The following is a 56,505-nucleotide window of genomic DNA, read 5'->3' as shown; positions in this document are numbered from 1 at the left end:
AAATAGACTACGGTGTTTCCATTGTCTGGTGAAATAAATAAAAAAAATATAGCGATGAAAAATAAATTCTAAATACTGAAATGTATTATTTTTCTCAATAACATTCGGCGAAATTCAATGCTTACCCTGCATATTAACACCCAGCCTCTGCTCACGAATGATTGGACAGCTGTCAGATCTTTCACTTTCCATTTTCATGCAAATATGGTGAACGGCCTCTGCTTGCTTATGATTGGACAGCCTGGCTTCGCGGGCACGACTTTGAGGACCACTGGCATACATGAAGGCATACTAAAACCATATTCACTCCAAGACATTCCTGCAGCCCCAGGTTGGGTGCCATGCAATTCCTCTAGCTATCTATTAAATCCCTAGGCCACACAATGCACCATAAGCCAATTATTTAACACATTTTGTTGCCATAATGCATTTCTAACTTACTGCTGATCAGCAACAGCACGACAGTGGTGTTAATGGGGTTAATCCCTGGATTGTGAAAAGCTGGAAACCTTCACATATCACAGCTATAGGTATTGCTGTACAATCTTGTCATTACAGTACAATAATGTTATAGCAGAGCTTCTATGTGTCATACTTCTGCTGTAAATGCCTATATGGCTCAATGAGTGATGTAGTGGTAAGCAGGGTTGGGAACACAGGGCTACACTGTAGCTTTAAGAATGGTTACTAAGGTATTCTTATTGACTGGCATATGACCCCAATAACTGTCAGGAGCTATTCTGTTTAATCACAATGCTGTTGTTTATCAATTTGAGCAGCGATATGCAGACTTATTGTTAAAGAATGCATTATAAAACAAGCCCTCGGTCCCAGTCAGCCAACTGATTACTTGTTACATCTGACACCAAGAGGTGGGTGATGTGCAGTGGCAGAGCAATACTGACTGTAGAGCCTGGATATTGTATTTGCCTGTTACAATGTTTTGCACAGAAACATAGAACTCTAGTTGCTAGGATATTCATTAACCTCGCTTATACCTATAAACCAATATGGAATTTAAACATGTGGACTTCCCTACAGCTATAGCGATGGAGCCCTGTCATTACATTTAAAAGCTGTCATTTAAGTAATGAGGATGTGTGGTACAAGGCCTGTTCTTGGCCAGAGCGCTTGACTGAATAGCAATTTGCAGAGTATTCATCCCTGTGAATTAAAATATGCTGACAAGAGGTTTAGCAGCACTGCGATCAAGAGTAAGCTGACAACAGATTCACTGCAATGCTGTAATAAAGCAGAGCACACTGACAGCACGTTAAACAGTGCGATGTTAAGAGAGCAGCAAGAAGCTGTGTTCACCATGCTGTCATTGAATGTTTAACCCTTTCAGTCAGCACAGGGTTTAGGGCCTGTTTTATAACAGTATCTATTCCGAAATATAGTACATTGGAAAACAATGACGTCCACCTACAGAAAAACTATTTGTAAATGTTTCATGTGACGTATTTCATTATTGTTGTGGTTTTATATAGGCCATATGGTAGGACATCCAGGATTTTTTTTTTATGGAACTGCTCTATTGTCATAAATGCAATGCTAGAGATAATAATAATATAAAAAAAGCATGGATGAACTCTTTAATGTTTTAAAAACAAACCAGGCTTATTTAATTAACCACCCAATGTCTTTCTCTACTGGCGCCAACACCATGCTTTTACCCTAAAGACACTGTATGCAAACTAAGAGCTTTCTTTAGAGACGACTGGAAGTACCTTCAAATGGTCTCCTTGCGATTTTATCATGTTCTCTATCACTCTGAGCAGCTGTTTGTCTGTTGCTCCAGGATTAAGTTTAATCAGTATTCTCTAAAAAGTGTTACTTGATTTTGTCTGGAGAATCCTAAGTCATCCTATATCATGTGACAGTGTGACCTCTGAACTCTGCCAGCACCACCTACTCTCTGTATAATGTTGGTGGTGCTGGTCACATTGTCACATGATTTTAATGGATTTTGCAGGCATGTTCAAGGTAACTTCAAAGACAGGTACTGGCAAATACCCCGTTTCCACTATCTGTGGCTCCCAGCTACTGCTGCCCACGGCAACAAAACTGGAGGTTTCCACGAACTTGCCCAAGCGTCTCAGGTTTTGTATCTCATACTCGGTGTAGCCAGGTGCCATGAAAATGATTCATTCAAATTGAATCATGCGTAGGTCCTTTTCAAGGGAATTTGAATTCTTTCATTTTTATTTGGATCTGTGGCTCCATAAATGTGCTGTTTAAAATAAATAAATAAAATAAAATAAAATAAAATAATATAAAAGGTTCTTTGCCAGTCACCCCACAGTCTCACTGGCTTCAAGATTGTACACACTGTTGTGAGCTCACAGGATATTTTGACATGCTCTCTTTAGGACACACTTAAGTTAAGCCCAGATAAAACAGGCCCCATGATGCTTTTCGCTACCCTCCCAAGGGGCTGCTGCTTGCTGCTTGTGGGATAATACCAGCCTGGATGGCATGTGCAAAGCAAATGATCAGGAGCGGAGAGGAATGCATTATATAAACGCAGCACTGAGATTTATATTGCAGCATCTCATGTGACCCCAGAAAAGCTTGCCCTTGATTCCACCATGTGGACTCATCTGGAATTACATTTGTGTTCATCTTCATAATGCTAGTACACACACCCAAGGACAGGAGGATGGATAGCTTGTGATCAGTTCAAATACCAGGCAGTTTATTAGGCACCAGTGTACTGGTAAACAGCATTACAAAATAACTAACTAAGCTACAATCACAACGTCATGCTTCAGAAGGGCAGGGGTAGCACAAAGGCAGTTACTAAAGCTACAGCATTTAGCAAAATAATTACAGTCAAACACGACATGTTTCCTCCTTGTTCTAATGGTTCTGCGGTACCTGGGTGCGGCCCCTTTAAGAGTGTTGATGTTTTTCAGCACGGCCTTACGGCGAGAATAATTTATTTCAGCCACAACTGGCGGGGTTCACTTTGAAATCCTGTAACTGAGGTTCAAGTGAAATGTCATTCATGGTAGTGCAAAATGGCTTGTGACGGCAATTGACTGAATTGCTTAATTTTGTAATGCTACCAGATATAAGCACACACGCAGAACACAGTAAAGAGGATGAAACGTTTGATAACTAGTGAGGACATGTAGAAAATAACTTGCACTGGTATGTAAACTAATTCAAAAAAGAAAATACAATACTTCTGTTTTTTTTTTTTTTTTTAATTACACACAGCATTACGAGGTAAATGTAAAATAAAATTGACTCAGAAAATACAAATAAACTTTTGTATGGGTTAGTTATATAAAACTCGTTTTTTTATTTAAAAAAAAAAAAAAGAAATATCAGAAATCGAAGTTACAAGACTGTTGCAGGTACTGTATCAGAATTATTTTTTATTTTTTTCTGATGCGATAGAATTAGGCTGGTATTAAATTAATACAATTGCCATTGGTTTGCAAAATGCCGGTTTTAATTGTGGGCTTGCCTATAATGTCGGGCAGGTGAAGCGAAACAGACAGGTTAAGCTTAATCGTACTGTTTATGTAGATGTAGTAATGAACAAATGGAAGCAGATACGTTTGGTTGAATCCTTTCAACAGAAAACCGTTCTTCTCATTATCCAGAATGTCAGATGGAAAAAAAAAAAAAAAATCAGTAAAACGACAAACCGTTAAACGCTGAAAACACGTTGGCGGCATTGAATGTCAGTTAATAGGCAGTTTCTATGCGTAGTGCGGCTGCTGTACACAGCAGATTAATTCTGCTTTGCCGTCGATTTCGTAAACGAAATGCACGATTCCGCACATCACTTAATTTCTACAATGTCAGTAAAAATTCAGAAGCCAACTGAAAATCTGGTGTTTTTTAGTCCTGTGTGAATAGTACTTTATAATGAATAATACATTCCCTAACACGCAATTGCCAAGTTGTGTTATTAATATTATTATTATTGATGTTTTTTACTGCCTGTTTTGACACAACGTGCAAATCATGATTCAGACGGGACTAAACCAGGTGTCCTCAGAGGAGCTGGTCAAAGCCGAGGACGTCTAGTAACCTCGCAGGCGTGGATTCGTTTTCATCAACGAAAGTCGGTAAATTAAAAATGTAATGCGACCTTACGGCCACAGAAGGCGCCTTTGTCCATGATTTGCAATCAATTCACCAGGTGTAAATATCTCATTTCGTTGTACCTTCTTTTCCAAAGGCTGGAATAACCATTTCGTCCCTTGAATGATGTACAGTATTTCCATATATTTCCAAATGTTAATCAAAGCATCAGTTTTTAAGTCGCTAATTATATTTAGTATTTTCACCCATCCCATATTTGGTTATGCACAGCCATAGTGTTCTGACTGAACTGGAGAATCTCAGGACCCATAATACCAATTGTAATGTTATATTGTGGTTTATTGTGAAGGTGTTGCTTTGAGGCGAACACCCCGGAAATGCTTTATCCATTCTAACATAACACTGACATGGTCTAGTCACATTGGACAAAAAACACCCAGGACGCCTGAGTTTAACATTTTACAGAAGGTTCCCATGTGCTCTAAAAAAATAAATAAATCAGAGAACCTCTCAGAAAATGATCTGGGAAAAAAAAAAATGGACAGTTTGCAGGGGACTAAAGTTCACAGATGTCGATAAAAATTCCCAGACCACCTGTTCATGTGGTGGTTTTTAGCCCTGTGCAAAAAATGATTATACGCCATGCTTAGGGGGTGAGTTGTGGGATGTCGGTGGGTTCACTTTTGCATACCATGTGAAACATTTCTGAGGGCGGTCCTAAATACCACTGTGAAGTACTACTGTATATAGAATGCCAAATATACCATCTGTACATAACAATTGTACGACACTATACTGCAGTACAGTTTTTTTCATACGGGATTACCCTTGAAATACCTTATTAATAATGTTAAAAACAGCATTGTGCTTCAAAGACAGCCACCTTTCACGTATGATCATGTACCTTTCTCATAGTGATATAGCTCAGTATGCGTGGACAAGGGTGCATGTTACTGACATACTTGCTGTATTTTACAGGAATACATTACAAGAGAATAAGATGGACACCCCCACACAGGGAGAGACACTTCCATCACTGCCAAACATGCCAAGAATGATGGAAACATGCCCTTGAAAGCTAGTCCAGACACTACAACCAAGCTCCCACAGTTAAACTCTGGAATGTGCAGAGATGACATGCCAGCCACACCAATGACTTCACCAAGCCAGTACAGTGTGCAATTCCACCAAACAGGCTGTGGAGGTAAAAGCAGCTTTGAGATCATTACTCGGAGGTTAAACCAGGTACAACTATATATATGTATGTGTATTTAATTGAAGGTATGTGATGCATACAGAGATGGCATGTCTCCATATTTAAGGATTTAAAGAGTTGGTTTGGACATGCTATTCTAGCATCTGCCACATGTGTTTCTAACCATCCAGTAGTACAGCACTGGTAATAAATCCAACAGAAAAAATAATTGGTATAAAAAAAACCTGCAAGAAAGTATTATTTTAGGCATGTGGAATCTAGGAAAGTCATTGGATGGTGTTGCTACTTTAACCCTTTCAGTTCTGACGGGAACTCAAGGTTCCACCTTATCTTAGCACTGCATGTTAACTTATGCCATCGGAAATCATGTTGGAACCTCATGGGACGACCTGACTTTTGTGTGTTTTTAGATATACGTTTTAGACGTAGATGATTTGATGGTACACAAGTACTAACATTCATTTTCAATAGTTATTTATTTTCACATGTATTTATATTTCATGTACATTAATTACTGATCTTACAAAAAAAACAAAATACTTGCTAAAGCCAGTGGCAATTGTCCTCCCCCTTTAATGAACACTAAAACTCACAAAAACTTACTAAAACTCACTAACTCCAACACTTGATGCAAGTCCTTTATCATTTTAATGGTTTACTGGTATTGCATTGTTATAGACAGCAGCCTCCACACCTGTGATTAATGGTATACTGGTATTGCATTGTTATATACAGCAGCCTTCACACCTGTGATTAATGTTATACAGCAGCCTCCACACCTGTGATTAATGTTATACTGCTATTGCATTGTTATATACAGCAGCCTCCACACCTGTGATTAATGTTATACTGCTATTGCACTGTTATATACAGCAGCCTCCACACCTGTGATTAATGTTATACTGGTATTGCATTGTTATATACAGCAACCTTCACACCTGTGATTAATGTTATACTGGTATTGCACTGTTATATACAGCAGCCTCCACACCTGTGATTAATGTTATACTGGTATTGCACTGTTATATACAGCAACCTTCACGCCTGTGATTAATGTTATACTGCTATTGCACTGTTATATACAGCAGCCTCCACACCTGTGATTAATGTTATACTGGTATTGCATTGTTATATACAGCAGCCTCCACACCTGTGATTAATGTTATACTGGTATTGCATTGTTATATACAGCAACCTTCACACCTGTGATTAATGTTATACTGGTATTGCACTGTTATATACAGCAGCCTCCACGCCTGTGATTAATGTTATACTGGTATTGCATTGTTATATACAGCAGCCTCCACGCCTGTGATTAATGTTATTAATCACAGGTGAGAGAATTGTGAGGGTCTGGAATCAACTCCCCAGTAATGTTGTTGAAGCTGACACCCTGGGATCCTTCAAGAAGCTGCTTGATGAGATTTTGGGATCAATAAGCTACTAACAACCAAACGAGCAAGATGGGCCGAATGGCCTCCTCTCGTTTGTAAACTTTCTTATGTTCTTATGTTCTTATACTGGTATTGCATTGTTATATACAGCAGCCTCCACACCTGTGATTAATGTTATACTGGTATTGCATTGTTATATACAGCAGCCTCCATGCCTGTGATTAATGTTATACTGGTATTGCATTGTTATATACAGCAACCTTCACACCTGTGATTAATGTTATACTGGTATTGCACTGTTATATACAGCAGCCTCCACACCTGTGATTAATGTTATACTGGTATTGCATTGTTATATACAGCAGCCTCCACGCCTGTGATTAATGTTATACTGGTATTGCATTGTTATATACAGCAACCTTCACACCTGTGATTAATGTTATACTGGTATTGCACTGTTATATACAGCAGCCGCCACACCTGTGATTAATGTTATACTGCTATTGCATTGTTATATACAGCAGCCGCCACACCTGTGATTAATGTTATACTGCTATTGCACTGTTATATACAGCAGCCTCCACACCTGTGATTAATGTTATACTGGTATTGCATTGTTATATACAGCAGCCTCCACACCTGTGATTAATGTTATACTGGTATTGCATTGTTATATACAGCAGCCTCCACACCTGTGATTAATGTTATACTGCTATTGCATTGTTATATACGTCTCTTCTAGGGGCCTGGTATGTGAAATGAGTTATATTGATCTTGCAGTTTCTATTGGACAACCCCTCTGACAAAATCACACCATCACAGTTCTACCACCTGATCTGTTAGGACTAGGCTAGGCAACCACTTCCTTCCAATTCCATTGGTGCAATCCAAGACTGGTTCATTCAATGACCTACACTTTTCATGTGCAGGTGTTAAGAAGTGATGAAGTTCCCCAAATGTCTTCTCTCCCCTTTTTCTGTTGCAGTGTACAACAAGAGCTGGCAGAAAGTAAAACTGTGAGTGTCTTGTCTTCATTGTTGTAGTGCAGGGGACACGGTCTGTTTCATTTGAAGGTACATAGGAAGAAAAAGAAAGACAGAGCTGTTTGTGTCCTGTCTTTAGAAATCCAGGATAGTGAAACAGAAGAAAGTCATTCTCGCTGAAAGGGAGGATACAATTAAAGAAGAGCTGAGAAGATGTAGTGCAGTGAAGACGCTTAGTGAGGTGTGACAGTTTATCAGATCAGCAGCATGGGTTGGGTTGATTGGGTTTATATAGGCACTGCTGTAAGAAACTTCACAGCTGCTGCCTCAAATAGAGTATTTATCTTTCAATATTAACTTGCCTCCACAGTGCCACCCAGTGGCCCAGTGGTGTAAACATAGTTACGAGCAATGGCTCCAAAAATATTCTTTCAATAAAAAGTAGTATTTGGGCACTAGGACAAATATTAATGAATACATATCTGTTGTTTCATGATTAGCACACCAATTAAACAGATATGGTTATTAACTAATATCAAGATCATGTTAAACTTTTAAACTGTTGGTATACAGTACTGTATATGGGACTACAGCAGTATAATTAAACCACTGATTGTGTGACCTGTGGTCCTCATAACACATGGGGTCCTGTGCTATCTCCTGGTAAACTGTAGACTGTCATGAATTTGAATGTTGATTGAAGAGTTTCTCTGTCCTTCTGTAATAGGACAAATAAAAACTGATTTTAACCTTCAACAATGTTGTTATTATAAATGCGCCCCTCCTCAGTATTTTTTACTGAGGACCACTAGATGTGTTAGACCCTAGATGAAAGTTTGTAATAGGACTATCTTTACATAGTAATAACAACCTATGATAACTGTCTGCAGTTCTTTTTCACAGCTGTGTGTTTTTGTTGTTTTTGGCATTTCTTAAAAGCTGCTGTAAGAATATTGGTGTCTTAATTAAAATGCAATCCTTCTGTTAGTTGTGGTATTAGTTTTCTAAGTTTCTGTTTACAACTGTGCCGTAGGTACAGGCTCAAACAAGTATCCTCGAAGCAGAGAAGCAGCAGGACCAAAAGGAGCTGAAAGCTGTTAAAATGGTAAGGAGCTAAACACTCAAATGCATTTCCTTGTTAAAAAGCAGGGCCAGTTTAAATATGACTGTCTTTGTTCTTTACGTCATGCCTTTAGGTGAATGGCAAGACATTCGTCTTTGAATGTTGATGGGTCTCATTACAGGGAAGCTTGCACATGCATTGAGGGTGAGACTAACAATCAGAATAGTCTCACTCTCTTACCTTTAGTCTGACATTGATTGTGCAAACCCCTTTTTGGAAATGAATGAGAAACACGTTTTAACCCATTAAGTGCCATTGTCCTCATGTGTAAAGTTTTGCAGCATTTTTAACTGGCAGCATCTACCTGGTATTTTAATGTTCTGTTTAGCTATATTGTTATGATAACTTACTCTAATTCTGTTAACAAATTACATAAACACAGCTTGTTTGCTGATTTTGGTACTTTGTGGATCAGTCTTTCATGGAGAACATACTGCCATCAATCATGCTAAGCTCAAACGTTTTAAAAATGTTTCATGGATTTAATGGAAACGGAAAACAAAACAACAACTGGATCCCTGAAGCCTTGCCGAGAGGATGTGACTAGTTTCCATATGATTAGTACAGTAATCCCTACGTCAACAATAGAACCAGCCATTGCTGTAATAATTAGAACAGCATCCGGTCCTGAAGGACACTCTGGTAACAGATTAATATGGCATTAGTGTTTGTTCATTGCATAAATATTTGTATTGCTTGTGAAAGAGGAGGGGAATAGTGTTTAAACTACAATTAGAAATGCTACAGTGAATGCTGCCTTGTGTTGAAGTAGGCTTGAGAGGGTTAGTTAAGGTGTCTGTTTTTCCTACTAAAGAACAAATATTGTATGACTTAACAAGGGTCCCAAAATCGAATTCCTGCAAAACTGTTTCTTTTTCCCTATAAGTGTTTACCACGGTGTGTTTGCAGTTTTACTTTGCTTTTCCCATGGTTATACTCTGTATTTATCACAGTTTACCCTGGTTTGCCATGTTTATGAATATGCTTTACCATGCCTCACTGTTCTTTACAATGCCTACCTATGCTTTACCATGCTTTCACTGTGCTTTATTACTCTTTGCTATGCTTTTACTATGGGACACTTATGATTTCACAGGACTGTAAATATATTTTGTTCATAGAGGACTACAGCCATGTCTGACTGCAAAGGTGTAACCCCTTGTGTTTAATAAAATTGCTTATGGTGCAGTTATCTAACACAGTTATCATTAAATTCTTCTGATTGTACAAACGTTTGTTATACGAATACCTGTCAGCATTGAGAAACATATTTACAACTTAACTTAATGTTCAGATTGTTTTATGTTGTATATTGTATTGATATAGTGGGGTCTATGTGCATGAACTAAACAGTATCAAATGTTAATTGCCCCACTTATTAACATTAGTGCTGGTGAAACGAGGTCCATGAACAGTGAGGGGTATACATTTTAGAGAAGTGCTACGAACATCTGGCCCTGTTAAGAGCAGATAGTATCTGGGATTCTTCTCTGGCTTTAGACAATTTGAAAGTTCATTCTGAAGCTTTCTGAAGATAATATCAGTTTCATGCCCAATTTAAATTCTAAGGTAAAGCTAACTTGGCTTATATCCTTTTACATTTTTAGATAACAGTATACAGCTCTAGCCAGAAATTTTACATCACCCCATAGAATTAACTAATTTTGCTTCATAAAGTCGAGTGAACCCTGCTGAATAATGTTACATTAACATATTAAATTACATATCGCTGTAGTTTTCTATATATTTAATGAAAAATTTGCATTTTAAAATCCAACATAAAATACTGTACTATTATGGCTTGTGGTAGACTTTTGCAATATCATTTTGTAGTTTCTTTGACATGATGTTAACTAAAAGATATGAAATTATGTTTATATCGTGTTTTTTTCCATCGTGTTCCATAGCTGTATGTAGTGGTAACTTCAGCTAGATCGAACCCAGACCTGATGAAAGGCACGGCTTGGGAATGAATCTGCTGCACCACCTTGTTGTCTTCATTATCAGTTTTCTGTGTTTTGTTGGCTCACTGATTTCTGAAATGTTCTTAGCAGCAGGTTGATTCAATCATATTGAAACCTTTGAAGAGCAAATCTCTTGTTTATAGGAACTTCCTGTTTCTGTAAGAACTGCGGAGGTCATCAGATTAGGATGCAACTCCCCTTGTGTTGTAGACAGAGGAACTAAGCCCCAATGCTATATAAAGTCACGTAAAGGGCAGCGCTTATTTTTAAATCAAGAATAGCCTAGATCAGTTTGTTTGATTGTCGAGTTGTTTGTGAAACTGAAGCGGCGTTGGAGACGGTTTGGAGTTGTTTTTTTAACAAACTTGAGTCAAAGCTTATGTAACTGGACACCTAGTTGTTATTTAACCAGTTTTTAGGGGCAGGCATTTTAAATATCAATGTAAAGAATGGAAGAAGTAGGCATTGTTTGGGTTCCCAGCTGCTTTTCTCACTGCATGAACATGGACTTGATCGCCTCTGTCGTGACCATCATATACAAAGTGGACCCAACACTCATCTCTGTCTTTCTCTTTGCACATGTGAGTGCTGTCGTCCTGGCCTGGCTGTGGCAGCTCCTTGGGGTCCTCCACCAGTGTGAGGTTGAAATACATACAGTCCCTGTCACACTCTTCATTGGTTTTACCCTTATTGAAGACCCTGCAGAGGACACACGCCCTACGCAGAACACACTGCAGTTAGCATATTGCCTGTGTGTTTTTAAGAATGGAAATACGATTTCTTGAGAGTCTGTGTTATATCTGATAGTATAGGCTGAATTGTTATGTGCAGTGCACAAGTTATTCACAATAGGCAAAGACAGACAACGTATTTTGAGTTAAGAACCAGGCCTTGGTTGGCCAAATAACGACTAAAAAAAAAAAGTTTCACCAACTTGTGCACAGTGCACACATCTGGGCAGGTTGGGCATATCTCGCAGGTTGCTCCTTGGAAGCTGCTGTTTGTGCAGGTACAACGGCTGCATTCGCAGCTTCCTTTTCTATTATAGATTTGTCCATTTGTTGCCATGCATGCCACAGTATCTAAAGGGCAGTCACAGGCACTGCCAGTGAATCCTGGGAAGCATTTACACACACCACACTCACAGATTCCGTTTCCTAGGAACCAAAGGACACATACTTATTTTACAAAGATTAAGCCTTAGGCTTCACGTTTTGGTAGGTTATTAAGACAATAGCTTCACAGTGGAATAGCGAGGGAGCCCCTACTGAATACAGGCTAATAGTCTTACATGTGTTCTCTAAATCCTACAAACAATTATCTAAACCCATATGAAAAACAGAAATTGCGGTATTGCTTTGTGCTTTGGAACACATTCACGGTATGTTTCTAACTAGGTATGCTTTGACTGTTCTTTGTAAAACATCAATTTAATTTCAAAAATACATTTGTTTTGGACAGTTTCCCTAAATGTTACTTCAGACACACATTTTGGTTTTAATGCCATACCTGCACACCGCAATCCCTTGTACTGGTCACATCTGAGGTTGTCGCATTCACAGTATTTTCCTGAACAGAAATGGGCTGGGTTCTTGTTCTTGTGGCAAATGCATTCCCCGCAGACACACTCCCCATTGTTACTGCAGATTTCAGAGCTGTTCCCTACCCTGCAGAAATCTACCATGTCTACTGGGTCTCCTTCATTAATGTCACATTCACACAGTCTACCGATATGACCTTTATTACACCTGAAAAAAAAAGAAAAAAACTGAAAATAAACTAAATATTAAAACTAACTAAAAGGCAGCTAAGCTAACTGCAGCACCACATCTACCTGCACGCTTCACATTCCAGTGCTCCACTGCCATTGGCACATTGTGGGCTGTCAGGGATTCTGTCCTTTTCACATTCACACTGACGGATTCATCTCAGGATAACCTCCACCTTCTCGATGAAAGCTTGAGGTTTGACTGTGATCTGGAATTCATCTGCATCTTTCAAACACTTCTGCAGTAACACTTATGTTGAATTTTACCTTTAAAAAAAAGCAAGAAGAAAAGGTGATATGACGATGTAAATTGTTTAGCAAATCCTCTTAAGGAATTGTAAGTGCTAGAAACCTCATCGTCAATGGAGATGTTAGAGCAGCTCTGCCCCTCCTCTCCAGAACGAAGGATGTTGTCCTTGCAGAACGTGGTATAATTGATCTTGAATCCCTCTGGTAGCTTGCTGTTTTCCATAATGATTTCTGATGATAGCGTCTGTAATAAAAAGCATTCGGTTATATTGGAACTGAAATGGCCTCGCTCTTCAACTATTTTAGCAGACACTGCTCTGCCAGCACAGAGATTTAAGGAGTTCTACGTTACTTACATTTCACAACTGAAGGAAATGTCATAACTAGCTATTACAATGTCATTTGAAGCTGGAGTTCAACTGAGCAGCCATATGTTGTTAGTTGAATGAACATTTGAAAGCACTCACATAGTAGGCGTCAGTGATTAACTGAAGCACATTATTGGAATTGTCGAAGAGAGTTCCAACAGCAGACTTCGGAATAAGGTGCTTTAAACCCTGTGAAGAAAGTAACCATGGCAGTAAGTGAAGGGTGTGTGCTGTTATTTTGACATGCACCTGTAGAGTTGGTGATATCTCACAATCCCAGCACATCCTGGAGTGAAGGTAAACTGATATTTTTAGAAACAAAAGGACAAGGTCCAGATTTTTGAAGGCGCTCTTCATTAAATTAACTTTGCTAGTTGTTTCTTGTTTGGTAAGATTCTAGATTTGTTTTACTTGGGAGCAATAAATAAATAAATACACAAAATAAACAAATTCACCCTGGTAAATATGGTCCTTGTTGTCTAATAGGATTAAAGACTTGATCACTCATATAACATTTTCAAAACGTATTATGACGTGCTATTTTACTAGACAACCTGAACTACTGGTGTACTTGTAGAAACACTGACATGGGAAGACTGAATGCCACTCTTTGACATGCAGCTGTAACATTTTACTAACATAGTGCTCAGAATAGATTATTTTTATTGTTACCTCATATAAATGCAGAACATCTGCAGTGACAGCAAATATGGTCTGAGTGTTGTTCTCATTTAGCGTTTGTGCAATATGAGCAATGGAAGTATAATCCTGTGTGGAAAAATACAACTTCAGGACGACAAAAGGAAGGACCACAAATACAGAAGAAACACAGCAAAATCCCATTCTGTGGAAGCCCAATCCTCCCACAATTCGGATTAGGCTCTTGTTGAAATAAGGAACAGAAAATCATAGACAAGGTTGGGCAGAAGGAGTCAATGGCCAGGTTTAGTACGTTGTGTTCACATTCTGCACAGGACTGGTATATCTTAGTTTGAAAAGCAGATACTCTGCACTGGAGAGACCAGGAAGAACATCTTTTTCTAAATCTGATCAGGTATATATCCCTGGATGTACAGCATCTTGCTATCAGAACTGTTGTTGAGCAGTCGTTAGTGTGCTATTCTGAAATCAGTTAGAAATAACCAATATAAAACATACGTAGTAATGACTCATGGTGTACATGCCATTTTCCAGATGGCACTTTCCATCATTTGGCAGAACTGTTCCACCCAGTTTCCCATCTCCAGCAAAGTGGAATCCCGCATCAGTGGAGAACACCAACAATCGGGTGACATTTCGCCAGCCAATATGCTCCTTGATGTAACAAACAAGAGTGCGATCTCAGCTGGTGCTTAATTCAAAACCCAAACCAAGCATAGCCCTTTATGATGTACGTGTTATACTGATAGCAGACGCCCTTATCCAGGGCGACTTACAATTGTTACAAAATATCACAGTACAAAGTATCACATTACAAAATATCACATTGTAAAATATCACATTACAGAATATCACATTGCAGATAAGAGTATTTATAAAGTACCATGCTATTGACAAGTCCCTAGGCTCATACTGCAAAATGACTCAACCAAATAATAATGTATCATGAAAAGGTGCAAAAAAAGTTTCTACCATAGCAAATGAAGTCAGATGAAACAATTGTACTCACTGTGCAGACTGCAGACTGCATGAGGGCATCAAGACCCCCCTCGGGAGGATCCAGGTTGGCTGAAATCTGCTGATTTCCTACGAGTTCATTAAACAAACTCCCATTCTTGGTGAGGCTAAGCACATTTTTAAAGCTGAAGGGGGTTGTGCAAGGGTGGTATCTGGGGCAGAGGTTCTTCAGCTTTTCTGGTACAGTATTTATATAAGGCAACACGGTTTTATCCACAAAAGAACCAAAGCCTGAGATATACAGAAACTTTGATTTCATTTTTCCCCCTCATAACATGCATATTACATGTCTTCTTTTTGGATGTTAGTGCTCCAGGAAGATGATGGATTGTCAGCACTGTAACTAAAGCTCTCTTTATTTATCTACAGACCACAGCTTGCACAAAAGAGGCGATGTGAGCTTCCCCAGCAGAAAGCATTAGGTCTCCCCTGGGAGGACTTAGCATGTAGCAATAGGTTCCTGGTGCCAATTGTGTTCAATTGTTTTTGTAGATTTGTGATTTGGAGTAGGACCCACTGAGACCAACAACTCATGTTACTTATGACCTAGCCTGCAGCCTCCTGAGGTAACAATCTAGCACATATATTATTCCACTACATGCATGTACACATGGTTATTTACCTATTCTAAAATCATCAGTGATGTTCTTCATTTCTCTCATTAGATCAGTTCCTAGCCTTTTTATATTCATCAAGTCATCTTCCATGGAGAAGGACAGGTCCATGAGATAGTAAAGATCAATGGGGTAGTCCTCCGCTCTTTTGAACTTCAATTCAAAGGTCTGGGGCTCACCTGAGAATGAATAGAGTTGATTTGTGCATTACACCTCCCACCATACCTTCCACCTCCCATATGAAAATGAACACTAGGACCAGGTTACATGATTACCACAGTGAGTTGCTGGACATTGGATGAGACCTGGTGGTTCCCAAGAGACAGTCTTATCACACATGTTCAAGTTCATCAGAACTCATCACCCTGTCTCCCTCACTGGGTTCAGCAGTGTCCACAACAGCAGAACGCATCGCACAACTCTGCCCACTACCGTCAGTCTTTCAATAGGCTGTTTGAAATGTACCTATCCGCAGGCTGAGGACCAGCTTCTGTGGCTGCAGCTGTGTTATTTCATCCAGCTTCTCCCTCTGTCCCTTACCATGGCTTGTGGTCTCATTATTGAGAAGCAGAACCTTACAGCCCCATGGGTTCTCAATCAGGTGTGCAGGGCAGCCTTTATCAATCAGAGTGGCTATTTCACCACAGCGGTCAGACACCACCTGTCCTTCTTGTAGGAAGTCCTTCATGGGAAGCAGGAAAGGCTAGATTTTAAAATATGGTAAACAGTTAACCACAGTAACCTTGTAAAAGAGAGTAGTATGTGGTTGGTTGCACTTGAATGGAGTAACAGCTGAATAAGTCATTTCTATTGATAAGATAACAAACTAATTGTTGTAACGAACGGTCTGAGCCTACTATAGTACAAATAGCAGCATAGAGGCATACACAGATAAGCCTCTAATACCTCCAGGATCATCGTGGACCATCGGTGTATCAGACTAAGGGCTCTCCAGGGGTTTAGGTAATCTGATCAATTGCCTATCTCTATTAATGCTAGTGGCACATATTGTATCTAAACAATAGCGTTCAATGTAGATGTAATGTGGGTATTTGGAACTAATAAATGGTAAACATTGTTAAAATTTGAAACCAGATGCAAAAAATGGAAATACTGCTTCTTTCTCTGAGAAGATGATTTTTGAAGAGAGATGAAAATACGAAATATGGAAATATCTGCAATACTGCTTTTAATTTTGGTTGTGATTTGTATGCCATTGAATGAACATATTTAATTACACATGCATGTTTGCACTTCGATAGACATTGAGGAAAATTGCACATAAAAGTCTTAAAAAATATGAGAAATACTATGAAAAAAAGCAAAGATTCATGACCATTTGTCCCATAGATTGTGCTGGATTTTTATAGCAATTCCATTAAATATCATCACACAAAAGGAAGCCATTTGAATTTATATCATAAACTGTAGCAAACCACCACAATTACATGGGAACTTTAGCACTGTACGAGTCCTGTACTGAAATGCAAACTGAGAGTATTAAACAGTATATCAAGGGTCAATTATTGTATTTTGTAAGCACACAAGTCCCCCAAGCTAAAATCTGTATATGTGTATCATTGTGTAATGCAAGCATCTATACAACATGTGAAACCAATAAACAAAAATGAATTCATTGCAATAATAATAAGAACAATAATAACACCATGTAACATTTTTTTTTTTTTTTGGTTCCTGGGTAGTAAGTGTTATTTCCTAATTGCTTATGCCTTAAAAGTATAGAAAATGGCTATTATTCCCCACAAACTTTTGTGACCAGACAGTGATATTTTGAAATTTACCTATTTTCCAGAACATTCCAGATAGATTCAGTGCTGAGTAAACTTGGAGTAACTTCTAGAACTTTCTAGAACGTTACAGTAATATAAATAGTAGTATAAATACAGGGGCCTTAAGCCCACCAGTTCAGTTTAGTTCCAGCTGCCTAAGTGGATACATATCTGCATTTTTCTGAGATGGCATCAAGAGGCTGCAATGGTGGCATTCCTGATGGGTCTCCAAGGCGGTTTTACCAAGTTTCCCTGCTATCTTTGCCTTTGGGACAGCAGGCACACCAAGGCGCACTACCACAGGCGGGACTGGCCACAGTAGACCGAGTTCTCTGTGGGGAGGAACAACGTCAAGTGGGAGCCACTGGTGGACCCCCGGAAGGTGCTGATGCCACCACTGCACATCAAATTGGGCCTTATGAAACAATTTGTCAGAGCTCTAGATAAGGAGTCGGCAGCCTTCAAGTACCTTCAAGACTTCTTCCCTAAGCTGTCTGAGGCAAAGGTCAAAGCCAGTGTCTTTGTTGGACCACAGATAAAGAAGATCCTGGAGTGCAATGAATTCCCCAAGAAGCTCACTAGTAAGGAGAAAGCGGCTTGGAACAGCTTTGTCGCAGTGGTTCGGGGCTTCCTGGGCAATCACAAGGCCGAAAACTATGTGGAGCTGGTTGAGACTCTGGTGAAGAACTACGGCACAATGGGCTGTAGGATGTCCCTCAAAGTCCATATCCTTGATACTTATCTTGATAAATTCAAGGAGAACATGGGAGCATACTCGGAGGATCAAGGCGAGCGCTTCCACCAGGATATACTGGACTTTGAACGCCGCTACCAAGGACAGTATAACGAGAACATGATGGGAGACTACATTTGGGGGCTGATTCGTGAAAGTGATTTATAGTATAATCGTAAATCCCGAAAAACTACTCACTTCTAAATCTTTTGTAGTCATTTTTGTATTACTTTAGTATAAATACATGTTAATTTGGATTCATATGTTGTTTTTCTGACTTTAGTGAACGAAAAGACTGTTTTCTCATTGGAAATAGGTAGATTTCAAAATATCACTGTCCTGGTCACAAAAGCAAGGTTTCTGGGGAATAATAGCCATTTTCTATACTTTTGAGGCATAAGCAATTAGGAAATAACACTTACTACCCAGGAACAAAAATTGTGTTACATAGTGTAGTATTAACAGTAACAACTACAACATCATACATAGTCCACTCTGCTTATAATTCAATTGCAATTTAAAGTTGCAGGCTTAAAAATGAGCGATAATTAACTTTTTTGTATTTTATAAGCATATAATTTAGACTGTGATCTGCACACGTATACAGTTTGTGTGTGCCTCTGTATGCTGTGCAGTTCATGCAGTACTCACCGTGTCTCTTGGTTTCTGCTCATTTACTTGGATTCTTGGTTCTTGATCACACACAGAGAAGGTACATCCAGCGCTGGGACTCCAGCAGGCGGTGGTTTCCTTTGCTCTGTTGCTGGAATTAACTGTTGACTGGTCTCATAGTGACAAAAAGAAACTGAAGAAACAGCAACTGCTGATGAAGCCCATAAATTCGGGACAGGAGTCTTATTAAATGTCTTTAAAGAAATGACTAGAAAACGGGAGGAGATTTAACAGTACCAATACCTCTCACTTAAAATGACAGTTCATTTAAAAAGATGTTTAGAAAGTGTACACAGCGAATGAGTAGGATATGAACCATAACTCCTCCCTGGCTATGCTGGATTGGGAGGGCCTTATCTATGTATGCATGTATGGAAGTATTCACTTCGTTCATTATTCTTTAATTACATTTTAACAAAATCAAAAACAGTTTGTGTGAACTCCATGGAGTTTGAGAACTTGCCCTGCCAAAACTTTGAAATATATATATATATATATATATATATATATATATATATATATATATATATATGTATATATATATATATATATATATATATATATATATATATATATATATATATATATATATATATATATATATTATATATACACATAAGAACATAAGAAAGTTTACAAACGAGGAGGAGGCCATTCGGCCCATCTTGCTCGTTTGGTTGTTAGTAGCTTATTGCTTATTTTCCAGCAGATTTGGACTGCCTTTCATTATACTGTAGTTTAAATCTAAAAAGCCACTGTCCTTGTTTCTTTTTTCATGCTGAAAAATTGAATTGACAAAAGTCCCAGACGTTACAGTCATAGAATGCAAGACAGGGTTAAGAGGTTTCTATTTTACAAATGCTCTTATTCTAATGTGGTTTTTTCTAGTTCTTTCTGACAATCTGGAGGTGATTCCAGTAACATGCCGTTAGTCTCCTGGTGTTCTGCTAAACAGATCAGAGCTGTCTGAAAAGAACATTTCAGATACGGTGTCATACGGTGGCCGTTAAGTGCAGAACACAAACACAAAAAGAAAAGCAGAAACACAAAAAAGAAAACACAACGACATTAACTAAGTTCAAACCGGAATGGGTAGGTACATAAGGGGTTCCACCTCACTGATTGGAGGAACAACCTGTCAATCATTGTGCCACCCAGGAATGGTGAGAAGTATTTATCCTGCTCCGATCGTCTTTAAACAGGCATCAATCGATTTCTCCTTGCCAGCTTAGAAACAAGAGCCATCTTCATAGCACTTAGTTTTTATTATTATTATTATTATTCATTAAAATGCAACCGAACCGCTGAACGCGTCAAATGGGGGTGTGATGGTCTCAAATCTTAAACGACTCGATTCATCCTTGTCCACAGTTAATGTTGTAGCGTCTTCTTTAACATTGCTGTGTTTTCTTAATGTTGCGTTTTGTTAATGCTCTTGTTTTCCTTAATGATATTGTGTTTTTCTTAATGTTGTGTTTTCATTTTTGTGTTTCTGCTTTTTTTTTGTGTTTGTGTTTTGCACTTCAGTGCCACCGTAGTGCACCGGACGACGAAGGAATAAAAAGGTTTGCGTCGTTTGCGTTGTGCAGTAGTTCATTTATTTTTCCACTCTGCACTTGTTTGTATGCATTGGCCCCTAAAAAAGGTGAATTTGGCGGTGACCCCTAAATTTTGCGATTTAGGTAGACCCCTATGCATAACTGGGCTACCTCACGCTCCCCAAGTAAACGCCTTAACCGCTGTGCAGAAGGTACCAACACAACTCGTTCATACATACATTAAATAAACCGTGTTATGTTATTTTTTACCTCTAATTCTTGATATCCAGTGCATATCTAGCACCATCTAGTGGACAGTTCTGTATTCCTTCTAATTTAGACACACTTTAAATCAAAATGTTCTTCTCAAAAACGGCCTGCCTCTTAAATTCGAGCATAGTGATGCATGTATTAAAATCGCCAACAAAAGACGCGACTGCCCGAGTACACAAACAGCAACCTAACTGACTGCCAAGAAAAGAGGAACAAAAACATTACTGCCCAATATCGAATCTTCCGTGACATACAGCAGCCATTTACAAAGAAGTGTCACCCGCGTTTACAATACCAGCGTCTCTTTATTAGGCTCTGTTCTAACAAACAGAATATGGTACTTGTTTCTAAAGGAATTCATGTGGTTTTGTGCATATTTTTTTTTTTCTGGTGGCAACAGTTGCATTTTTGCACACCCCATAGTGCTAAATTTGGAATACTGGCTAATGGTGCGCTGAAGCCAATAAGACTGGCGTTCCTGCATGTAATATTGCTGTTAAAAAGAGGGTAAGCTTTATACAGCATGCGTGTATGTATGGGGCAGTGTTGTGTGATGTGATTATGTCACCTGTAAGTGAGATGAGGAGGTTAAAAGCTCTATACCAATTCTACAGAGGCGCCTCTCTCTTTTTCATAGTGGCGAAGACACTCGCTGGTTTGCGCCCAACCCCCATCCTGTTACATATGTATTGTGGCATGCACACGGGAAGGCAGCAGCAGGGCTGGTAGGTGACGTAATCACATACAGACACATAAGCTCGATTATTTTTATATATATATATCGTGCACACAGAATACAACTGCAAATGTTTGTGCAAAATAGTACCCCAAAACCGTGCCCAGCCTCTGGGGGGGGGGGGGGGGGGGGGGGGGGGGGGGGAGTTAATGGATAATTAAGACAATGGCGACACCTGTTGAAATGAGAGAGGATACAATCCGAATTCCTGGCACCAGCACCTACAGTGATACAAACTTCTGCAAATATAAATGCTAATGATATTATCATTGTTAAAATAAAAAACAAACAAAAAAAATGTAGAAAAAATCTAAAATGTCGAACACATCTGGGGCCCCCTTTGCAATCAGTGCCAAGCAAGCAGCAATTAGTATGACAATTGCAATGCAGAGTACATGATTTCATAACATCACCTTTTATCTGGTGTAACTAGATGAATGAAGCATGAAAAATCTACACGTGTTTGTTCCAGTTTTCAGCGAGCACCAGATATATTAAAAAGTTTTGCATAATTGCACTGGAAGGAGTTAAAAAAGCCTGTCAGAACTATACTAAAAAAAGTGCATTATACATCTTAATAGAATGACAAGAGCAGTAGAAGATAGCCAAGGGTCTTGTCACCCAATGCTTGTAAAGGGTTTACCGGTACAATTCGCCGTTCCAGCACCTTTTTACTACTTTGCAAGGCCTTCTAGAAAATAGTAAAGTTCACGTGACAAAGATGGTTTTTGAAAGACTGCACAATCTTACACACTGCTGCCCTCTAGTGGATACTATATACAACAGTATTCTAGTCAATCACCCGGGTTCTGACACCCCCATTTTGAACTTTGCTGAAGTTGCTCTCAAGCTTTTTGGCAGAGCTACATTCTGATGAATGTAATACAGACAGACCTCAGTACCCAATATTGTTCAAGTGAATGTGATAAATAACATTCACATAGAATTTTGTGTTTTTTTTTATTTCTGGTTCATGCATAGTTCTCTTTTTTGGTGTGATGCATGCACTCTCAATACAGAAAACAAACTGGCCTGAGACCTAGTCTACTGAAACCAAGTTCCATGGAGGTTAGGCAAGACCACAAATGCATGCCTTGCACAAACAAATACAATGTATATCAATAAATGTATAAATCGCAATTTGAGCGATTCTGAATATTTTAATATTCCAGAATCTCTTATTCTCCAATATGGAACGTTAATACCAAGTTTCATGACCATTGGAAAAGCAGTGTGCAAGTGTGGCATGCAGATGAGCTACTATAGACAGACTCCCAACCCGAGTCAGTACTCGCTTCATTTAGCGTACGTTATTGAGAATATCAAAGTTCCATGACAACTGGGTAAGTGGTTCTCCAGATAAATGGAAGAATGCATGTGTGACACAGATGGGCAGATAAACGTACAGACAAACCCATACTGTATAGACCTACCCAGGATACTACAGTCTCAACAGGCTACGTGATGTGAATACTAGCTTTCATGACTACTGGCATGCCTAGCAGGGAATATTATGAGAGTGGCACTCTCAAAGTGCATCCGGTTTGGGGTCCAGGAATGGATACAGAATTGTGAATCAGAACACTCTTGATGTTCTCCATTATGAGCTGCTTTACTTGCCAGTACATTGCAGCTGGTGCTCTGTGTAACATTCTTAATGTAGAGGCTGCTTCGTCTACTTAGGAAGTCCAATGCATTTGATTTGTGTGGTAAATCACATCAGCTATAATAGATTAGTGGATAAACTATTGTAATAAACTAAGAAACCCAAAACAGGAATATTTAGTTTCAAAAAGAAAAAAGGAAGCATTTATGGTAATTTTTGGTACTTTAATAAATAATTTCAGAAACAGTATTGCAAAAGTGAACATAAATGCTAAAATAAAAAGGCACTTAACAAGGATATGACGTGTAGTACATGAGACAATTTTTTAAAACTATTCCAGAGGCCATTTTCTAATGCGGTTTCTTGTATGACATGCCAAAACAAAATAGTGTTGCTAATCCTTTTGTGTGGCTCATCAGTATGCAAGGATGCATTTTAACCTCTGCTTATATACATACAAATACAAGGAAAAAATGTGTATGGAGGATTTGTCTTAAAATAAATTGTTAATACAATAATAAAGATCATATGCAAGCTCAGACAACAACAAAATAGTTAAAATCCCACAAAATACAGTTATGGTACTTGAGAGCAAAAAAAAAAAAATCTAAGGCTTTTTGTAAATAATGCGATTTTGTTTTTGTTCTGTTTTTATTTGGGCATGGCTTAAAGAGTTGATCAGGGCTTGAATTTCAGGACCGCACCTTGAAGCTACTTGCATATAATTTAATTAGCTGGGGTTACACTGAACAAGCCTATCAGTAGCTACATTTACAAGCACATTTCATCTTCCTTTAGTACAATATCAGACTAACTTTTCACCTGCACATTATATCTTTCTTCTGTACATTTCCCACTCCTAAACCAGCAGTCCATTACACTACTTGCACATAACATTTCTAACGATAGAAAGCATCTTACAACAAAATACAACTATTCCAATATCCCTGGCAGCGATCTGTAAATTCAAGCCCTTGAAGGCACCATAACAATGGCTAAAAAAACAAAAACAAACAAAAAATAAAAACCCACAGACTATGCAACAGACCCATGTTTGTGGGTTGCTTGAAATGAAAGGCACAATCTGACCTTTGTGGACCTTTTAATAAATCAAAAAGATCTCCTGTGGCATCAACAATTTTAGAAAGAAAAAACAAAATTACACACTACATTTTCAAACTGCATAGGAAAAAAAAGGTTAAAAAAAAAAAAAAAAAAAAAAAAAACCCTGGAGTGGCCTATCAATGAAAACGTTACAAAAAAAACAAAAACTTAATTTAAACCCACTGCCGTGCCGCCCCCCCCCCCCCCCCAAAAAAAAAAACAAATTTTGCATACAGTGTTGTAATAAGAAAGTAACACACTTCTGATTATTTGCCCTCATACTTAGGATTGATCACAGTTGTCACTGCACTTTTGTAGATGGGATTTTCACCCTGAAAAACAAAAAGAGGATTTACAATTAGAATCCATTTCCTTTTATATCCACAATGCATTTCTAGAATACCGTTCAACACATCCCATTGCCCTTGCCTATCTTAATTCATAAAAAGATGAAGTGTTTCAGTGTTCTGGCGACACAGCCAATTGGCTCAGAGGGTGTTCTCCAATCCCGTGACCGAACCAGCTTTCCCTTACATCCAGGAACTCGAGAGCAGATACCAGCGAGCTACCGGCCTCTGGAAGACAAAGGCCAGCCCTGCAGGTGTCCACTTTTGAGCTCACGGAGTGTCTGGCCAGTAGGGTTTGCTGTAGTGACTTCCCCTCAGGATCTCCAGTGAAGACCGGTCACTCCACAGCCAGGACATGGATCTGCCTTGAAAGACACACTGCACACCACGCGGATGTGTGTTTACCAGATGAGCCACTCGGGGCCCCCCCCCCCAACAGCAATAAGCAAGGCCCATACCCTGTTTCTATTACTATGATATACATCTGGGATGTTTCCACAGTTAACGATTAGGCAATTTAGGGTGCTTGGAGTAATACAATTAATGCATTTGCTTAACAAGGTCCAGTTAATTTGTGCACCATGAGCTCATCATGCAGAACCTTCCTTTCCGAGTTCAAAGTACAAGCCTAGAAGAACTAATAAATGCTCCCATATGTTACACATCTCTGGTCAGTCAGTCTGAACAGTTTCCATATGCATTTATTTCAGCTGAAACTGGCCTTACAAACCAACCACTAAAAGCACACAGGCAAAAATGTGGTTCACTGCTGAACACCAAGGTCATGCTATCATTTACATTCCCAAAACACACACTGCAGCAATGTAACTTAGCATTAAGCCAATTAAAGCTCCACGTAGGTTGAGATTAAAAAAACTGTTTAGAAAAATCTAAATCAACATGCAAATTAAATGTTAAAACGGTTCAAGCATGCAGGACCATTTTCTTAGGGTTGTATTTTACATAAGTTAATATTCTGTATTGTTACAGTACATCTTTAAGAGTGCTGTGATAATAATGGTCATTTTCTGTGTTGCTACGCTATCATAATTGTTTGTGAACTTTGAACTTAAGATTGTATTAGGATGTGGCACGGGCGAGAACTGTGTGACATTCTACAATGTAAATGTAAGTTCAATAAAGAATTGCTTGAAGGCAACCAGAAAGGAAGGACTGGGACAGGTAAGTGGAACTGATGCCAAGGTGATGTGAAATTGCAAGAATATAAAATTAGAAAGCTACAAGACCATTTTTGGAAGGACGTCGACCCTACAGAGGAGGACACACAGCTGCAGCAGCCGCTCCACAGCTTAGCCCAAGATGTGATGAATTCACTTCTTTGGCTGCCTGGCAATACTGTCTGCAAGATAACTGTCTGCTCTGTGTTTTGCATTTTGTAACTTACATGAATAAAAAAAAAGTTGTTAAACTTGTTTGAGCCTCTATATCTGGATTCACTCTGGGTCAATTGCAACAAACAAAGCTGGGGATGATCTTGTGGTAAGTACGGAAGCCTAGTACTAATTACAACGAACTTAGCAAATGAAGATGATCCGCAGGTGTGTATTAAATTTGTTCCCAATTGTAACAAATCTGTACTAAAAGGACTTGTGCCCCTACAGGAGACTAAGTACCGTAACGCAGTCCAACAACCTCTTTAGACTAAGGTCTGTTCCATCATATTACTTGAGCAAGAATGAAGAAATGTCAAATGTAATCATTAGGTTTATGATTAAACAGTTTTATAACACACACACACACCACTTTGTAACAATGACCATGCTATATTAATTAATGTGGATGGATAGTGAAAATCATGTCTAAAATTAAAAAGTCTGAAATACATCATTTCAAAAAAAACATTCAGGTGTCTGCAACCCTGCACCTGGAGAGCCACAATCCTACATGTTCACTTACTGGCAGTTTTAAATAGGCAACAAGCAGAGATCTGGGAAGCAGCTGAACTCCTCCTAATTAAGCAACTGAATGATCCAATCAAAACAATGTTTTGTTTATACTTTGCAGTTTGTAATTAGTTATTAATTTGTTTGCACCTTTTCATGATTACACTCATTGTTTGAATGGAATAAAAAAAAAAAAAAATCAGCTAATACTGCATTTTACCTAGAAGCGTATTGCTGCCATGAGAAAAAAGCCTCCTTAATAAATGGCAGCATTTTTCTATTTTAGAGGTAAAAAAAAAATCTGGGTATGTGTGTCTCGTGGCAGCAATACACTTCCGTACGATCCAATCATTCCCAGATTTTTTATTTCCCATCCCCAATTCTGATTCAGGCAGTAATATCGGTGTTCCGTGCTAATGCCGTGATCGGAAAATCCCCAACGTCGTTCCTCATCTTTTTGTGTTACAATTGGGACTTACTTGTAATGCAGATAGTACTGTGCTAACCAGGGTAGAGTTTAGTATGCAGCGCTGTACTAACTGTGCAAGTTCGCTGCAACTGACCCTCTGTGTCAAACTTACAAGGTATTTTACGTATTATTCAGTTCTCATTTAAAGTGATCTGTTTAATGCACATTTTCCCTACAATGTTCCACCAATGAACCTCAGTAATGGCCAGTGCAACCACTTCTGCTTTTTAGTCCTCTCCCAAACAGATAATGGCAAGTGAGCATCGTTTTGATGTTAATGTACTGGAATCTTTTTTTTTTTTTTAAATTGGGACACTTGGTAGTTAAAAAAAACAAAAACAAAAAAAAAGCAAAGCAAAAACAGAACAAATTGAACAAAGAAAAAGATGTGCACGAAAAGACTGACGTGTAACACGTGTTAGCAAAAAAGGGTCAGATGAAGTCCATGCAGAAACAAAGCGTAAAGGAAAAAGAAATACAAACTGAGATTTAGACAGCAGCGGCTTTACGTCCATAGCTTGGATTCTTGAACTTATTAATAGGACTCTTGTAAATTGGATTCTCTTGCTGCAGTAGAAAATATGGTAGATGTATAAAAGAATACATGAATAAAGCAAGGTATGAAGCATTGATCGTTAGACAGGACATGAATGTTATAGTGAAAATTAAATTAAACCTTCAAGGAAAGGATAATAAAAAGTTCCAGATAAATCTTTGTATAGCTGAAGAGCTGTAGATGAAAGGCACACAGAGAGAGTTACAATACAGGAAACGTTGGGTTATCTTCATAACCATGGTTCCCTGAAATAGAAATGTAACCATTAACAAATGAGTGTTAACCTGTAAAGATCCAGGAACATGAATAGAATACCAAAGCTGCACATAAGCATCATTTCCCTTCAAACATGTTGCAGGTTAATGGTTAGCATGGCTTCGTCACGAGTGCTTACGTGTAGCTTTGGTATTATATTCAGATTCCTGGATCTTTACAGGAAAACACTCATTTGGTAATGGTTACATTTCATACTTGATAGGGAACCTATTCTCAGGCCTATACACAAACAATGAAGGCTATGAATCTTGAAGAACACGGTAGAACCCTGTTGCTCCAGTGACCTATCGGACAAGTTTTTCCAGTACAGGAAGCCAATCTCCATATTAAGTAATCAACTCATATTTTGTCAAAATAATTCCATTACAATAACATATATAATGACCCATTCAACTTTTAACAAGCAATGCTTTTGAAAATTCAAAACCAGCGTTGCTCACCGTGTCCCATTTAGCATTCATCTTTTCCTTTTCAAACTTAGCAAACTCCCTTCTGTCGTGGATGATCATGAGCAGCTTCCAGATGAGCAGGAGAGCGAGACCGATCAGCACGATGCCAGCGACCACACCTGCCACAATCGGGATAATGTCCGGTCCAGTAGGACACTCTGTTTACATGGGAGCAGGAAGGAAAAAAGAATGGCATTTAAAAAATGTGGGGAGGAATGGATCCATGGGTTTGATTCTATGAAAACGTAGAGCTTTTGGACGGTAACTTCTGGGCCTTTTGTGTACACATGCATTCTAGCTTAGGGTATTTTGTTTCACCACATTGAAGGATAGACTCCACTTAAACAGATGCATGCAAAAACAGATAAAATAATTCATTAAAGTTAGTTGGTTTACAGTAGTTTTAAATTGAAAGAAAAAGTTTGACTTAAAGATTGGTTCCATTCCTACAAGACTACAGAATTTGGGGTTTCAACTAAACCCCACTACAACGTGTTCTCAGCACTCACCTAGTACGTCAACAACATGCACATGGATGTCATTTTCTGTGTTGTTGACGCCGTAGGTGAAGTAAAACCAGCAGTCGCTCGCATCCCTCTCTTTACAGTGAGTCAGTGCTGTGGCCTGGCCCGGCTGGGGCAGCTTGTCCCGATCGTTCACCTTGGTGAGGTTGAAATACGAGCAGTCTGCCTCACAGGTGTCTTTCTTCTCTCCTGTATTAAAGGTTCTGCACTGTACACACTCCCTGCAGACGCAACGAAACACGTTTTACTAAGCTTGCAACAGTCTGTGATTATTCAGTGTTGAGGAGACAATAAAACACATTATTATTACACTATGTAACACAATTTTTGTTCCTGGGTAGTAAGTGTTATTTCCTAATTGCTTATGCCTCAAAAGTTAGAAAATGGCTATTATTCCCCACAAACTTTGCTTTTGTGACCAGGACAGTGATATTTCAGAATATCACTATTTCCAATGGGAAAACGGGCAAATGTGTGTCTTTTCGTTCACATAAAGTCAGAAAAAAACATATGAATCCAGATTAACATGTATTTATACTGAAGTAATACAAAGTGAGTAGTTTTTCGAGATTTACGATTATACTGTATTTACAGTATAATCGTAAATCTCAAAAAACTACTCACTTCTAAATATCTTTTGTAGTCATTTTTGTATTACTTTAGTATAAATACATGTTAATTTGGATTCATATGTTGTTTTTTTCTGACTATGTGAACGAAAAGACACACATTTGCCCGTTTTCCCATTGGAAATAGTGATATTTTGAAATATCACTGTCCTGGTCACAAAAGCAAAGTTTGTGGGGAATAATAGCCATTTTCTATGCTTTTGAGGCATAACCAATTAGGAAATAACACTTACTACCCAGGAACAAAAAATAAAAAAAAATTGTTACACAGTGTTATTATACTCCCCACCCCTCCCCAAATAGTAAAACTAATTTAGCTTCAAAAAATAATTCTTGGCTTTAGAGACAGGTAACAAATGAGTCCCCTTCTGATGTTTTGCATTTCAATGTATCTATATTGAAATGCATTGAAAGACTCACTTATGCTCGGCACACACTCCTGGGCACGTGGGGCATATCTCACAGGTTGGTCCCTGGAATTTTGGATCTGTGCATTTGCAGGTGCCGCATTCACAATTTCCTCTGCCGTTGCAGATCTGTCCATTCTTTGCTAAACATGTGGATGTGTTCAGCGAGCAGTCACAGGCACTGCCGGTATAGCTGGGGGAGCATTTGCATACCCTGCAGACACATTCGCCATTTCCTGCAAATCAGAGAACAAGTAGTTAAAAATCCCAAGACTCTCAAAGCAATTTGAAATTCTTCTTGTAAATGCACAAACGCGCTATACAATATAGCTAATGTTAACACTGGATCCATCTTCTTACCACCACAGATCATGTTGTTTGACCTGTCACAGTTGAAGTTGTCACACTCGCAGTATTTGCCGGAGTAGATTTCGCTGGGGTTATCCCTCTTTTTGCAAACACATTCTCCACAGATACAGTCTCCATTGGTACTGCAGATATCTGTGCCATTGTCCCGTCGACAGTTCGCATCCAGGTCATCACTGTTCACTTCTTCTGTGCTGCACTCGCAAAGCCTACCAATACGGCCTTCATTACACCTGAAAAACAATTTAATGCAAAAGAAATTCTGAGCGCACAGGAGACAGTATGTTTTGTCTAGGTGAGACATGCACATGTAACAATGCATACAGTAGAAAATGTAATTATGGGGAAGGGATAGTTTTCCTGTTAAAATGTTTCAATAAAGTAGTACTCAGCCCATCCGATATAATTTAGACTTGGAAATTCTTTAGAACCATCAACAAGGCTTTGCTTAGCAGCTGTGTTTAATTTGGAATGCAATTCTTTCTGGTTGTCTGGATAGAAGACAATTGCAAAGCAGTATGGAGTGCAATTGTGGGCTGGAACAAGGATTAAAAGACCAACTAAAATAGCCAAGCAACTGAAACGTTTATTGGCGTGGTTCACAATGTCCTGTATTCTTCTGAGTTTGCAAGTAAACAGCTACTCACCCAATAGACTGTGTATTTAAAGCAGGTCTGCGAAATATATTCCATAATACTACAGTTTAGGTAGTTTGGTTAAGAGAGGAGGGGGGTGCTCCTTTTAGTTGGTGGCGATTATAAAATGACACATTCAAAACAAAAATTGATGTGCATTGTCATTTTTTTGTTGTTTTTGTTTAGTAAATGCTGATCGGACGCTAAACTTTCTTTCCTTTTCTCCCTACCTGCAGGCACCACACTCAAATGTCCCGTTGCCATCGTTGCATTTTGGGCTGTTTGGAATTCCCTTGTCGTGGCACTCGCACTCGCAGACAAACTTAAGTTTGATTTCAACTTCTTCCGTGAAGCCCAGTGGTTTGATCTTGACTGTTTCTTCCTGGCCTTTCTTTGGACATTTGTGTGCAGTAATACTGATATTAAACATGACCTTTGAAAAACAGCAAGCAAAATAGATTGGAACAACAATCCCTACAGCCACAGTAAACTGTATGGCTGAAAGCAACATGTGCCAGTTATCGACAAAGTGCATAAAAAGCCCTTCATCCTATATATTCTAAATGTTCAACAGCTGCAGATATATTTTGCCAAAACCCGTCAGGAAGCCTCAGTTGCAACAGTTGAGGCCTTGCTTCACATAAACAGTGTCGAGCACGAAATCAAGTGCATGTGGGCCGGGCAGAAATATGATACTGCTACAAAGAAATTCAAACTGAAAACAGACAATGAACATTCATACAAGTATGAATTAGAGGGATCTGAAGGACCGCAATATAAACTAGCATGAATTCAATTTGTATGTTAAAGAAAAAAATAAAATAAAAAAAAAATTCTTCCTACTTCATCTCCAATGGAAATGTTGGAACATTTTCTTCCGTTTTCTCCAGTGTTGACGAGCCCATTCTTGCAATGTGAAACATAGTTAATAGTCACCCCCTCTGGAAGCTTGCTGTTCTCAAGGATTACTTCTGAAGACAGAGACTGCAAAACAAAGGGAAAAAAGTTACATAATGCATAAAATGCACTGTTCCTAAGAGAAAAAATTAAATATTACAAGAAAAACTGACAAAGATAAGAAAAGAATACAAAACAACCCACAAACACAGACAATGCTGGCTTCCTGTCTCACAGACTACACAAGTCTAACAATGTCTCTTGATTGCTTTGTGTATAAAACTGGATTTTAAAGGCTGGTTACCCATTAAGGCTTAGATCCATGCACAAGAGAGGCTGGCTCTGTACAAGATAAGATCAAGCAAGGCGAGGGAGTAATGTCTTCAACTCCACTCCTCACCATCAGAGTAATGAGAATTGTGACAACCATTCACTTACATTATAAGCATCGATAATCAGCTTGATTACATTGCTGGAGTTGGAAGAGAGAGTTCCTACAGCAGACTTCGGAATGAGATTCTTCAGTTCCTAGAAAAACAAGCCGTACATACAAACTTCATATCTGAAATACATCTCTCACATTCATTGACAGGCCTAGATCACACATCATTTACCAAAAACCAAGAATTTTTGGTCAAGACAACTTACATTTTTCACTGCTGAAGTGTCTACAATTACACCCTAAAAACACTGAAATACATTTCAAAAGAAACAAGGTCGCAAAAACAGCCCGAAACCATGCATTTAAGAGTGTAACAACTGTATGACCGAAATTAGAATCCACCAGAGTACATTCTTGTATTTAATTTTTTTGTTCAGTACATAAACAACCAGGGATGCTTCAGACAATCATGATTAGGGATGTGGTCACGGCACCCAGGAATTTTGACATTTGTTCGCACGCAGCATGTTCACTTGAATTGGTTTCAGTGCAAAGTTAACAGCGGTCAAACGTCAAAAGGCAAGCACTTACACAGAACTATAATGGCAAAATTAAGTTATAAGCAGCTAGCAGAGTAATATTCCAAACAATTTCATTCAAAGTGGAGGGAGCAGCTTTAAAAAGAGAAACAAACTTCAAAATAAACCAAAGCCTTTTGTGCAGAACATATAGCTCAGCATACACTCGGGGACGCTGAAACTTGGGGTGCAGCAGCACCCCCTGGCTTAGCATGGCTTCCATCATATACAGGGGTTACAGTATATGATGTTCAATGGCTTTCAGCACCCCCATTTGAAAAATTGTTCCAGTGCCACTGCATACACTTGACAATTGAAAACCTAAAGGGAGGCCGGTTTACAGTTCTGCAGAAGCATGAAACCCGATTTGCAGCTCTTGCAGTCATTCGAGGTGCTTAACCTGTCAAATGTAAATGCAGAACGATCCTTCTAATCTTTGAATGTACATCTTGCAATACCAAAACCGCAGCTGTTTAAATACATTAACAAAAAGGATATTGTACAGTTCTCCTTTATTCTTTACATCGGACAAGGTATACGTGTTAATAAATGGTAAGCATATTCCTGTTACGGTTGTTTAAAAAATTAGTTAAAAAATCTAATGTTTACTTTTGACTAAGCAGGTTACGAAAGCACATTAAATACATGTTAAATATATGATACTTTGCACAAATACTAAATTACAGTACATTACATAAATTTTTTTATATATATATATATATATATATATATATATATATATATATATATATATATATATATATATTTTTTTTTTTAAGTTAAATCTTCATAGCTGTGACCAGTCCCTGAAATTGTGTATTTTTAGCTGTGATGTTTTCTTTACTGTGACAATCACATCCCTAGGTCAGGACAGAAACATTTTAATTAAAAAGAGGATGCTGCAAATTATCAAAACCCAACAATTCTTCAGCACAGCCCATTTCCAAAGATTGTGAATGCAAATTCAGATTATTTACTGTAGCGGCTGCGCCCAAATGATCCTGTAATAGTCTTAGTTTTTTTTTTTTTTTTTCTTTTTTTTTTACAGCAAATACTCACAATGAGTCTGTGCACAATGTCAATTTACCTTGTAAACAGGCTGAAATTCTTCTGTCACAGCAAAGATGGTCTGGATGTTGTTGTCACTTAATTTCTGTACAAGGTGGGCAATAGAGGGATAGTCCTGGAGAACAGAGTCTAAAGTAAATTAACAGCATAACAGAAGAGTAATTTCCCCAAAAAATACTTGTTAAAAAGAAAAAAAAATATTCTGAAAGCTATTCATTCAATAACGTAAATTTGATTGATAATTCTTTTTTTTCTGGAAGGAACCATTTATACCTCCCCCACCCCCCTTCATTTTTTTTTTTTTTGTTGCACAAAGAGCTTTGAGAATGAAGCCCAAAGTCTGCTGTGTAACCCAAGGTAGTAAACACAATTTAAAAAGCCAAGTTTAATATACAGAAGGGAGAAAGAGCAATGGCAAAATGTAAGAAACCCTCAGTTCAGATTTGTACTGATTAAAAAATAAAACTTAAGACAGGTGCAGAAACCTTTGTCTATAAAAAACACAAAAAAGAAACCTTGTCAATTTTATTTTTTGTACTACTGAATGTCTTCTTATTGCTTACGTAGTAATGACTCATGGTGTACATGCCATTTTCCAGATGGCACTTTCCATCATTTGGCAGAACTATTCCACCCAGTTTCCCATCTCCAGCAAAGTGGAATCCCGCATCAGTGGAGAACACCAACAATCGGGTGACATTTCGCCAGCCAATATGCTCCTATAAAATAAAAATGCAAAAATTAGAGAATATCTCCAAATGCTTGTTCAGGCTGTTCCTGACTCTGCATGTTAACACAAATCACACAATGCTACGCGGAAACATTTCTTACCATGGTCAGCACCCTGAAATATACAGCTCTTACCTTTAAATTAAAGCCCCTGTAAAAGGAGACACATACGTGCATGTGTCACACTTCAGATTTCTCCACAGACCTGGAAAACTGCTTATCCAGTTGTCATGAAACATGGAATTGCCATTAAGCATAAGTTAGAGATTATCAGATGGGGCGGTGGTGTTTACTGACATACTTGTTTAACTGAAAATCTTTTACCTCTCCCAGTTCCCCCATAATCAGGCAGCACTGAAAGACATACTTACACCACAGACAGCAACCTGCATTATGGCATCAAAACCACCTTCAGGAGAATCCAAGTTTCCAGAAATCTGCTGCTGTCCTACAAGAGTATTGAACTGGTTTCCATTGTTGGTGAGCTTGAGGACATTTTTGTAGCTGAAGGGGCTGGTACAGTTTTGGTCACCAGTGCAAGGGTTCAGAAGCTTGGCTGGGGTGGTGCTGATGTAGGGCATCACAGTTTTCTCCACAAAGGAGCCGAAACCTAAAAGCAAGATAATACATTACTGACCTAAAATGAGCCAATGGTACAAGCTAAATAGCAGCGGTTCTGTTTTTTCAAAAACTAGTACCTCGTTTCCATGGACCGCCAACTCGAGAGCGCTTGAATTGGTCTGAATTCTCAGAACTCGAGCTGATGGTGCAAAAAGGAGGCGTTTCCATGCTTTTATGAGTTACCCAAGTTATCACACGAGTTGGGCAGGAAATACTTGCGAGTTAAAGGCCAAGACGTGCGTTCACTGCAGGTGGTATCAGAGTCAAATTGTCAATAATTGAAAATGATAAAATCAATCTGGATATTCTTTCACATTTGTTTCATGCTGTACATATTCCTCTGGCAGATTGGTATGCAGACCAGGAAAAGAAGTGCTGGACAAGGGAAATAGTGTTGACATGAGAATGGCAGTGATAAAGCCAATTTACTTAAACATTACAAGAACCGGACATTTCCATCAAAGGATTTAAATCTGGAATTGATCTGGTGAGATTAGAAACCCAGAAGCACTGTAAACTGCGCCTATTTCTGTAGTAGGGTTACTTTGTTAAGCACTTGGTGTTTTTTTTTATTTTTTTTACAAGGGTTTAATTATTAAGTAACAGCCAAAATTGTTTATGCAAGACTTGTTAGAAAGCCTAACAAAATGGTTGATTGTTATTGTCAATACGTTGTAGATATTAAAGACACCCACCGTGCAGGTACCGCAAAGTCCATAAACAAAACGTTAATAAAATTAGTTCAGAACGTATAAAACGGAGCTGATTTTACCAGTAATTGCTAGTCTAACTGATTAGACAGCCTTTTTTGTTCTCCAAGTTCCTGCAATGACACTGTAGATGCTAGTATAACGAGCAAAATAAATTGGACCTGATGCACCCGACAAGCACCGAATAAATGGACTGAAAAGGGTTGAAAGTATAAATGCAGAGCTGCATTGCATTCATCTTTGTGGCCGTGCTAAGAGAGAAATGGCAATTTAAAACCCGTCAAAATCCCAAGATAGCAAATCTGCCGAATTTAATACCAGACAAAATGTCCTGTTATATATGTTAGGTTTGATTTGTATGGGACATGCATATTCATTCAGTATGCCTGATCTTGATGAATTCTTACCAATTCTAAAATCAGAAGTAATGTCTTGCATTTCACGCATCAGATTAGTTCCGAGATTCTTCACATTTTCCAAATCATCCTTCATGGAGAATGAGAGATCCATAAGGTAATAGAGATCAATGGGGTAGTCTTCCGCTCTCTTGAATTTCAGTTCAAAGGTCTGGGGTTCACCTGTAAAAAAGAGAAAATGAACATTCTGGAGTTTAACACACCTCCTGTACCCCCCGCCCCCCCCTCCCCCTTTTACTTTTAAATAAGGTGTTGCTAACAGGATGGTAGTGGGGACAACCAAATATAGAATAGCCAGCAATACACTGTACAGACCTCCTAGACTGACAAGCAGCACTGACAGCTCTGCAAAAAAGCAAGGTATTGCAGAAACAATGCAACTACCCTACTAGGAGCTATGGTTGACAGGTCTGAAGAGCACCGATATGTTTGAAACTTTTAATGGCAATGTACGTATTTTGTGTCATTTACAGTTACCTGATCGCAGGGTTAATTCCATTTTCTGGGGCTGAATCTGCGTGATATCTTCTGGTTTCCGTTCATCTGTGCCATGATTGCGGTTTGTTACTGCCTTGTTCAGGACCACTTTTTTATCGCCTCTGGGGTTTTCAATCTCTTTACAACGTTTTTTGAGAGATTCAAGAACATCACACCTTGCAGAGGTCGGCTCCCCTTGTTTTAAAAAATCCTACAGGGTACAAAAACAGGCAATGAAAGATTATATAAGGAAACTTGGGAGTGGTTTGAATGTCTCCTTTTGTTCTCTTTCAGACTTTTTTTTTGCTGTGTTTAGCCAATTACATTAATTTAAAAAAAAAAAAAATCGAATTTAAGGGATCATATTTGTTTTTAAGTGCAATATTTTTTTTATAAGGAGGGAGATCATGTAATCGTTTTAGAAAAGGGGCAGAAATCCAATTTCCTTACCACAGAACATTTGCATTTACAACATCCGGTCTTGTTTTTAAAGCTGGTCGAGGAACAGGCAAAGACATATGATAGTATTGATAGTGCATTGGACTGGCCCACATCCCCAAAAACAAACAAATATCAGTTGAGAACTGCAAGAGATGCTGCCAACACAACTTCACCCACTGCTGCCATTTGAGGCAGGATGGATACCAATAAGAAAAAAAACCCTTATGACTGGTTTAATCAACCAAGTCAATTCAGATGCAACGTAACTTTTAAAAGGCACTTACTGGTTCAGTACACCATCCACAATTTGCACCAACTTGTATACACTCCCCACATGACTTTGCATTGGCTTTAATACAGTCATTTCCATCTGTAAAAACATCAATAGAATATCAAATAATTTGTACTTGAGCAAGTTTTGCATTAGGCATGCTACTAAAACTAGGTCCAATTATTGAACTAGAAAAAAAATTTCACAGCCATTGAGCAACACCAATTATCTGACTCTGACATCAACCTTGGTCGTCTAGAACTACACAGTTTAACAGAAGAAAAGCTATGGGTGGATCATTAAAAAAATAAATGTGATTATATATATATATATATATATATATATATATATATATATATATATATATATATATATGATATAGAGAAAGAGTTTAATGTTAAATTGTATAAAAGGTTTGCAATCTTTAGGCTGCTCACACTGAACAGCACCTTGCTGACAAGCAAAACAAAGAGCACAGTTGTATAGTCAATTCAAAGACAGACTGTACTGATTTACTGATCAATATGGACACTACTGACCACCTGTTAAGTCACTCCCAGATTTCATTGTAATATGTACACATTAAGTTTCTAGTACAGTAAGAGTTGGCATTATAAAACAGGTGACTATTCAAAGAGGCAGTGCAACATTTTAAGGTACCCTACAGTATTTGAAATAAACTTGCAATGCTTATGAATAAACACATACCTTATTTGATTAAAAAAAAAAAAAAAAAAAAAAAAAACAACACACCCCCCCCCCCCCCCCAAAAAAAAGGTAAAATAAATGAATTACCTTGTTGAGCATTACTGTAACACAGCAAACATCCCAGTAGCATGCATATAAAAAGGGATTTTAAATCCATCTGAAAATAAGAAAGAAAACAAATGAAAGTTAGAAGTAATAAACCTACTGTGCAGTGCCACCTAAATCAAGTCAGTCATGTTTAATACAAAACTGTACCAAAACAGATTTCACACTTGCACTGGAAGCATTCCAACAGAACCACAGTAGTTTGAGAACTCTCTCAAAGGGTTAAATTATTCCAAAATTAGCAGGGGTTCCATTTCAAGACGACTTACTCATTCCTCATGCGAGCACCGTGAAACTAAATCTAACACTGTCCCGATGGGAGTCGGAACACACGCAGCAACTACGGGGATGCATAATGTAGTAAAGTAGATCATTTGACAACTATTTTTTCTTACTGTGCAATTATATAAAAGTACATTAAACTTAATTTGGCATGTTAGAAAGCTCCAACTTCTCAGGAGAGTCACAAGGTGCTGAAGGGGTCTTTCTAGCAAAAGCGGACCACATTCTGGGGAGCTGTTTTCTTCATTTGTGGATGTACAGCATGTGATAGAGAAAAGAAAGTGTTCCAGTGTACAGTAGTTGCCAAGTGTATTTATGAGAGTTGTGTTACAGCACACAGGTCTGAAACTTGCAATAATGGCCATTTTGATTACCTCTGCTCTAATATTTCTCTGTGGGGTTTGACCTTTCCACAAGAAAAAAAATATTCTTTTAAACTTAGATGATCAAAGTATTGACAAAATTAGACAACAGAATGCAAAGTTGAACAGTTCATAAATATGACACTTAAATTTGCTCCAAGCAAGTGCAGCGCTTCCTTTTAGGTGCTGTGTGAACCCAGAAATCCCCAAGTCAGTAAAGCAACATTTAAGACATTTCTGACTTGAGTTCCTTACAGAAACGCTTGAAGTTTCCTGAATCCTTGTTTCAATACTTTTCCTGCAAAGGTGCGAGTCTCTCTCAGCATGGTATCCATCTTACTACAGCATCTTTGACTGTAACCCAATTCAAACTTGTATTTAAAAGTAGTGAAGTTTGAACATGTGCTACCATTGGCTGTACAACATCTATGAAAGAAAGACTGGAAACCGAACGAAAATATTTAATCCTGCACATCCTCAAATACAAAGTACAGTAATATAAGTGCGCTATATATGTGTTCTACTTAAAAACAAAAAAAGCAAAATGAGTAATGTTGAGGAAGTTACCTTGAACAAACTAGATAATGATTTATAGATGTTCATCAACATTGTACATGTTGGAACCAGACAGCAATGTGCAAAAGCGCAGTTATTAGAATAAAAAAATACAAATAATAATAAAAAAAGGCTAAAGTGTACTGCAACATACTGTAGCATCTTTAACTGCTATTACTGCAGTGCAAGATTATAGACTGAACAAAGACTATAACTGATTGAAATCACCTTTGTTACAGAGCAGTTACTTGTTAGAGGCTGGGGGGGGGGTACTGTATACGTAGGGCTTCTGAGTTTCAGTTTTAACCAATAAAACACCCGACAAAAAAAAAAAATAAAAATAAATAAATAATAATAATAATAATAATAATAATCATCTATTGGAGGATTGTAAACACGCTTGCGAGATTTAAAATTAGATAACAATTAGAAACTGAGCATTGTTCTTACTCGCAAGATTAAAACCTATATTACAGTTTGATAGGGAGTATTTATAAAAAAAAATTGTATTAAGTTCTGTGGGGTGCAAGGTCGGGTTGGAGAGGCTGGGCTCTGGGCCAGTTTGAACCGTCACTGGAGGTTTTCAGCCTGTTTCAACAAGTCTGGACCAAAACCTGCTTCACAGCAGAAAGTACAAAAGCCACAGAAGAATCAGCAGAGCTGAACCAAAGAACTGTTTATTTTCCACATCTAAGCAATAAAACAGCAACAGTAAACAGGAACCACTGTTGTCAATTCCTATTTTTCAATTCCAACTAACTTCCAATCCTTCAAAAGAACTGGAATTGGTATTTTAGAGACATAATTGTAGTGATTATTTCACTGCTTTCATTTCAAGCCGATTTCATTGATCAACACTACTACTTCAATGTAGGCTAGAGCTGTCAATTAAGCCTCAAAATAGCAATCGTTTAATTGGGCACAAAGTATAACCGTTCGAGTAAATGTCGATTGTACAATACATTTTCATCACATTCCTCTTCTCGTGACGTTATTATTTGAATATCATTGCAGTGAAGTAAAAGCTTGTGAACAACACCTGAATGCGATGTGTAATTACGCCTTGGTAGCGTCAGGAGAAAAATAAACAATATTCGCGACAAGCCTAAAGCAAGTTTAGCATACTACAGGAGTGTTACTAAAATATTTATTCCAAACCGATTACAGTACTTTGGAATGTAATCTATATAAACTAGACAAGAGTTTATGAAAACTGTTTTATTCATTGACAGCAACTCCATCTGCATGATGCATTGCATCTTGTTAATACTGTACCACCTAACCTTCACTAGCTGTAAAACACACAATGTGGAAGTCCCTGCCTAAAATAATAAATTGATTTATTTACCACACCATGCATACCCACTAGCTGATCCTTACTCCAAAACTGCATTTATCACTACTAAATATTCATTATATAACAGCTCATTTTGAAACTCCAAAGAAGCGCAAACAATATAGTTAGTTTTCTTCAATGTGCACAATTTACAGGCTGTTTACAAGAAATACAAGCCTGTTGTCCTCCTCTGGACACAAAGTGGCACACTTTTTTGTTTTGTTTATACAATCAAAACAGAGGGGCGTACTTACAAATCATTTCCAAAACTGATTCGCTGGTAGGATGGGACCAGCAAATCAGATGCCAGTTAACACAAGCAGGAGAAGAGCACGCCCACTGCTTGTCTGTGGCAGAAATACTGTCAATAGCAAGGGGTCGGTGCAGTTTTGTTGATATACTTAAATACAGTAATGTTACTAACTATGCCCGTTACAAAAATAATTATTAAATTTATTATCCAGTATTTATATCGATATGAGGAAAGGAATCGATCAAAAAAATCAATTTTCAATTTAACCGTAGCAGCACTAATGTAGGCGTTGTGTTGCCACTGAACAGCTCGTTTAAACAGTATACTGAAAATTGAAATTTTGATCACTGTGTTGGAATAGATTAAAAGGAAACTGGAAATTGATTTTAAAAAGCAATTGAGACTGAAACAGGAATTGACCCCAAGCCTGACAGGAACAGCTCTCCAAGCTGTTGGCAAGGTCTTTCCTTCACAAGAACAGTGCCAACACCAGCTACTTCACAGTTATCACCTGGAACAGGAGACACTTGCACATGTGTTTACAGTACAAGACACAGCTTCAAACAATGAATGATACAGCAAAAGTTTTGAATCACCCTATAGAATTAACTAATTTTACTTCATAGTCGAAGTGAATGACTTTACGTTAACATATTCATGAACACACGGCTTTGTGGTTTCATATACTTAATGTCAAACATATAGAAAAATGTGACAATTTGATCCAACATGAAACACTTATCTCAGCTTCTGGTAGGGATATTGCAAAAGTCTTTGAAGTTTTTTTGATTACTCATGACCAAGGTAATGTTGCATTTTACTTGCTGAAAATACATTAATTAAAATTAGAGAGCAAGTTACTCCCAGACCCAAATCCTTATCTGGAGCGCTGGTTTTATTATCATTAGTCTCAAATCCTAAAATTTTATGCAATGCAAAACTTTTGGCCCCAGTTGTAGATCAACAGATACAACATTTGGTTCAATCCCATCATTCACGGGAAAGCAGGTTTTTAGAAACATGCTTTGTTCAAGTTTAAAGGCAGTGTTTGGGAGTTGTAAAATGGTGGAAAGGTTAAATAGTGCATGGTGCCACTGAGATCTTACTGCATGTCATACAGAAATGCTTCTGTGTTGAACAGGCCAAGCTGCTGCTACACTATGAATGTGCAGATTATACAATTGGCTGGCTGGCATATTTCCTGCAATTATGGCAGGGAGAAAAATGGACCTGTAATACATGAGCAAGTACAGGAACATGTGTGAAAACAGGAGTAATGTTAAGAGCCCTGCTGTGAAACATTAAGCCTGTAAGGGAACTTCCATATCCCAATATGAATGGAACACAGATACAGTAGACTGCAGCTCACACAATATAGCAGGCATCTAATCTGCACAATCACATGTAGTCCTTGTTGCCAGGACAATTATCGATACTAAAGAACCACAAGTTACTTCAAAAGAGGAGTTACAGTAATGTTCAACAATGAATGTTCACACACATTACTGTACTTGAAATGTGAATTCCATGATTTACAAGCAAACAATACTACAGCACACTAGAAGATATCTGTGTGCGTGAAGCGTTATCCTGGGATCTTTAAAGCTAATCGTCAGTAAGATGCCCCTCCCCAATCTAGTAATTATTAATTTCCTTTTATTATAAAGCAGTCAATAGGGTTGGATTGTAAAATGTAGGCTACAGGTGAGGACAGGGTGGTTAGCAAGTAGACTCGTGTCTTCAGAGTTCAGCCAGCCAGCTTTTACAGCATTCATCAGTAAGTGAAAGGGAAGGATTAAAACATAACACCGCGCGAGGCGGGGAATACAGAGGAGAAGGTGTTAAAGTCTTAAGGTTTCATACGGCACTACAGTACATATTTCACAATAAATGAAGAACATGCTTGATAGTTTATTTACACCATCTAAAGCACACGTTCTCTTCAGGGTGTGACCTACTGTACATTTTTTCAGCTCCTATGTGGTACAGTTAAGCACCATGCCATGTAAAAGGGGAATACGGAGTGGGAGGTCAAAATGATGGCTTCAGTTCCAGTAGCTTGAGTTTTATTTAGTATGCATATTTAAGGCACACCAACAGTAGCACAGCAATTTATTTTTGTATTCATCTGGAAAAACATTGACTTATTTATTGTTAACAAATCATACAATGCTTGAATGAGAAATATATATATTTTTATAGTCACAACATAAATGAATAATGAAGTCTAAATAAAACTTAAGGTTTTATTTGAGTAAATGATTTGCCATGTAAAAAAGATTTCACAGTAAAGTACTGTAAAGCAAGTCCACTTTCAGGCTATTCCCATTTGCTTGGATCACATTTTCCTTTACATACTGCCCACCAGAGTGTGACTAATAATAAACAGACCTTCCTTAGACAGCCAAACTGCAAAATCACAACAGTGTTTATCAGTCAGAGTAAGGACACACACAGTAATGCATGGCTAAAAAGGTTCTGAACACCCAAACATTCCTCTGGGATGGAATCTTTAGGAAGATCTGGGCAAGCCCTGCCCTGCATTACAGACAGAAGAGCACAGTGGATCTGTTCCCATATATGGGGATTACTGGCTTCCTCTCAATAACTCACCCCTACCCCTTCTCTCCTGTCGATTACTCATTTCCGTTAACCGCTCATCAGCCAAAAAGTAGCCCCTACATCCTGAGGCCATTTAAGTGGGAGAGTGCATGCATCTTTACAACTGGAATATATTTAAATGGTGAAATGTATAACTGATGATTTTCCTGGTTTTGGATATTTCTTTCATGTTACAGTTTGTATAACTAAAGAAAACTACTGGTACTGAAACGCCACCTTTAAAAAACAACAGACCAGTATTAACCTGAAAATGACGAGTAAATGCTCCAGGAAAACACAAGCAATACCAGTAGAAGTGTTTGTAGAAGTAAAATCAACATTTAACTTTGTAGGTGCTTTGTGTCAGAGATCTGGTTGCTTACTGTATACACTACAGGCACATAACATAACTTATGCAGTAGAAAATTACTGAAAGGTTTTATGACAGACCTACACTTACTGTATATACAGTCAATCTCTCAAACTCAGTGTTCCAGGTTCCCACATAATGTACTGTACAAATTTACAGAGATGGCTTGTGGAATCAATAGAATGATAAACTACACTACCTTACATTAACAGGGTTAAAACGCACAATTGAAACAAGGTGTACTAGATTTATACCAGATCTTACATACACAAAGAGGACTGAATGTACCGTGGGACACTGGAGGACTAACGTAAAAGATAAAGCTGCAAAAATAACATAACCTTGCACTGCCCCCCCCCCCCCCGGGACTGCTAATGGAAAGCAGAAAATCACCCACATACCACTCTCTACTTTCTTCAATATGTTCCCAGTATAAAATGAATTGAAGTGAGCCAACAGCATAATGGTTCTTTAATAGAAGCATCAAGCAGCACTGTGAGGCGAGGGAAACAGGAGGAGAATATTAAATAGCCTCTCTAAACAAAGGACAATAAAAACACGCCCTCTGCTCTCTGTGCTGCTCTGTACTGTTATGAACATAAACCATATGCCTACTATATTAGGACATCTTGCAGCTCATTTCAATCTGCTACTGTGTGTTATCCATTAAGTGGAACAACCAGACATATAAATATTATCCAGTAGAGAAATAGGGTTGTATTTCATTCGATCGCAAAACAAATTACAACTACAGCAGACAGATGTAACCTTGCCTGTTTTATTCCAAAGATAGACGGAACCGTAGGTGTACTGTGCATTCAGGCTAAGGGAACGCACATAATTAAATGTGTACAGAACAGTATATATACACTGTGCATTCTCACACACACACACACACACACCTGTGGAAAAATTAGGACCACTGCAAAATTACACCGTGTAACAATTTTTTTTTTTTGTTCCTGGGTAGTAAGTGTTATTTCCTAATTGCTTATGCCTCAAAAGTATAGAAAATGGATATTATTCCCCACAAACTTTGCTTTTGTGACCAGGACAGTGATATTTCAAAATATCACTATTTCCAATGGGAAAATGGGCAATTGTGTGTCTTCGTTCACATAAAGTCAGAAAAAAACAACATATGAATCCAAATTAACATGTTTTTATACTAAAGTAATACAAAAATGACTACAAAAGATTTAGAAGCGTAGCTTAGAGATTTATACTGTATTTACAGTATAATCGTAAATCTCTGTGCATCTTCTTTCTATCTGCCAGCTGGTTGTCCCTTCCTCCCAGCAAGCTGGTCAGGAAGCTCATCTGAATCACACATGAAATGAAAGAAGAGACTGCTTATCTTGTGCAGCGTGTTACAGTACAGTCTACTTAAAAGCATGACGGAGACACGTTTTTTGGGAAAACTAAGGATTCAGCTAATCTGTAGTCATGGATTGTCACAGATTTCTGCTGGGTAGCATGATGTGCAAGGACTGTAGTTTGCTAAGGGTTGTCCGCGGGTGTATGCTTTAGAACCTGGACACAGCACAGTACATTACACCTCAGTTACAACTTCAAATGCTAAAAGATACCTAGCTGTACAGTAGGTCGCGAATTCAGCAAGAGCACCACTTTAAAGTTTTACAAAAGAAAAAGTGTGGCAACACCTTTTTATTTAAGTAAATGTTTTGTTCACAAAAATGAAACAGCCCCAGGGCCCTCATCTAAACAGAATGGTTTAGTTGATTTAAAAAAAAACAAAAAAACACCCAAAAGAAGATGTAAAGTGAATTTCATGGGGCAACCCAGAACTTTAATTGTGTAGTAACACCAAAAGATTTAGTACTCTTACCACTGCATGCAGACTCCAGTACAGCAGCTTCTACTGGCAGAGCTGGAATCTAACAAGTTCAGGCTATGTCGCATGCAGGCCTGTTGTCCAGGTCCTGTGAAGTGTTGAGGGCAGTCACACTGCCATACTTTAGCCAGGCCTTGACAAGGCAGAGTAATCCTTTCATCACCTGTGTCCACATTAATGATTAATCAGTCATCGCATTCACCAGCTGCCATGCGGCGAGCTGAGCTGTAATCACAGTACAAGGAGTCAGACGGCAAGAGCTCCATTAGAGAACGGTCAGACCAGCATGTCTAATATTGTCCTGTCTGATCCACCCGGACTAGCCTGTTTAAATGGCATCCACGCACTCACTAGTCTGTACCTTTAGATTTGTTTTATATTTATTTCTATATTGTTATAGTATAGCCATCTATCAAATATTTTGATGACAGTGTTGATAGCATGCAAAATATGCAGTTACAGTATTTAACTCTTCTACAGTAAAGTAATTGGTGGGTACAGCACAGTAGCCTGCTGTTTTGTCAGTTTCTATAGACAGCTAATGGGTCCAGCAAGTACTTTTACTAGCACCACATGTTTTAATTTTAGACCAAACCATAAACAAATGGGTAAATACAAAAATAAATGTTGGCACTAAGAGCAAGAATTTAAGTAAATAAAAAAAATTAACTAAAAATACTGTACAATAGCTGTGTTAAAACTGGATAACAAGACTCACTACCTGCATGAAATCCATGTAGCCCACAAATTACCTACGCTGTTACTGCTAGCCTGGGCTTTTCACACCTCTCCAATATTATCAATGGGGCCACGTACTATACAGCAACAAACACCCTGTTACTAAATATACATCTTCCTACGATATCTTCCAGGAGAGAGGCAGGGAGCCAACCCCAGGAAACATATTGCAGGCTATCTTGGCTGCCAGTCTCACCTGAAGGCCAAAAGCACTGTTTGCTCTCTGTTCCAGATGGGCCTGCACTACAAAACTTTTCTGGTTAACAGTGAAGATACTACAGTCAGATCTTGTTGGAATGTTTCTGTTAGAAGACATGTGGTATTTTACAAACAGTTTAAAATTATGGGTGAACTACCCACCGTAAGATGTATGATAACAAATAGAGGTCTGCTCAGGCCTAAATTTAAAACCCGATCTGAACCCGACCAAACAAATCCAATCCCGAGACCATTGAAATATTTGCATACCAGACCCAACCATCTCCACAAACATAACTCCAAACACATGCTTTTGAAACCAAGTACCTTCCATGTAGTCTATTCCCAATTTGCAGTTAAAACGTACATAAAGAAAAAAAATCTCTCAAATCACATCATTTACTTCCTTTCCTAATAATCCAACACTGCATTATTCAAATTACGACAATAACAGGCTTCTTCAAAAGTTTGTTACCATAAATAGCCACACATTAAGATGCTCTTCCAAATTCACACACTCATTTTGGTCATGCCTACATTATTTCTAACCACAAAATGAATGTTGTAAATGGCCTCTCAACAGTAAACAACAGTTATCAGAAATCTTGTCTAGTCTTTACTATTCAATTGCTGCTGGAATACTACAACATAGATTTCCTGGATATGAGTGTCCAGACACCTCCAATACTGTATATCTATGTCAGTACAGGGACACAGTTCGGTATGTATCCTTGCAAGAATAGAAAAGACACATAGAAAACACACTTCCCCCTTAACATGAACTCCTTTAAAACCCAAAACATCTACCATATTTAGTGTTAAGACAAGGCTATGTGTGGCACTGCACCACTGCAATTAGGCAAGCAAGTTTCCATGTTACTGAACTTTAGCATAATACTGAATCGCTGATCAACACCAGATCAGCTGCAATGTCAGATATTTTACTTGCAGAACTTTTTCCATGCATCCCTTTCAACAATCAGTTTCTTTTTTGGTCTTTGGCCACATACCAAGGCTGTCTATATACAGCATACCAAATATCAAGTGTAGTAAATGTCAAAATTAACTGATGCGATAAGCTGGTCAAACACAGGCTGCGCTATCCATGTCATCAAACTGGTTTAGTGTACACCACTAATGGGAGCACAATAAAGCCGTGAGCAGCTGAAACACACACTGAAAACTGACTCTAACCCACTGTGGGCAACAAGGTCTGCCTCAACCAACAAATTAACAGGTACTATATCCCCATAATGCACAATTTTATTGGAAGGAAACAGCACTCACTGGATGGATGGATTGATGCAGGACCTCATTTGGACAGAAATTTTAAAAAAGCATTTGTCCTGGCAGCGACAGCATAAGTGGCTGCAGGAGTTTTTTCAGGGGAACACATCAGAGTGCATGCAAACTTACAGCTCCTATACTAGCGTGCTACACCTTTTCTTAAATAATGAAAAAATAAAGTCACTTGGCTAGTGAATATAGGTGGGCTAAAATGTCCCTTGAAGTTTAATCCGGTTAGAAAAACGTGTGTATTACACACACACTTATCTCTCTCTCTCTCTTAGAAGCCGTTCAGTCGAGTACGACTCTCGGCCACTATGGATCAATGTTCTCCATGTCTTCCGATCTCTCACGGCTTCTTTCAATTCTGCTATGTTCAGTCCAGTATCTTTCTTGATGATATCTAGCCAGCGAGTTCTTGGGCGGCCTCTTCCTCTTTTGCCATCGATCACTCCAAGCATGACGTCCTTCTCGAGAGACTTGCCTCACATGATGTGACCAAAGTAGGAGAGCTTTTGGTTTGTTATTTTGGCCTCCAGTGAGATTTTCGGTTTGATCCGTTCCAGAACTGCTTGGTTCGTTATTCTGGCTGTCCACGGAATGCGTAGCAGATGTCTCCACCACCATAGTTCAAATGCATCGATCTTTTGCCTGTCTGCCTTTTTCAGCATCCAGGTTTCGCAGCCATATGTTGCTATTGGGAAAACTATCCCACTGACCAATCTGCATTTGGTTGCCAGGCTGATGTCTTTGCTCTTCCAGATGTTGTTCATACTGACCACTTATATCTATCTATTAAAAAAACCACAGCAAAACACCTAATTGTTTTATACAGGCAAATATATATATATATATATATATATATATATATATATATATATATATATATATATATATATATATATATATATAAAACAGCTCAATAAAATGCTAATGCCATCCAAAGTTGCATCAACAGGTACTGTGCTCCAATCACTTTGTTAGCCATTGTGTTTATGCTGCTGCATTTCTTCTGACCAAATCGTCACTGTGGTGCCAAAAGATTAAAAAAAAAAACACATATAAAAAGTTATCTTTATTGGTAATCTGAGTGACTTCAGATAATACAGTTACAGTATACTGTAGCCCTCAGACTGCTGTAACCTTTTTAAAATCAAATCTACAATATATAGCTGGCATGATTTATTGCCCTTTCACTTCAATTACATTTCCTAGCAAGCATAACATTAACAGTTCGTCGATTACCTTAATTGAAGTAATTCCTAAACAGAAACAATACCTTAGCGAGGTCTCATCAAGACTGGTTTGAAAAGGGCTCTGGATAGAACTGCAAGAGTGTAAATCACACAACAAGATGTCTGGACATGAGTCCTTCTGGACGCATAAACAATCTTGCTTCACTCACTTTCAGGGTTTGTTTACCCTCTGCCGGGTTCTTGAGTTTCAGGGGATCACCGTGGTGTTCTCTTAGCATATAACTGGTGAAGCTGGAGTACCAGGCATTCAAAGAGAATCAAACTGTCAGCAGTAACTGGGTGCCAAGTGAAGATGGTGCAGGGTGTAAACCTCAAGAGGAACATGGTGCATTACCCCAGAATCACTGGAACAGATTCAGAAATTGCAAAACATGGGATGGGGGGCATTTCAGGGCTGATTTACCCTATTCAGACATCTTGAATGCTAAATATATTGGAATTCTTAAATAAAATTGTCCCATCTTTAAATAAATGTAAAAGATTTTGAATTACGCTCCTCTGGTTAACTACACATTTCACATTTTCACTGTGTCTAAACCGCATAGATTGGGGGAGTTTACACTGGCTTAATTAATGAGAAGGAAACTAGACTACAGTAGATTAAACAAGCTGCATTTGTCACAGTTCACAATAGATAATAGATCCACATGACCATATGAATGAAACAAGCAAATGACTACTATTAGAAATAACCATCATCATCCTACTCAGTGTTGAGTGAAAGCCATTTTGCATTCAGCAACAAACACACACAATAAGCGGAAATTAAAGGTTTATATATTAAGCTGTGGGAAAAGGTGAAGAAAAAAAAAGTTCCATTTGGTCAACCACTAGCCTTTTGCAGCTTATGTCAATGTACAATACACCCACTGGGCATACTTTTAGAAAACGATTAAAACAAGAGAGCCACACCTAGGCATTAGTTACAGGATACCGCTGTGGGTGTTTAAAGTTAAACAGCTCCTTAGAATGCAAGCCCTTAAGGAATCGAGTTCCTTGGTAAGCCACTCAAAAAATAAAAAGAATGCAGAGCTTGTGGTTTCCACAGTGAAATGAAATCACTACCGAACCAGCTAACTACTACTGAGAAACCATAAACAATTACTAGCCATTGTTAACATGTTAATCAAGTAAACTGTTCAAATGAAATCAGTTGAAGCCAATCACAACTCTTATGTCTTAATATAAATTCCAATTGCTTTGAAGGAATTGGAAATGTAAAAGGAATTGGAGGGGGGAGGGGACAAAAAAAAAAAAACAAGGAATTGGTCCAACCCTGCTAACACACAAGAATATCAGCCCTGGAAACAGACTACTACACACACACACAGTAGGCTACTGTATATCCTGGGCTCATAAGCCTGTTCTCTCTTGCTCTGAGAGGTTTGGATGGTATTTAAGAGGAGGGAGATGCACCTTTCAGGGAAGTACAAAGCACTGTGTAACACGTCTGAACCCACAGCAACAAGCTTGGCCACAAACTTGCTCCAAACAGGAACTGACGACACAACAGCCAGTACATTTTAAATGCACTTTGCCTGATGAAACATGAAAGCCAGTCCTGGATTCCTCATGAATCATCATACAGGAAATGAAGGGGTGTGCTTGGCAGTCAAACCACAGACCCTGTGACTAAATTAACCGGGGGAGAATGGGATGTACAGTACAGTAGCTCCCCCCCTGCCCCCCTCCTCATCATCATCAGGCTGACTGTATAGGAACAAAACACAATAAACACATCACCGTTGGGGTCCTTAAGGAAGCTTTATTGTAAAGCTCCGGATATCACAATGAAGGGCTTTATAAAATGTGTAAGGAAGAAGCAGGATGTCACAAACACACAAAATACCCTACAGCTAGACAGTCATTCAGATTTCAAATGAACAGCCTAAAGAGCTGATATTGCATGGTTAAAAACCACATTTGCTTACCTCTGGAATTAAAACAGAAGCAGCTTGTGATAATGCAATGCATACGAGGTAAAAAAAAAAATATATCTTTAAAACAATCTTGGCTATTATCTACATAATTTTCTATGGTACAGGGTTTAATATTAAGACTATTTACTAGACTAGATCAATACATGGTAAAAGTCCACTCATTGCTACAGCAAAGGGCAAATTAAATTGCATTCACTTTCCCGATTGTTGCTGCACAAGCACAGGTTCAAATAAATATTTTCTACCACAACAACACGTTTTCAATAGACAACAGCCCAGGCCTTCAATGAAGAACCCTGACAAATGTATAGTGGGACAAAATGCATAACCTGAAGCTGTGAAGCAAAAAGTGTGCTTAAAAGGTCTAGTCTCATAACATGTTGGCAAACACCAAAAATAAATGCGAAATGTACACTTGCTTGTACCTGCAGCTATTTGCATGTCCTGACTGCCTTTCTCTAAAACTGATGTGCCCTTGAGCTTTTACATACAAACAGGAAGACTGCATAGGAAAGCCAGTGCAAAGATTTTTAAACCTGTGCAGACTTGTTAACTGAAATTAGTTCTCCATTCAACAATTCAGCCAAAACCTGAATCTGACTTTTAAAATGCTTTTCTATGGGCCATTAATATCCGACACAGCAAGCTTCAAATGTCAGAGATGCAGAAAACAAAGAGTTTAACAGCCCTCTCGTCCACGGTGGTTCCCAGTCTGGTGTGGAGGTGAACGCCTGACTGCATTGCATTTTCCAGGGAAATTCTGGGTGATAAGATGTTGCTGTTACTCGTGTCACTGTACTCTTAAGGTGCTGCACATATGCTTACACAAAAGTAAAAATGCAAGTATACCAAGAGAAGTGCAAAGTTAACTCAAGATATAAATATAATCCAAACGAGGTGGCTGCCTTAAAAGATCATCTGAAGCAGTCAACTCTTTTTTTAGTTCTCTCTTCAGTAGGTCTGTGGATTCAACCCCAGCAGGGTCCACAAACAAAGATGGAGAAATTGAACAATATTTTTGAAGTCTACTGTCTTTGTTAAATTCACAAATTGTTATAAATATTGCTTCTGATTTACTATTACGAAAGACCTGTTACCTTTGGCACCAATCGGTACTTGAGTCTCTTGTAAGGTTGGAAATAGGGTTCTCAATTTATATTTGATGCAAATCAAACATTTACATTAAGCTACAGTGGTTTTTAAAAAAAAAAAAAATTGTTTTACTGTTAACAGTACAGATTTATTTTATCAGAAGCAGATTCAGCTACTTGCTCACTATACAGTACAAACCTTTTTTTCTTCATTCTGTTCATATTCAAATAGGCTAAGCCCTAATTCCGGTGTGTTGTATAAATCCAACATTACAAATATTATCGTCTGTGTAATTTAAGTACCTTGAGTTTTTTTAGATTGAAGCAAAATAATCAGTGATTATTAAATTGATGGGTCACCTTGAATAAAGGCAGCAGCTAAATATGCCAAAGTTGCCTATTACAGTATGCAACAAGAGTAATATGAAATTAAATTGAGGGGTACCAACTTATTTATGAATAACTTCAGTATCAAAAGAAATGAAATAAAGGATAATCTCTGAATGACAATATTTAAACTATTGTACGTTATATATGTATGTTTCCTACATTGTTCCATATTGCACTCAACTTCTCTAGAATGCAGACTCTGCTTACATTCCAGTTTGTTTACAACTTCTAATTTAATAAGGTAATTTTTTAGTGGGTTGTTTCCACAGTTTTGCACACTGCTCTGTATAACGTGTGTGATTTAAAGCAGTTGGGGTATATTCAAGTTGTGTGAAAAAGAATATTTTGCATTAGAGTAATCCATCAATTTTCCTAGCAAATACCAGTTATTTTTCCAGCCACTCTTGTACTGCAGGGGCCTTATTGATCCTAAAGTCCATTTTTCTTCTTGTTGATCTTGTCTTGTTGTGAGCAGTTCTGAAATAAAGTTCCTTCATTGCACACATGGAGTACTCTGTTAGACACTACAAGCAAACCACAAGTCTACAACATGCTTAAACCATGCAACAATGTGCCAGAATGTACTATTTTTATCCCTTTTCTCAAAATTCCCAGAGTGAGGGTCGACAGACCCCCTCCCTCCCTGCAATGCACCTCTGACATTGGTGCTCTACTACATCTACTACCTTGTAAATGCCACATACCTCAAAATGAATTGAAAACCCTCAACAGCATTTGCTCTACAATTAAATTGCCATGTGCTGCAAGACTGGCAAATACAAGTACTATACTGTACTAGATTGCTATACAGTAGGCAAGAGCAATGCCAACTAGATCAGAACAGGAAGGAGAGCAAGGACAAGCTTCTTGGGACAGGCAGATACTAACACCTATCCATAACCGTGAGGTCCAGGTTTAATTACCATCTTGTGTTTTAGCTTACCAAGTAAAATGAATATGGCTAAATATTTCATGTGTATTTTTCACAGGGTTTAAAAATGCAGTAGGTAGTATTGTTGCTATTTTGCTTATTTAAAGACTCCTGAAATAAAAAATAAATATATATTAGCCAAGGTAAAACGACTTATTTTGTTTAAGATTTTTTCCTTTGAAAACATGAATCCTTTAACCTTACTTAGAACCTCCTACACTCATAACAACAATAATAATAATGTCTTGCAGTAGTAGTGTGAGGTATTAGACATTAAATTATAAAAAGACAAAGACATTATTTTCAATAACGTATGTTCAAAAAACCACGTTTAAGTTTTAAAGCTGTCTGACCTGCCAAATAAGTTAATTCAAAACGTTGTCTAGCTCCAATAGCTAAATAAATTGTGTCTGGTTTTATACACTTAAGTTCCTTGTGTGAAGAAGTTTACCACTCCTTCTGATCTGCCTATTAAAAAAAGCATGCCCCGGGGCTCCTCAGTGACACTCCCTAAATATATAAATGAAAAAACTATGCAAAATAGAAAAAAAAAGGTTTCTTAAAATGTGCATGTGGTGTCATCATGGCTTTTGTATGTAATCTGTGTAACTAGTCACACAAGTTTTTTTTTTTTTTTTACGAGGTTTTTTGTTTGTTTAAGACAAAGGAAACTACTGAAGAAAAAAAAAAAAGAAAAAACTTACCTTTGGGGCATTATAACGACGACTACGACCAGTTACTTTGATTTTAATCACAGCATTCCTGAATCCTTTCCTGGAGTTGACACGGAGTTTATTTTTAAATAGAGAGGCTGTTGTAAGATGAACGACGCGAATTACGGCACAGCACTGGATTTCTAAATAAGGAGACAGCTCTCAGGTTTTTCCATTTTTTTTTTTTTTTTTTACGGAGTCGTTCTGGAATCTGGGCCTGGTCCCAAAACATGCCTCGAGCAGCGAAACAAAAGATTCACCGCGTCCTATCTACCCACACTAAACACAAGAGGAGCCGCTTTAGAGAACATCGTTGGTTACATTTCATACACGTCGATTTAAAAATAATAAACCGGAAAAAAACGTTTCAGGAATTGAAATCTCCGTTTTTCAGTTCGCTCTCCACCCCACCCAAAAATAACCACCTTATTCCCCGGGACCTTTTTTTCTTTTTGCACAGCAGGCTCTGTGTGATCGAGCAGTAGCGTTGTTCAGTTAGTTTAATACCTTGAATGCTGTTTATTCAAAGAGTTTACACAACAAATAAACATGACATCCTTCTTGTGGAAAGTTTTTAAAAAATAATATTAACGGCTTTGGATGTATTAACAATGTTTTCATAAGACATACATAACACAAATACATAAATAACTAAAAAGTAAAATCAGTCTGTTCATTACCTTTGCGTGTTATTTACAATTAAGCAACGCTGTTTGTTGTTCTTCAAAGAAGCATAAATCGAATATGTCTGAGAGACAGTACCGTAATCCTGTTGCTAAAAAAAAAAAAAAAACTTCCAACCGGCCTGTTCTCTGCAACAGCTACACAACTCAATAGCACCGTGTTCTTGAGTCTTCACTTTATCTTTACCATAACAATCCGCTGCAATAACGTTACTTGGTGGACCAGTTTAAACACTGTTCAAACGTTCCCGATACACAGAAAAAAAAAAAAGCGAGCACAGGGTTACTGCACCCTTCACTCCAAATGCAGCTCCCTTTTCCCGAGTCAAATTGATTGAAACGCGTTACAGTCAACAGCAGCCATCCTGCCCTCCTTCGCTCCGCCCCCACAGGAAATGCCGAACATTTCACGCCTGAACCTTCTCAGCTGAGATCCAGACAATGCAAGATCCCTGTGCTGTGAGAATGCTTTTACAGAGTTCAACCAAAGGCGCTTCTTGCCCTTTGCCCTCTAGAACCAAATGATATATTTATAGGACATGATTACCTTCTTCATAACAAAAAGTATAGCAATAAGGAGATCAGGTCTTTTATTCAAAGTGACAGTATCTCTGTTCCCTCTGCTGTTGCATACTGGAATTGCAATTTTTGTAGGTGTTATCTGGGAAGACTCCTGGACACGTTGTAATACATACCTATTGACCAACAAGGTTAAATATCATATAGGATTATCCATACATGTTACCCAGTTAAATACAACCTCAAAAAATAAATAAATACAACCTGACGTTGACCTTAACTGCTCCTTCTGCAAAATTTACTCTGAAACTATGACTCGTTTATTTTGGAACTGTAGTTACTCAGATATTTTTGGACTGACCTAACCAACTATATACATACAAAAGATACATAATAAAATTAAATAAAATTTGGGATACAGCTTATTTGGAATAACAAAATATGTGAAAACAGACCAAAATGAAATCTTTCTGGTAAATCTCTTAATCTTGTTGGCCAAATTCCATATCCATAAATGTACATTCACTCTCCAAAAACCAATTTTTTTCATGTTCTCAAAAGAAATTGAACAATATGTTAGTATAATAAAAAAAAATCTAATATCAAAAAGTCATTAAGACCTATAATATATGCAAAAGCTATAAAGTATATGTATAATTATATATTGAGATTCTTCCTCCCCTGTCCATGATAATTTTATGTTAGAACTGATGTCTATTGTATGGAACTATTTTGTCTCTATTTTCTGTTTTGCTTTTCTCTTGACTTTTGAGCCAATAAAAATTTAAATAAAAAAAAATCCAGCCAGTGTAATAAGCCAGCGTTCAAGCATATTATTAGTGCACACTGAACCACACTCCTTAAGCACTGAGTGAAAGCCTGTGGTTATAGAGTCCCAGTATATGTTGGATGTACCCTCTTTGATATTGTAGAGACCTGGGTTGGGCATTTAAAGGTGGTTTCATACAATACACAAGCAGAGGCCGATCATAGGCAATGAAGGGTACTAACAGGATGAAAAAGTATTCTGAGAAAGAAAAAAAGTGAAACAGAAGATGCTGCCCCATTAAGGTATTCAACTGAAGCCCTCTTTCAAAATTAGATTGGCTAATATTGTCACCCTAGGAATTTATGAAAGTTCTAGATTTGCTGATGCACTCATTTTTCATTTTGTGGAAGATTTGATGTTTTTTAGTGTAGTGTAGTGTAGGGAATCTTAATTTAGATTGGATTTACGTTCCCTGACTTCTGTTGCCCCAGTACTTGAATTTAATTGTACAATCGATTTGAAAACTAGAATAAGAATC

General features: G+C 38.1%; 1 protein-coding gene and 1 pseudogene across 4 annotated transcripts; both read right to left on the bottom strand.

Moving 5' to 3' along the window:
• Positions 1–11,182: 11,182 nt before the first annotated feature.
• Positions 11,183–16,339, bottom strand: LOC121313747 (annotated as a pseudogene).
• A 6,640-nt stretch (positions 16,340–22,979) lies between these two features.
• On the bottom strand, positions 22,980–55,056 carry LOC121314092 (integrin beta-1-like). 4 transcript variants are annotated; one of them, XM_041246958.1, is made up of 18 exons: positions 54,677–55,056; positions 48,335–48,467; positions 37,821–37,890; positions 37,039–37,124; positions 36,314–36,524; positions 35,828–35,998; positions 34,461–34,699; positions 33,924–34,079; positions 33,380–33,475; positions 31,771–31,860; positions 31,279–31,419; positions 30,666–30,868; positions 29,795–30,033; positions 29,448–29,670; positions 28,384–28,619; positions 27,866–28,032; positions 27,077–27,160; positions 22,980–24,205 (listed from the first exon to the last, which is right to left on the bottom strand). In XM_041246958.1, the coding sequence occupies exons 2-17, from the start codon at positions 48,446–48,448 to the stop codon at positions 27,083–27,085; spliced, it is 2,520 nt and encodes an 839-aa protein (XP_041102892.1). In that variant the 5' UTR covers positions 48,449–48,467; positions 54,677–55,056; the 3' UTR covers positions 22,980–24,205; positions 27,077–27,082. The 4 variants fall into 4 exon arrangements, with proteins under 4 accessions (XP_041102892.1, XP_041102893.1, XP_041102894.1 ...); XM_041246959.1 differs by lacking the exon at positions 27,077–27,160 and having other exon boundaries at positions 54,677–55,055; XM_041246960.1 differs by lacking the exon at positions 48,335–48,467 and having other exon boundaries at positions 54,677–55,055.
• Positions 55,057–56,505: the final 1,449 nt, after the last annotated feature.

Source organism: Polyodon spathula, chromosome 4 (assembly GCF_017654505.1).
Source record: "Polyodon spathula isolate WHYD16114869_AA chromosome 4, ASM1765450v1, whole genome shotgun sequence".
Lineage (NCBI taxonomy): Eukaryota > Metazoa > Chordata > Actinopteri > Acipenseriformes > Polyodontidae > Polyodon > Polyodon spathula.
This window is presented reverse-complemented; position numbering and strand designations above follow the sequence as displayed.

What these genes read in the sequence shown, in the direction of transcription:
- LOC121314092 (XM_041246958.1), bottom strand. Translation starts at nt 48,448, where the DNA reads ATGAACAACATCTGGAAGAGCAAAGACATCAGCCTGGCAACCAAATGC. An exon ending in TGATTATCGATGCTTATAAT is followed by an intron (nt 31,420 to 31,770) that starts GTAAGTGAATGG and finishes TTTGTTTTGCAG; the next exon opens with TCTCTGTCTTCAGAAGTAAT. An exon ending in TGAATGCTAAATGGGACACG is followed by an intron (nt 27,161 to 27,865) that starts GTGAGCAACGCT and finishes TTTCTACTGCAG; the next exon opens with CAAGAGAATCCAATTTACAA.